Raw genomic sequence first — 72,089 nt, 5'->3', positions numbered from 1 at the left:
CCTACGAGCATCATATAGAGGCCAAGTTGACCCCGAAGCTAGGCTGGTGATTTACAGTTTGTAAGGGAGATACCAGTAAAGGCGTCGATATTATCTTCCTCCTCATCGTACTATTACTGCTAAGTTCGTGAGCTATACAGTTTCCTTGACAATTGATAAGTCCAGAGACCCATATTAGCGTTATTCCAGAATGTCTCGCTATTGAACTCATTCCCGGCATTCTTCGGTTTTCCTAGATATCTGATATGATATACCTGCGATATTTGACAATACATCAGCCAATTTGCTGCTCGTTTAATAGCAATACTACAATAATTAGATAACTTTACAGAGGATTAAATTCCAGATCTTTCAATGTAAAAGAAAGCATCCTCTCTTCCACTCCTCTTGAGGCTTGAGGTAATGTTGTAACGAATGTTTACACTGATAAACATTCGTTACAACATTACCTTAGTGGGAATTCTTTTCAGGAAACCGGGCATAAAAGCTTTTATCGAAGTAAAGTATCGCAACGCAATAATGTGTATTAAGATGCAAGGATTCGAATTATTCATGTGCACCCTATATTTGATTGCAGAATTAAGGGCCAATTGCATCGTCATCAGATCAGCTGGCAACCAGTTCAATACTTAGTTACCATAGCCATTGTTGGCGTCGTCCTTATTGCTCCTGTGAACAGGATTGCAATGTTTCATAGGGTGCGTTTAATCGCTGCACAGCTGCTTTAAAGATCCAGTTGATACCTTTAAGGTTAACACACTAGTTAGAATTAAGTGCCCTCTTACAAGTATAAATAGCTGTATCTGCCTTATTTATCCCATTTTCAATATTTATAATCCAGGGTAATTTACTGTCACAGGTCACTCCGAGCTACTTCACATGATCATTAATATTGAGTATTATTCCATTTAACTTTGGGGGAATGAAGTTTTAAACTTTCAGCGGATTCACACCGAGGTCTCTAGAAACGCTCTACTTATTGAGCAGTTAAGAGCAGATTCCATGTAACTGGATATGTTATCAAGGAATTTGTCTGATATCAAAACCACTACATTGTCAGCATAACCGATAGTCTATATTCTTGTTTTATTAAGTTCATTTAACAAGGAGTTCATAGCCACATCCCAGAGTAAGGGAGAAAGAACTGCCCCAAGGGTGTGCCACTACTAGAAGTCTTGAGACTATAAGTCTTGAGACTATAAGTCTTGAGATTATAAGTCTTGAGACTGCACCCATCGTTGCTCTAATATCCCTGTTGCTGTGTGCTAGTAAACTTTCAACGTGGCCCAATAGCGAAAGAAGAACCGTTGTAACAAACTTACCCTTGGTATAGATATGTTGTGATTTAAAGATCCATTTATTTGAAAATATTAATCTTCAAGAGTCTTGAGAAGAAAAGACTCAAAGCTGATTGGTCTATTGTTCTGGTCCAGAGCCCATATTATTAATGATTACAGAGCTAAAATCATATAAACCAAGACTAACACCTCGTCATAAAAAAGTTGACATCCCGGAAAATGAGTATCTACTAGAGCTTCTAAAGATTCCCTGCAAGACAACATGGAAATTAGATAATATTTTGAGAATTCAATTTGTTTCATAGGAACACTCAACTTTAGGTCAATAATATTTATATAGCAACTAGATCTTTAATCTCATAAAAGTCAACGTATGTAGTATAAACACCTTATATCTTCTTCCGCACCTACAGTCCATAGTCTCATAAGTATCTATTGCTCTTAAACAAAAATGAATTTATGAGTCAGAAACTCAATCTTAAGCTGAAGTCATAATCTTAGCGTTCATGTACGAATGACACAAAAGGTAGATGGGATGGAATGTCAGACATCCTTTAACTCAAATAGGTACGGGAATTTCATGTGCATTGGTGTAGCTGATGAACTAGCGAAAACAGGAACCTCAAACTTTGCGGAATTTCGCTGAAAGTATGCGAACAACGATTAAATCAAAAGTTCTATGAACTATCCTAGACAGGATGGAACAATGAGGCAACTTGTATCATTACCACGAATATATGGCCAATAATGGATAGCAAACGCTCGTCATATCTCTTATAACTTTGTCGCCTCCAAATCAGCAACCAAGTTGCTGTTATTTCAGAGCATTGTATGCTTGTTAGTAGACTTGGTAAGACTTCCTGTAAGGACTTTTGTAGAAGCTTTAAGGATGAAGATTAGAAGAAGATATTCTATACATTATCCCAGTTATTGTCCTGCTTTAGAAGACACTTTAAGGCTCTTAGGAAAACGGTTTGATGACTTGTCATTCTTTGAAAATTTCAAACTATCCGCCTATCTTATCTCCTGTTCTTATTATGTATACAGGTATCACATGGGGAACAAGAGGACCCACGTGTGCTTCCCTATATCTTGAAATCCAAATCTTCTCATTTAAGCCAATCGTCTACTTCAACTTCCATGTAGAAACAAGACACATTCAAAGCGAGATATTATTTGTCTAACTCCCGTATGTTAAAACTAATTTCATCGAGAGTTCAGGATGAGATTCTCGAGCCCGACTTGATTATAATGAACCAAGTAGAACATTGTTCCTGCGATTGAATTTTCCAGCTATTTTAAACTAACTTACCAAGTCTTCTGTGTATCACCACCTTAATCACAACAATATTGTTGTTCTACCAGAAAATGGAAGTTATTCGTCTGAGAATACGAATAAAAGTGTCTGATTCCATCGAGAATTAAGGATGAGGCTTTTAAGTTTGTTTAATTAGTTTCTAACTCAATCAAGTATGACGAATAAAAGAGTTCAATTCTTTTGTTCAACTATAATTCCCCCAGATGTCTTATACAACGTCATTTCAGTTCCTGCGTTATCAACTACTTAACTAGTAAACATGTATTACTTTATCACCCTTGATTTCCACATAAGCACGAAATGGTGCCTTGTGATTCCTCAACAGTGCTCATATCCTACGGTTCTTTAAGTTTTTGTAAGCACTTTGAAGTTTCTACTCGTTAATATAACATTTTATTGTTTAAAGATGTTGCATACTCTTGATGGAGTCTATATTTGTAAATAAGAGGGTGTAAATATACTACATATTTTGTTTGATTGTGTGCGTTTATTGCTTTCTGAAAAGATTCGTATAAAAAAATTGTTGCTTGTACATACAAAATAATAATAATAATGTCAATTACAATTTTTGTTAAAGTTTTGTTCTTTAACCAGAAACCGTATTGGTCCCTTTACATTTTCAGGGAGGTGGGAGTTTTAGTGTTCGTGTATATTTATGAGTAGTGAAAACAAACTCCTTCAGTATCAGGTGACCGTCCGGAAGTAGTAATTTTACCTACACCAGCCGCACAACTAGTGAGTAAAAAATTGTCTCTGTATTCGGTTTATTATGGCAAGTTAAAGAACTAATTCTGAAGACAAGGATGGAATTCTGAAGACAAGGATGAAATTAGTTATTTAAAATATAGAAATTCGTATCTATTAAAATAGTATACCTTGATACCCTTTAAAACTACTGGGAAACAACTTCACCTACACTAGCAGACAAATAAACCATAACCATTGTTGTTTTCGTAGACCATATTATTATTGTCCTGTCCACATTTTATGTTAGTGTCATGGTTGTTATTGTTGTTGGTTGTATGGTCCGCATTCTTGTTAAAATTAAAGGCAATTGTAATATTTTTTTGTTATAAAATGAAAATGGTTAAACAATTTGTCGTTTATTTGCTTTATGAGAAAATTTGCTTTGTCTCTTGTACTTTTTTGTAATATTTGTTTGACAATTATCATTCATTTATATTAAAAATGTGAACAGAATTGTATTTAAAAATTTAATTCAAATAAGATAGAATAAATATAAGTCAAATATGGAAGTGAACAAAACTAATGATTAATTAAATCTGTCATTTCGAAGATTGAGTCCATCAATATAAATTTTTAAGATTTAACAGTACAACCAATTAAAGTATTTTCCCAAATTAGGTTTTTATAACCCAAAATACAATATAATATAAGAATCGGCCATTATTTTCAACTTTTACAAAAAAACAGAATTGAATATTAGGAAACAATTATTTTTTTCCATTTAAGCCGAAATAAAACCCCCCAAGTTACAATTCAAAAAAAATTGTCACTTGTGCCCTCTTCGAAATGACATTGTCAATTATTAAAGTAATTTCATAAAAAATTATAAAAAAATAAAAATTAAGTAGATTTCTAATAAACAGCCTGGAAAACAACAGTTGAGAAGAATGAGAAAGAAATTCGTCTATGACAAATTTGGAATGTACTTTCAAGTAGTTTTTCACAATGATGACCTTAAAAATATGGATTTCCAGATTAAATAAAAATCTTTAAAAAAGATATATCACGCATGCGAAATTTAACATGTACAAATGCTTCAACAGCGGTTTTGCGTAGTCTGTGGGATTTCTCTTCAGAAAAAATTATTTCTACTACTACTTGGTTATGCTTATGTAGAAGATTATCAAAATCGTTGCATCCGTGTAAAACGATTCTACCCACTTTGCCATTAACAAACAATTTGAAATCATAACGAGGTATTACATGGCGTATACGTAATAATTAATTGTTAAAATTGTTTAGTAAACATACGTATGTAATGCTTCGAATCATTACTTGTGATGAAAAATTGATTCATTATAACCAACCGAGGAAAAAGAGATTATATGTATGAGCAGCCGGAACAATTAGCTGAATCGACACCAAATATACATTAGAGTGCCCCCGATAATCTATATTTTTAAGAATCTCATGTAGAAATACTCCTCAATATTTCTTTTGAAAAGGCCTTCAGTTCCATATATAAAAAAATGTCTGCAACCTTTTCGGAATCGGTCTAAAAATTCCGAAAATTTTAGCCAATTTCGAGAAAATAATTGTAACAATTTTTTGGAGCAAAAAATAGTAGTTAGTTAGTTAGTTAGTAGTTAGTTAGTTAGTTAGTTTAGTTAGTTAGTTAGTTCGTTAGTTAGTAGTTAGTTAGTTAGTTAGTTAGTTAGTTAGTTAGTTAGTTAGTTAGTTAGTTAGTTAGTTAGTTAGTTAGTTAGTTAGTTAGTTAGTTAGTTAGTTAGTTAGTTAGTTAGTTATTAGTTAGTTAGTTAGTTCGTTAGTTAGTTAGTTAGTTAGTTAGTTAGTTGTTAGTTAGTTAGTTAGTTAGTTAGTTAGTTAGTGTAGTTAGTTAGTTAGTTAGTTAGTTAGTTAGTTAGTAGTTAGTAGTTAGTTAGTTAGTTAGTTAGTTAGTAGTTAGTTAGTTAGTTTAGTTAGTTAGTTAGTTAGTTAGTTAGTTAGTTAGTTAGTTAGTTAGTTTAGTTAGTTAGTTAGTTAGTTAGTTAGTTAGTTAGTTAGTTAGTTAGTTAGTTAGTATTAGTTAGTTAGTTAGTTAGTTAGTTATGTAGTTAGTTAGTTAGTTAGTTAGTTAGTTAGTTAGTTAGTAGTTAGTTAGTAGTTAGTTAGTTAGTTAGTTAGTTAGTTAGTTCGTTAGTAGTTAGTTAAGTTAGTTAGTTAGTAGTTAGCTAGTTAGTTAGTTAGTTACATGTAATCTAAATAAATATACCTAGGCCTTCATCTGATCTGTTGTGCGCTCTGATCTACACCACTATAACACTAATCTGTCGAATTGCACCATACAATAACTAATCATCTTAAATTTAATTTAACTCTAAATTTCATTCATTATTTGATTATTGTAGTTTTTTAAAGTGAATTTAATAATTTTATTGAAAATATTCTTTAATTTTTTTCTATACAAAATTTAAGTAGCATTTTTATGTTTTCCATTTATTATAATATCCTTTTTTTCTGGAATTTATTCATGAGTAAAAATAATGGAAGTTCATTTATCGTAAACATTTGCAATCTTCCTGTTTATTATGTGAACGTGATTTTTAAACAATGACACAAAAAAATAACATACAAAATGTGTATTTTCGTTAACAATACATACGAAAATTTTAAAAAACATTAGATAATTATCATTTATTTTCTATACAATATGTATGTGTATGTATTGTACAATTGAAATACTATACATATTATATAGTGTATAAACATATGTATATACTTTTAAAATATAATGTAGTAATTTACAGTAGTGACGTTAAAACTACTTAAGTTGTTATATTTTCAATTAATAAATTAATTCTTAAATTACTCAGTTCTATTATTAATAACTTCGTGCTTCCTTAAAAACACAGCCGTTGTTAAGATACCTCAATAAGTTCTTAGGGTTCCAAATTTCTTGCCATGTGTTAACTTTCGATTCCCAATTTTTTCAAAAGAAGAAAAAAATTAGTGTTACGCTTCTAGAATTAAGACCATCAGTGTGTTTCAAAATAACGTGTAAAATATAAGGTAAATATTCTTTCAAATTTATATACATACATGTGACTTTTTGTACATTATAATAACGAACTAAGTAAAAAAGGGGGTCCTAGAATTTATACAAGTTTTCAATTAACTGCCATTTATGCTGTAAGGTTTAGGTCCGGTTACGAGACATTCTATACCAGAATGTCTCGTAATTATGTGACGTACATACATATATATTTGCATATATATATGCACTGCAGTTGGCGGGGTATTTAGCAAGATTTCCTGAGCTTCCATGGTGTCACAATATAGACACTAAATATTATGTTAAGAATTTATCTGCGAAGTACAGATTCTTGTTTAGGGTGGTTTTAACTGATTTGACGACATCAATCTCTGGACTAAGCCCTAATCTTATATGTTCTTTATAGCCGTTGAAAATTGATCACTTATCAATGATTTTATGATCATCTCAATTTCCACAAAACTACTGTGTATGTCATCGAAAAATTGTCAATGTGTTTTGGTGAGTACTTTCCTCGACAGGTTAAGGTTACGGTAGCCTTTTGTAACCAGTGATTTTAAACGGCCTTGGTGTCGATTCATGCACAAGCATTTTGTTCATGTACTCAATGTATCTAATCACTGACTATAGTAGTTCCATTGCGGAATGTCAGAAAAAGCAGTCACTAGATTAAAGCCTATAGAAATGGCGAACCCAACATGGTCTCAGCATGATTGCACTAAGATAATGTTTGTTCATCAAAGTAACATGAGCAAGTGGAAAAAATTAGATTAAAAATGGGGTTTGGATAGAAATTTATACATTTTTTATACGTCACTATCTGCATGTTTGCTGAAGTTTTGGAGTTTAGCCTTACGAAGTATTTTATTGCAATAAGTTGTTCAAATTTGCTATTACTTAAATAAATCTTCACTTGTTTGCCGCAGGAAGATGTTTAATCTCGTAAAGGATCACACTTACACTCTCTAAAGATACCAAAGTCCTTTTCATATCAGTGTACCCATTACCAATATTTCAACCTGAACTGGCAATTTAAGTATTTTCCGCAAATCCATGCATCTATGAAAGACTGTCCCATATGATTGGTATTAGCTACATTCTAACAATATCTTTGTGCCTAACCAACCAGTTTAGGGAATTCTGTCTTGAAAGACAGTGTCGAAGAGTCGCAGGCCGGGCTTCTGACTTCTTAACTCTAGCTTCCGATGTTAACAACACTGCTGAGAAATTAAACATAATTTTATTGGAACACAGGATAAAGGTTATTGGTATATTAGATCTATATTATATGTTTGATTCCCTAGCTCTCAGTAATTCCATCAATCGATGATGTTCTTGGTTATTTAAGAAGTTGGTGATAAAAGAAGACTGCACTTAGTGCATTCTTTTTCCGAATGACCTCTACATGGCTAATATCGTTTGGCAGGTTTTGTACCGATCCTTATTTTAAACTTTAACACTATAGCGGCATTTTAAATCATTGTTAGATTTTCTGAAGGAGAATTTATACGAAGAGTAGGGAGTTTTATGTTCCGATTTTATGTCGGTTACTATATCCAAAATGGGCTTTTGTATGGGGGCTGGGTAAAATCGTTGACCGATGTATTTAACCAATTTATTGATGAAAAACTAAATTTGTAAAAGAGGCTTTATATGGGAGTTAGGGTCAAATATAGGCTGATCCTCAACAAATTGGGCAGAGGGATGTAATTCTATATAAAGGTTAGTTATGCTGAATCGCGATACTAATGGTCATAAGTAAATTTTTGGACGTTTAAGTTATTTTTTAAAGGGGGTTTGTATGGGGACCGATCATTATAAAAATTGGCACGGTCATTTACGCCTATATAACTTTGTTGTGCCAATTTTTGGTGAGATAGTAGTATATTTGACGTAGTTATGAGTTAAAAAATCGTAAATCGGAAGGTAAGGTTGTATGGGGGCTAGGTGAAATAATGGACCGATTTCAACAATAGGCATCGTCCTTGTTGCAAAAAACTTGTATGGTCAAAATTTACATGAACAGCCAGCCGGACAGACAGGCAGACAGACAGACAGACAGACAGACAGGCAGACGGTCTGACGGACATGTCTTAATCGACTCATAAAGTGATTCTGAGTCGATCGGTATACTTTAAGGGTTGTATAGGACCAATATTTTTATGCATTACAAACATCAGCACAAACGTATAATACCCTCCCCAATATAGTGGTGTAGGGTATAAAAATATTTGTGAAAAATTTGAAACCTCTAGCTCTTGTTTTCAACTGAAGAACATACTGACGGACAAAACTATTTCACGCTAGAATCTAAGAAGTCTTAAAAATATAATGACAAAATCAATATAGTCCCATATTTTAATTAAAATTTTACGTAAATTTTGCGACACCCTTTATATGCATAAACATTTAGAAACGTTCAAATTGTTACGTGTGCATATTTTTTTATCTAAAATACTTTTACATTTGTCATTGTAGTTATTTTTTTGTGGTAGTTAATGTTACAAAGAGTCAATTTGAAATGTTGGAAAACATTGTGAATATAATTATTAGAAAACACATAACATAGGTATTTGATTCAGTTGACTTCATGGTTGTTCCTAAACGAAGTAGATATTGATAAATAAATTTACAGACAAGTGGTTAAAATGGCCTTTTTTGCACTTATCTTTAACTAAAAAATACATATTTTAATAAAAATATTAAATTCAAATTACAAAGGATAAAAACAAAGGTAAACTTATACCCAAGTGGGACTCGAACATGAGCCTGAAGAATATTCAATTAATAATATTAATTCACAGTTCGAAGAAATCAATTATCTCAATATGTAAACTAAATTAGCTTCAATCCTTGTTATTTTAATGTTAAAATTTTTTTTAGAACAACTTTAATAAATAAATGTTTATAACTATATCGACCTCACCTGACTTTTATGTAAAAATTTCTTATTTTTATTTCAAATAGAAGAAATTTTATTTTACTGGCCTTAAGCTAATACATATTTTATTACATTTACGTTTATTTACTTAAAATTAGATTTAAATTTTTCTGTTGCTAACTATGTTCGAAAAAAAGTTGTAAAATATTCAATTTAACTCAAAAAAAATTTATATTCATATGAATATGTGTTAGAGAAATAAAAACAAAATTTATATTCATACATTAGTGGGAGCTCAAACAAGATTGGAAAATATTTGCACTAAAACAAAAGTCTTAAAAATTCCATATTGTTCTTATTAAGTTCATAAGCATTCAAAACGTTTAATAAAGTTACTGATGGCAGGAACTTTATATGTAAAATAAGCTTAACACACCTAAACAAATACTAATACGAAGGTTATAATTTAAGCCACCTTAATACATTATACACATGTATGTATGTAAGTCTATTTTAAAAACATAGATGAAATTATGACCAACTTTTTATTAAAAATTTTTTCTGTTGGCAATGTTAGAATAAATATGAATAGAAACATCTAAACTCATAAAATAATATTTTTTATGAATTTAAAATTCTGTTTAACCTGTTCAACTAGCAATATGTGTCTGTAGTTGGAAAGTTTACGAAATACAAATAATTCTAAAATTGTATAGAAAAAAGAATGTAAGTATAAAGTTTAAATTTTTAGTATATTTTTAGTTTAAGTCTCCCCCATATGATTTTATAATTTTAAATTATTTGGACATCATGACGTATAATTATTTTTGTTAAATTAGATATTAAGTATACGTTGTAGTGGCAGTTTAATGAGCAACCACTGCACATTGCGGGGTCGGCACAAGAACTGAACTAGAACTGAATTAACTAGAATAGAACTAGAACAGAACTAGAACAGAACTAGAACAGAACTAGAACAGAACTAGAACAGAACTAGAACAGAACTAGAACAGAACTAGAACAGAACTAGAACAGAACTAGAACAGAACTAGAACAGAACTAGAACAGAACTAGAATAGAACTAGAACAGGACTAGAACAGAACTAGAAAGAACTAGAACAGAACTAGAACAGAACTAGAACAGAACTAGAACAGAACTAGAACAGAACTAACAGAACTAGAACAGAACTAGAACAGAACTAGAACAGAACTAGAACAGAACTAGAACAGAACTAGAACAGAACTAGAACAGAACTAGAACAGAACTAGAACAGAACTAGAACAGAACTAGAACAGAACTAGAACAGAACTAGAACAGAACTAGAACAGAACTAGAACAGAACTAGAACAGAACTAGAACAGACTAGAACAGAACTAGAACAGAACTAGAACAGAACTAGAACAGAACTAGAACAGAACTAGAACAGAACTAGAACAGACTAACTAGACAGAACTAGAACAGAACTAGAACAGAACTAGAACAGAACACTAGAACAGAAACTAAACTAGAACAGAACTAGAACAGAACTAGAACAGAACTAGAACAGAACTAGAACAGAACTAGAACAGAACTAGAACAGAACTAGAACAGAACTAGAACAGAACTAGAACAGAACTAGAACAGAACTAGAACAGAACTAGAACAGAACTAGAACAGAACTAGAACAGAACTAGAACAGAACTAGAACAGAACTAGAACAGAACTAGAACAGAACTAGAACAGAACTAGAACAGAACTAGAACAGAACTAGAACAGAACTAGAACAGAACTAGAACAGAACTAGAACAGAACTAGAACAGAACTAGAACAGAACTAGAACAGAACTAGAACAGAACTAGAACAGAACTAGAACAGAACTAGAACAGAACTAGAACAGAACTAGAACAGAACTAGAACAGAACTAGAACAGAACTAGAACAGAACTAGAACAGAACTAGAACAGACTAGAACAGAACTAGAACAGAACTAGAACAGAACTAGAACAGAACTAGAACAGAACTAGAACAGAACTAGAACAGAACTAGAACAGAACTAGAACAGAACTAGAACAGAACTAGAACAGAACTAGAACAGAACTAGAACAGAACTAGAACAGAACTAGAACAGAACTAGAACAGAACTAGAACAGAACTAGAACAGAACTAGAACAGAACTAGAACAGAACTAGAACAGAACTAGAACAGAACTAGAACACTAGAACAGAACTAGAACAGAACTAGAACAGAACTAGAACAGAACTAGAACAGAACTAGAAACAGAACTAGAACAGAACTAGAACAGAACTAGAACAGAACTAGAACAGAACTAGAACAGAACTAGAACAGAACTAGAACAGAACTAGAACAGAACTAGAACAGAACTAGAACAGAACTAGAACAGAACTAGAACAGAACTAGAACAGAACTAGAACAGAACTAGAACAGAACTAGAACAGAACTAGAACAGAACTAGAACAGAACTAGAACAGAACTAGAACAGAACTAGAACAGAACTAGAACAGAACTAGAACATTGATCCTGAGACCAATATTTGGAAACGTTACAAATGGAATGACAAAATAAATAAACGTTTGTTGATCATGTTTATACTCATCAATGTGATAAGAATAAATATTGTACAAATATTCTATTTACTTTTTTATTCATTTGGAATTGATGTAAAAATTAGGCAAGTATGCAAATTTTTGTATACGAACACATACATACATATGAGATATTTTTAAGGAAAAAGTTTTCTAATAAACTAAAAGTTTTTAGTATTTTTATACCCACAATCAAAAAAGGTGGGGGGTATATTGATTTTCTCATTCCGTTTGTAACACATCGAAATATTGGTCATAGACCCATAAAAGTATATAATTCCGAACGGAATGATTTAGACAGTTGAAATTGTCCATAAATGTTCTCTATAAATAAGGTTTGTTTGGCATTGAAAATGGGCAATATCGGTCCACGTTTTCGGATAGCCCCAATACAAGTGGACCCCGAAAAACAGATTTAATGGGCATATCTGTTTTAACAGTACGATTATAGCGATAAAATTCGTCATATATAAGTTTTATATGATCTAAAATCGCCCTACCAAATTTTATGAGGATCGGTTTATAACTGAACTGGAAAATCACTATAGCGCTCATTACTGGCTTAAAAATAAGAATATAGCGATGAAAGTCGACACAAATTAGTTTCTCAAAAACTTACTTATGTTGACTTTCCATATTAACGAAGTTATAGAGGTTTTTAGTTTTGACTCAATATTAGTACCAAAAATCGGTATTTAGTAGGAAATATAAGTGATCACAGATTAACGCGTTTTTCCCAAAAAACTTAATATTAACGAAGTTATAGAGGTTTTTAGTTTTGACTCAATTTTAGTACCAAAAATCGATATTTGGTTGGAAGTATAAGTGATCACAGATAAACGCGTTTTTCCCAAAAAACTCAATATTAACAAAGTTATAGAAGTTTTTAGTTTTGACTCAGTTTTAGTACCCAAAATCGATATTTGGTAAGAAATATAAGTAATCACAGATTAACGCGTTATTCCCAAAAAACTCAATATTAACGAAGTTATAGAGGATTTAAGTTTTGATTCAGTTTCAGTACCCAAAATCGATATTTGGTAGGAAATATAAATGATCACAGATTAACGCGTTTTTCCCAAAAAACTCAATATTAACGAAGTTATAGAGGTTTTAAGTTTTGACTCAATATTAGTACCAAAAATCGATATTTGGTAGGAAATATAAGTGATCACAGATTAACGCGTTTTTCCCAAAAAACTCAATATTAACGAAGTTATAGAGGTTTTTAGTTTTGACTCAATTTTAGTACCAAAAATCGATATTAGGCAGGAAATATAAGTGATCACAGATTAACGCGGTTTTCCCAAAAAACTCAATATTAACGAAGTTATAGAGGTTTTTAGTTTTGACTCAGTTTCAGTACCCAAAATCGATATTTGGTAGGAAATATAAGTGATCACAGATTAACGCGTTTTTCCCAAAAAACTCAATATTAACGAAGTTATAGAGGTTTTAAGTTTTGTCTCAATTTTAGTACCAAAAATCAATACTTGGTAGGAAATATAAGCGATCACAGATTAACGCGTTTTTCTCAAAAAACTTAATATTAATGAAGTTGTAGGTTTTTAGTTTTGACTCAATTTTAGTACCAAAAATCGATATTTGGTAGGAAATATAAGTGATCACAGATTAACGCGTTTTTCTCAGAAAACTCAATATTAACGAAGTTAATATAAAGTTAATATAAATAAAATATAAATTTTAGTACCAAAAATCGATATTTGGTAAGAAATAAAAGTGATCACAGATTAACGCGTTTTTCCCAAAAAACTCAATATTAACAAAGTTATACAGGTTTTTAGCTTTGACTCAATTTTAGTACCAAAAATCGATACTTGGTAGAAAATATAAGTGATCACAGATTATAGAGTTTTTCTAAAATAACTCAATATTAACGAAGTTATAGAGGTTTTTAGTTTTGACTCAATATTAGTACCCAAAATCGATATCTGGTAGGAAATATAAGTGATCACCGATTAACGCGTTTTTCCCAAAAAACTCAATATTAACGAAGTTATAGAGGTTTTAAGTTTTGACTAAGTTTCATTACCCAAAATCGATATTTGGTAGGAAATATAAGTGATCATAGATAAACGCGCTTTTCCCAAAAAACTCAATATTAACGAAGTTATAGAGGTTTTAAGTTTTGACTCAATATTAGTACCAAAAATCGATATTTAGTAGGAAATATAAGTGATTACAGATAAACGCGTTTTTCCCAAAAAACTCAATATTAACAAAGTTATAGAGGTTTTTAGTTTTGACTCAATTTTAGTACCAAAAATCGATATTTGGTAGAAAATATAAGTAATTACAGATTAACGAGTTTTTCTAAAAAAAACTCAATATTAACGAAGTTATAGAGGTTTTTAGTTTTGACTCAATTTTAGTACCAAAAATCGATATTTGGTAGGAAATATAAGTGATCGCAGATTAACGCGTTTTTCCCAAAAAACTCAATATTAACGAAGTTATAGAGGTTTTAAGTTTTGACTCAATATTAGTACCAAAAATCGATATTTGGTAGGAAATATAAGTGATCACAGATTAACGCGTTTTTCCAAAAACACTCAATATTAACAAAGTTATATAGGTTATAGAGCTAGAGGAAATATAAGTGATCACAGATTAACTCCTTTTTCCCAAAAAACTCAATATTAACGAAGTCATAGAGGTTTTTAGTTTTGACTCAATTTTAGTAACAAAATTCGATATTTGGTAGGAAATATAAGTGATCACAGTTTAACGCGGTTTTCCCAAAAAACTCAATATTAACGAAGTTATAAAAGTTTTTAGTTTTCACTCAATTTTAGTACCAAAAATCGATATTTGGTATTAAATAAAAGTGATCACAGATTAACGCGTTTTTCCCTTAAAACTCAATAATAACGAAGTTATAGAGGTTTTTAGTTTTGACTCAATTTTAGTACCAAAATTCGATATTTGGTAGGAAATATAAGTGATAACAGATTAACGCGTTTTTCCCAAAAAACTCAATAATAACGAAGTTATAGAGGTTTTTAGTTTTGACTCAATGTTAGTACCAAAAATCGATATTTGGTAGGAAATATAAGTGATTACAGATTAACGCGTTTTTCCCAAAAAACTCAATATTAACGAAGTTATAGAGTTTCCCAAAAAACTCAATATTAACGAAGTTATAGAGGTTTTTAGTTTTGACTCAATGTTAGTACCAAAAATCGATATTTGGTAGGAAATATAAGTGATTACAGATTAACGCGTTTTTCCCAAAAAACTCAATATTAACGAAGTTATAGAGGTTTTTAGTTTTGACTCAATTTTAGTACCAAAAATCTATATTTGGTAGGAAATATAAGTGATTACAGATTAACGCGTTTTTCCCAAAAAACTCAATATTAACGAAGTTATAGAGGTTTTTAGTTTTGACTCAATGTTTGTACCAAAAATCGATATTTGGTAGAAAATATAAGTGATCACAGATTAACGCGTTTTTCCCAAAAACCTCAATATTAACGAAGTTATAGAGGTTTTTAGTTTTTACTCAATTTTAGTACCAAAAATCGAAATTTGGTAGGAAATAACGGTGATTACAGATTAACGCGTTTTTCCCAAAAAACTCAATATTAACGAAGTTATAGAGGTTTTTAGTTTTGACTCAATGTTTGTACCAAAAATCGATATTTGGTAGAAAATATAAGTGATCACAGATTAACGCGTTTTTCCCAAAAACCTCAATATTAACGAAGTTATAGAGGTTTTTAGTTTTTACTCAATTTTAGTACCAAAAATCGAAATTTGGTAGGAAATAACGGTGATTACAGATTAACGCGTTTTTCCCAAAAAACTCAATATTAACGAAGTTATAGAGGTTTTTAGTTTTGACTCAATTTTAGTACCAAAAATCGATATTTGGTAGGAAATATAAGTGATCACAGATTAACGCGTTTTTCCCAAAAAACTCAATATTAACGAAGTTATAGAGATTTTAAGTTTTGACTCAATTTTAGTACCCAAAATTCGATATTTGGTAGGAAATATAAGTGATAACAGATTAACGCTTTTTTCCCAAAAAACTCAATAATAACGAAGTTATAGAGGTTTTTAATTTTGACTCAATGTTAGTACCAAAAATCGATATTTGGTAGGAAATATAAGTGATCACAGATTAACGCGTTTTTCCCAAAAAACTCAATATTAACGAAGTTATAGAGGTTTTTAGTTTTGACTAAATTTTAGTACCAAAAATCGATATTTGGTGGGAAATATAAGTGATCACAGATTAACGCGTTTTTCCCAAAAAACTCAATATTAACGAAGTTATAGAGATTTTAAGTTTGACTCAATTTTAGTACCCAAAATTCGATATTTGGTAGGAAATATAAGTGATAACAGATTAACGCGTTTTTCCCAAAAAACTCAATAATAACGAAGTTATAGAGGTTTTTAGTTTTGACTCAATGTTAGTACCAAAAATCGATATTTGGTAGGAAATATAAGTGATCACAGATTTACGCGTTTTTCCCAAAAAACTCAATATTAACGAAGGTATAGAGGTTTTTAGTTTTGACTCAATGTTAGTACCAAAAATCGATATTTGGCAGGAAATATAAGTGATCACAGATTAACGCGTTTTTCCCAAAAAACTCAATAATATCGAAGTTATAGAGGTTTTTAATTTTGACTCAATTTTAGTACCAAAATTCGATTGGCAGGAAATATAAGTGATAACAGATTAACACGTTTTTCCCAAAAAACTCAATATTAACGAAGTTATAAAGGTTTTTAGTTTTCACTCAATTTTAGTACCAAAAATCGATATTTGGTAGGAAATAAAAGTGATCACAGATTAACGCGTTTTTCCCTTAAAACTCAATAATAACGAAGTTATAGAGGTTTTTAGTTTTGACTCAATTTTAGTACCAAAATTCGATATTTGGTAGGAAATATAAGTGATAACAGATTAACGCGTTTTTCCCAAAAAACTCAATAATAACGAATTTATAGAGGTTTTTAGTTTTGACTCAATGTTAGTACCAAAAATCGATATTTGGTAGGAAATATAAGTGATCACAGATTAACGCGTTTTTCCCAAAAAACTCAATATTAACGAAGTTATAGAGGTTTTAAGTTTTGTCTCAATTTTAGTACCAAAAATCGATATTTGGTAGGAAATATAAATGATCACAGGTTAACGCGTTTTTCCCAAAAAACTGTGTATTAACGAAGTTATAGAGGTTTTTAGTTTTCACTCAATTTTAGTACCAAAAATCGATATTTGGTAGGAAATATAAGTGATCACAGGTTAACGCGTTTTTCCCAAAAAACTGTGTATTAACGAAGTTATTGAGGTTTTTATACCCACCATCAAAAAAGATGGGGTGTATATTGATTTTGTCATTCCGTTTGTAACACATCGAAATATTGGTCATAGACCCATAAAAGTATATATATTCTGGGTCCTTATTAAATTCTAAGACGATCTAGCCACGTCCGTCCGTCTGTCTGTTGAAAGCACGATAGAGTCCTAACGGAATGATTTAGAGAGTTGAAATTTTCCATAAATGTTCTCTATAGATGAGGTTTGTTTGATATTGAAAATGGGCAATATCGGTTTACGTTTCGGATAGCCCCCATACAAGTAGACCCCCGAAAAACAGATTTAACGGGCATATCTGTTTTAACAGTACGATTATAGCGATAAAATTCGTCATAAATAAGTTTCATATGATCCAAAATCTCCCTACCAAATTTTACGAGGATCGGTCCATAATTGACCCTACCCCCCATATAAGGACCCCTTCGCAAAATCACTATAGCGCTCAATACTGGCTTAAAAATAAGAATATAGCGATGAAATTCAACACAAATAAGTTTCATGCGATTCAAAATCTCTCTATCAAATTTTATACGGATCGGTGCATAATTAATCCTTCCCCCCATATAAGGTCCGCTTCAAAAAATGACTTTAACGCTCATAACTGGCTTAAAAATACGAGTATAGCAATGAAATTTGACATAAGTAAGTCCCTGTCGAGCCAAAACCTCTCTACAAAATTTTATGTGGATCGTCATGAACTAGTTTTATAAGATCTAAAATCTTTCTGTCAAATAGTATGAGCATCTGGCCATATTGTATCAAAGCCTTCATATAAGGCTTAGAAAGCAGTTTTACTGAAACCAAAATTTTTATAAAATCTTAGGAGGATCGGTCCAAAATTGACCATAAGTAAATTTACAGGAATTGTTAAATAAATGTATTAAATATGATAAAACCAGTAAGAAAGTATAGTCGGGGCGTGACCGACCATATGATACCCTACACCAGTTATGACTAACAAATGTGATCTATTTTTCATAATAAAGCATTTATCTGGAATATTACCTTGATTCCGATTTATTTAAGCAATTTATTGACGAAAAACTAATTTTCTGAAAGAGGCTTTATATGGGGGATAGGAGCAAATGTGAACCGTTCCCGATAAAATGGGCTAGATAGATTTATATTTATATAATAATTGTCTGTGATAAATTTCATTGCAATAACGGTGTTAATAAGTGAATTGCGGATATTCAACTCCCCAGCAAAGTGATTCTGAGTCGATCGGTATACTTAAAGGTAGGTATAGTACTAATATTTTAGTGCGTTACAAAAATCAGCACAAACGCATAATACCCTTCCCACTATAGTGGTGTAGGGTATAATGAGTACTACCATCACCCTGACTATATTACTATTTATATATGATAACTCAGTTCAGAAAAAATCCAATAAATGTTTAAATTGTGTTAACAAAAACATCGATTTATACAGTATAGGTAGGTCCATTTTCACTTGAAATTTAAGACACATGATATAGCACTCTTACTTGTTCAATGTCATTGTAAAACAAAATTGGAAGTAGTTAAATTTTGCTAAAATTCTACAGGTATAGAATATTTTTAAGGTAAAATCTTAATTTGCTTTAACAAAGAGTAAATTAGGTTCTTTAAAGATTTTTACTATCATTAATAATTTAATAGTATATTTCATAAACTGGCACATACTTTTTTACAAAATAAACTTCCATTACTCATAAGAGTACTATAAACAAATTTCCATCAATATGAGTATATCATCCTTAATTTACTTACTTTCATTAAACAGTAATCAATTAATATTATTTAATAATTTGTTAAATTGATAAATTGCAATTCATTGAAAATATTCACTTTTTTCAATTCATACTCAGCATTCATCACTTTTAGACAACAGCTGTGATTGATGCTAGATGGAAAAAAGTTTAAGTTTTTGATTGTCATTGAGGGGTTTTTTTTCTGATTTTTTATTTTTAACTAAAAAGTACTCAATTTTTTTTTTAACACTATAAAACTAAATTTGAAAAGACCACATATTGAAAATATATGTCAACCGAATGAAAAAATATATCAATTTATATTTTATTTTGTTTTTAGTGAAATTCATAGAGATGAAAATGTAATAAATTTTTATTTTTGAGGCAAATTGAACAGAACAGACAATTTTTATTTAAAATATTTTATATTTTTTTATATTTGTGGCTAGTGTATTTTGCAAAGTAATTTTAAATATGAAATGAGCAACAAAAATGTTTCAATTATTTAACAACAGTCCATCATGTTTATACTAGTTTTAAATTTAGTTAATTGTAAATAAAATTGTGTAGTTGATTGTATAAGACAATTTCTATTTCCTTTAAAAAATTTAGTTTTTTTAAACATTTGTTTATTTTTTACTTCTAAATATTGTTTAAAAAACAAATCACCATTTCGTTGTATATTTCATAATAAATCTCTTCTATTCATAAAACCGGGTTTAACAAATTTATTTTTATGAAATTTCTCCGCGGAGTGTTTTTTTATTCTTTCTTTTGTTTTATTGTCAGTTTTTTTTATTTTGAGTAACAACAGCAGATTTTTTTTTCTCTTCCAACTGACATTTCTTTTTGTCTTATGAAAACATTTATCTTGGCAGTGAGAGATTTATTTGATTTTCTTTTAGTGTCTTTATGTTGCAAGAACTCACAATAAAGGAAAAAAATGGAACAAAACAAAAAACAGTTTTCAACAAAATCCCAACCAGATCATGACAGACAAGCAAAAAAAAAATATATATGTGTTATATATAAATCTAAGTGCATGTGTGGAGATGTTGTGAAATGTTATACATATTTGGTGTATTACCCTACAAGAGTGCAGCATCCTCAACTAGGACATCACAATGTTAAATGGAGAATGTTTTTCCATATAACTGGATTAGTTTTTAACCAGTCGTAGGTCTCTGAGGAGTACTCTCTACTAACTAACTAACTAACTAACTAACTAACTAACTAACTAACTAACTAACTACTAACTAACTAACTAACTAACTAACTAACTAACTAACTAACTAACTAACTAACTACTAACTAACTACTAACTAACTAACTAACTACTAACTAACTAACTAACTAACTAACTAACTAACTAACTAACTAACTAACTAACTAACTAACTAACTAACTAACTAACTAACTAACTAACTAACTAACTAACTAACTAACTAACTAACTAACTAACTAACTAACTAACTAACTAACTAACTAACTAACTAACTAACTAACTAACTAACTAACTAACTAACTAACTAACTAACTAACTAACTAACTAACTAACTAACTAACTAACTAACTAACTAACTAACTAACTAACTAACTAACTAACTAACTAACTAACTAACTAACTAACTAACTAACTAACTACTAACTAACTAACTAACTAACTAACTAACTAACTAACTAACTACTAACTAACTAACTAACTAACTAACTAACTAACTAACTAACTAACTAACTACTAACTAACTACTAACTAACTAACTAACTAACTAACTAACTAACTACTAACTAACTAACTAACTAACTAACTAACTAACTAACTAACTAACTAACTAACTAACTAACTAACTAACTAACTAACTAACTAACTAACTAACTAACTAACTAACTAACTAACTAACTAACTAACTAACTAACTAACTAACTAACTACTACTAACTAACTAACTAACTAACTAACTAACTAACTAACTAACTAACTAACTAACTAACTAACTAACTAACTAACTAACTAACTAACTAACTAACTAACTAACTAACTAACTAACTAACTAACTAACTAACTAACTAACTACTAACTAACTAACTAACTAACTAACTAACTAACTAACTAACTAACTAACTAACTAACTAACTAACTAACTAACTAACTAACTAACTAACTAACTAACTAACTACTAACTAACTAACTAACTAACTAACTAACTAACTAACTAACTAACTAACTAACTAACTAACTAACTAACTAACTAACTAACTAACTAACTAACTAACTAACTAACTAACTAACTAACTAACTAACTAACTAACTAACTAACTAACTAACTAACTAACTAACTAACTAACTAACTACTAACTAACTAACTAACTAACTAACTAACTAACTAACTAACTAACTAACTAACTAACTAACTAACTAACTAACTAACTAACTAACTAACTAACTAACTAACTAACTACTACTAACTAACTAACTAACTACTAACTACTAACTAACTAACTACTAACTAACTAACTAACTAACTAACTAACTAACTAACTAACTAACTAACTAACTAACTAACTAACTAACTAACTAACTACTAACTAACTAACTAACTAACTACTAACTAACTAACTAACTAACTAACTAACTAACTAACTAACTAACTAACTAACTAACTAACTACTAACTAACTAACTGACTAACTAACTAACTAACTAACTAACTAACTAACTAACTAACTAACTAACTAACTAACTAACTATGACCATGAGATGCATGGTGGTCTTCTTTTCCCCTTTATAATCTCTATTTCACAAATACAAAGAAATTGAATCAGGTTCACCTACCTGAACCCAAGCCAGGATCTACGGATCAAATAGTCATATTACATTGAATGATATCTTACTGTTGGAGGACTCATGTTCTATCTCTACCGAGGTACTGTTCCTAATACGCAATCTTCTATCGCCGCTAATTCGGATACCATAAAACCAAAGGCGCCAATCTCCACAGAAAGGTCGAAACTCAGTGGCGCAGCGCATTGGCGTCTAAAAGTCTATATCGAGCACGGCATGCACATCGAGGAGGCAAGTAAAATTTGCGTAAAACCGATGAATTGCCGGGCATGAAGCTAGACCTGCGAATGCAACCGCTAACAAGCCGCAATCATACGCTAATGTTGCAGAAGTCATCCAACTTGTAATTATTCCACCTAAATTCCCTTCGGAAATGAGATCTGAGGAAAAGCTTAAGATGATTCAGACGGCAGTCCTGGACAAAATTGTGACGCTGAAGAAAGGACACATTTTTCAGTTCATTAAGACGCAAAATGCAGTTCCTCTGGACTTTTTAATGTATATTTCATATCGATTCAACTAGTTCCAAACTGCTACATGTTACAAGTAATGTTTAGATGCATTACATACGTATGTTTAATAAACAACTTCAACAGTTAATTATTACGTATACGCCATGTAATACCTCGTTATGCTTGCAAATTGTTTGTTAATGGCAACAGTAAAGTGGGTAAAATTGAAATAGTTTTGAAACTTTGATAATCTTCTACATAAGCGTGGCCGAGGTGCAATCGAGTTTATTTTTCCTGGCGAGAAATCCCACAGATTTTACAAAACTTGTCCTGTATCTTACTAAAATAGTGCAGTTTTTACATGTTAAGTTTTAAACGCTTAATTTCTCGTTTGGGCTTTTAGACAGATTTTAAAATTTTTTATTTAATCTAAAAGATTATGATTATGATTATTGTTTTCAAACTATTTAAAAGTGTATTCCAAATTCGTCTATGACATTTAATTCTCCTAAACTATTGTTTCCAAGCTGGTTATTATAAAGCTACTTAATTTTTATTTTTTGTTTTCGTTATCTTTTCATATGTGTAAACACAACCATCAACAATAAGTAAAACGTATATTAAGTTAAATCTTTAAAAAAAATGACAAACAGAAAAGAAAAGTTATAGATATATACTATAGAAATCTTATCCCAAAACTCTGGAAAAAACACAAACTGCACTATGGCGCAATATATTAAGGATATACATAAGTACATACATACATGTATGCATGTATGCATGTATACTTGTAAGATTTTGTGAATGACCTAAGGGTAAGTAAGTATATTAACAAAATATCTTTGACGATAAACGACAACGAGTGCTTGAGTAATTTAATATGTTTACATAATTTTACTTATGTTCGCTTGTTTATCTGTTTGAATATGTGTAATCGTAGATTCAATATTAAATGCTAACGTTTTTAAATAAAGAAATATAATATTCACATGCTAAAAAGATACATAAGTATATATGTATATCCAGGAAAAATTTACATTGAAAAGTACTGAGTTAAAAAGCTAATAAAACCTCTTTTCACTACTTCTTCATTAGCATTTTAAGTCATTATTTTAACATGGTGATGTCATTGGACGAAAGTACTTCTACGCTCGATTACAAATAGGGAGTTAAAGAAGTACTTGCAATTTATCTTACAAAGAAGTTGTTTAGTAAGTAGTTTTATTTTTTAATAAAAAAAAAAGAGAAAGCTAGAATACGAACTAGGGACTTAAGTTTGTTAGTCAAATGTTCTACTCACTGCACCAATGCTCAGCTATTCTATTGCGCGTTAAATAATGGTTTTCACATATAAATCTAATTTTGTTTTCTTTTTTGTAAAACACAATTCTTAACACGCAATTAAATAAAATGTGCAAACAAAATGACAAAGTCGAAAATAAAGTACTTCTATATCAGATTACAAGAAAGTCATTACTAGAGTACTTCTAAGTAATGCTGGCGGTAAGTAGTAGTCATTGAAAGTAAGTGGTTATGGAAGTACAACCCATTACAGAGTTTTGCTGAGTGTCTAGTCTATAGTCTAGTCTATAGTCTAGTCTATAGTCTAGTCTATAGTCTAGTCTATAGTCTAGTCTATAGTCTAGTCTATAGTCTAGTCTATAGTCTAGTCTATAGTCTAGTCTATAGTCTAGTCTACAGTCTAGTCTTAGTCTAGTCTATAGTCCTAGTCTATAGTCTAGTCCTACATCTAGTCTATAGTCTAGTCTATAGTCTAGTCTATAGTCTAGTCTATAGTCTAGTCTATAGTCTAGGTCTATAGTCTATCTATAGTCTAGTCTATAGTCTAGTCTATAGTCTAGTCTATAGTCCTAGTCTATAGTCTAGTCTATAGTCTAGTCTATAGTCCTAGTCTATAGTCTAGTCTATAGTCTAGTCTATAGTCTAGTGTATAGTCTAGTGTATAGTCTAGTCCTATAGTCTAGTCTATAGTCTAGTCTATAGTCCTAGGTCTATAGTCTAGTCTATAGTCTAGTCTAATGTCTAGTCCTATAGTCTAGTCCTATAGTCTAGTCCTATAGTCTAGTCTATAGTCTAGTCTAAGTCCTAGCTAGAGTCTATCTATAGTCTAGTCCTAATGTCTTCTATAGTCTAGTCTATAGTCTAGTCTATATTCTAGTCTATAGTCTAGTCTATCGTCTAGTCTATAGTCTAGTCTATAGTCTAGTCTATAGTCTAGTCTATAGTCTAGTCTATAGTCTAGACTATAGTCTAGTCTATAGTCTAGTCTATAGTCTAGTCTATAGTCTAGTCTATAGTCTAGTCTATAGTCTAGTCTATAGTCTAGTCTATAGTCTAGTCTATAGTCTAGTCTATAGTCTAGTCTATAGTCTAGTCTATAGTCTAGTCTATAGTCTAGTCTATAGTCTAGTCTATAGTCTAGTCTATAGTCTAGTCTATAGTCTAGTCTACAGTCTAGTCTATAGTCTAGTCTATAGTCTAGTCTATAGTCTAGTCTACAGTCTAGTCTATAGTCTAGTCTATAGTCTAGTCTATAGTCTAGTCTATAGTCTAGTCTATAGTCTAGTCTATAGTCTAGTCTATAGTCTAGTCTATAGTCTAGTCTATAGTCTAGTCTATAGTCTAGTCTATAGTCTAGTCTATAGTCTAGTCTATAGTCTAGTCTATCTAGTCTAGTCTATAGTCTAGTCTATAGTCTAGTCTATAGTCTAGTCTATAGTCTAGTCTATAGTCTAGTCTATAGTCTAGTGTATAGTCTAGTGTATAGTCTAGTCTATAGTCTAGTCTATAGTCTAGTCTATAGTCTAGTCTATAGTCTAGTCTATAGTCTAGTCTATAGTCTAGTCTATAGTCTAGTCTATAGTCTAGTCTATAGTCTAGTCTATAGTCTAGTCTATAGTCTAGTCTATAGTCTAGACTATAGTCTAGTCTATAGTCTAGTCTATAGTCTAGTCTATAGTCTAGTCTATAGTCTAGTCTATAGTCTAGTCTATAGTCTAGTCTATAGTCTAGTCTATAGTCTAGTCTATAGTCTAGTCTATTGTCTAGTCTATAGTCCAGTCTATAGTCTAGTCTATAGTCTAGTCTATAGTCCAGTCTATAGTCTAGTCTATAGTCTAGTCTATAGTCTAGTCTATAGTCTAATCTATAGTCTAATCTATCTCTAGTCTATAGTCTAGTCTATAGTCTAGTCTATAGTCTAGTCTATAGTCTAGTCTATAGTCTAGTCTATAGTCTAGTCTATAGTCTAGTCTATAGTCTAGTCTATAGTCTAGTCTATAGTCTATCTATAGTCTAGTCTATAGTTTAGTCTATAATCTAGTCTAGTCTAGTCTATAATCTAGTCTATAGTCTAGTCTATAGTCTAGTCTATAGTCTAGTCTATAGTCTAGTCTATAGTCTAGTCTATAGTCTAGTCTATAGTCTAGTCTATAGTCTAGTCTATAGTCTAGTCTATAGTCTAGTCTATAGTCTAGTCTATAGTCTAGTCTATAGTCTAGTCTATAGTCTAGTCTATAGTCTAGTCTATAGTCTAGTCTATAGTCTAGTCTATAGTCTAGTCTATAGTCTAGTCTATAGTCTAGTCTATAGTCTAGTCTATAGTCTAGTCTATAGTCTAGTCTATAGTCTAGTCTATAGTCTAGTCTATAGTCTAGTCTATAGTCTAGTCTATAGTCTAGTCTATAGTCTAGTCTATAGTCTAGTCTATAGTCTAGTCTATAGTCTAGTCTATAGTCTAGTCTATAGTCTAGTCTATAGTCTAGTCTATAGTCTAGTCTATAGTCTAGTCTATAGTCTAGTCTATAGTCTAGTCTATAGTCTAGTCTATAGTCTAGTCTATAGTCTAGTCTATAGTCTAGTCTATAGTCTAGTCTATAGTCTAGTCTATAGTCTAGTCTATAGTCTAGTCTATAGTCTAGTCTATAGTCTCTATAGTCTAGTCTATAGTCTAGTCTATAGTCTAGTCTATAGTCTAGTCTATAGTCTAGTCTATAGTCCAGTCTATAGTCTAGTCTATAGTCTAGTCTATAGTCTAGTCTATAGTCTAGTCTATAGTCTAGTCTATAGTCTAGTCTATAGTCTAGTCTATAGTCTAGTCTATAGTCTAGTCTATAGTCTAGTCTATAGTCTAGTCTATAGTCTAGTCTATAGTCTAGTCTATAGTCTAGTCTATAGTCTAGTCTATAGTCTAGTCTATAGTCTAGTCTATAGTCTAGTCTATAGTCTAGTCTATAGTCTAGTCTATAGTCTAGTCTATAGTCTAGTCTATAGTCTAGTCTATAGTCTAGTCTATAGTCTAGTCTATAGTCTAGTCTATAGTCTAGTCTATAGTCTAGTCTAGTCTAGTCTATAGTCTAGTCTATAGTCTAGTCTATAGTCTAGTCTATAGTCTAGTCTATAGTCTAGTCTATAGTCTAGTCTATAGTCTAGTCTATAGTCTAGTCTATAGTCTAGTCTATAGTCTAGTCTATAGTCTAGTCTATAGTCTAGTCTATAGTCTAGTCTATAGTCTAGTCTATAGTCTAGTCTATAGTCTAGTTTATAGTCTAGTTTATAGTCTAGTCTATAGTCTAGTCTATAGTCTAGTCTATAGTCTAGTCTATAGTCTAGTCTATAGTCTAGTCTATAGTCTAGTCTATAGTCTAGTCTATAGTCTAGTCTATAGTCTAGTCTATAGTCTAGTCTATAGTCTAGCCTATAGTCTAGTCTATAGTCTAGTCTATAGTCTAGTCTATAGTCTAGTCTATAGTCTAGTCTATAGTCTAGTCTATAGTCTAGTCTATAGTCTAGTCTATAGTCTAGTCTATAGTCTAGTCTATTGTCTAGTCTATAGTCTAGTCTATAGTCTAGTCTATTGTCTAGTCTATAGACCAGTCTATAGTCTAGTCTATAGTCTAGTCTATAGTCTAATCTATAGTCTAGTCTATAGTCTAGTCTATAGTCTAGTCTATAGTCTAGTCTATAGTCTAGTCTATAGTCTAGTCTATAGTCTAGTCTATAGTCTAGTCTATAGTCTAGTCTATAGTCTAGTCTATAGTATCTATAGTCTAGTCTATAGTCTAGTCTATAGTCTAGTCTATAGTCTAGTCTATAGTCTAGTCTATAGTCTAGTCTATAGTCTAGTCTATAGTCTAGTCTATAGTCTAGTCTATAGTCTAGTCTATAGTCTAGTCTATAGTCTAGTCTATAGTCTAGTCTATAATCTAGTCTATAGTCTAGTCTATAGTTTAGTCTATAGTCTAGTCTATAGTCTAGTCTATAGTCTAGTCTATAGTCTAGTCTATAGTCTAGTCTATAGTCTAGTCTATAGTCTAGTCTATAGTCTAGTCTACAGTCTAGTCTATAGTCTAGTCTATAGTCTAGTCTACAGTCTAGTCTATAGTCTAGTCTATAGTCTAGTCTATAGTCTAGTCTATAGTCTAGTCTATAGTCTAGTCTATAGTCTAGTCTATAGTCTAGTCTATAGTCTAGTCTATAGTCTAGTCTATAGTCTAGTCTATAGTCTAGTCTATAGTCTAGTCTATAGTCTAGTCTATAGTCTATAGTCTAGTCTATAGTCTAGTCTATAGTCTAGTCTTTAGTCTAGTCTATAGTCTAGTCTATAGTCTAGTCTATAGTCTAGTCTATAGTCTAGTCTATAGTCTAGTCTATAGTCTAGTCTATAGTCTAGTCTATAGTCTAGTCTATAGTCTAGTCTATAGTCTAGTCTATAGTCTAGTCTATAGTGTAGTCTATAGTCTAGTCTATAGTCTAGTCTATAGTCTAGTCTATAGTCTAGTCTATAGTCTAGTATATAGTCTAGTTTATAGTCTAGTCTATAGTCTAGTCTATAGTCTAGTCTATAGTCTAGTCTAGTCTATAGTCTAGTCTATAGTCTAGTCTATAGTCTAGTCTATAGTCTAGTCTATAGTCTAGTCTATAGTCTAGTCTATAGTCTAGTCTATAGTCTAGTCTATAGTCTAGTCTATAGTCTAGTCTATAGTCTAGTCTATAGTCTAGTCTATAGTCTAGTCTATAGTCTAGTCTATAGTCTAGTCTATAGTCTAGTCTATAGTCTAGTCTATAGTCTAGTCTAGTCTAGTCTATAGTCTAGTCTATAGTCTAGTCTATAGTCTAATCTATAGTCTAGTCTATAGTCTAGTCTATAGTCTAGTCTATAGTCTAGTCTATAGTCTAGTCTATAGTCTATCTATAGTCTAGCTATAGTCTAGTCTATAGTCTAGTCTATAGTCTAGTCTATAGTCTAGTCTATAGTCTAGTCTATAGTCTAGTCTATAGTCTAGTTTATAGTCTAGTTTATAGTCTAGTCTATAGTCTAGTCTATAGTCTAGTCTATAGTCTAGTCTATAGTCTAGTCTATAGTCTAGTCTATAGTCTAGTCTATAGTCTAGTCTATAGTCTAGTCTATAGTCTAGTCTATAGTCTAGTCTATAGTCTAGTCTATAGTCTAGCCTATAGTCTAGTCTATAGTCTAGTCTATAGTCTAGTCTATGTCTAGTCTATAGTCTAGTCTATAGTCTAGTCTATAGTCTAGTCTATAGTCTAGTCTATAGTCTAGTCTATAGTCTAGTCTATTCTAGTCTATAGTCTAGTCTATAGTCTAGTCTATTGTCTAGTCTATAGACCAGTCTATAGTCTAGTCTATAGTCTAGTCTATAGTCTAATCTATAGTCTAGTCTATAGTCTAGTCTATAGTCTAGTCTATAGTCTAGTCTATAGTCTAGTCTATAGTCTAGTCTATAGTCTAGTCTATAGTCTAGTCTATAGTCTAGTCTATAGTCTAGTCTATAGTCTAGTCTATAGTCTAGTCTATAGTCTAGTCTATAGTCTAGTCTATAGTCTAGTCTATAGTCTAGTCTATAGTCTAGTCTATAGTCTAGTCTATAGTCTAGTCTATAGTCTAGTCTATAGTCTAGCCTATAGTCTAGTCTATAGTCTAGTCTATAGTCTAGTCTATAGTCTAGTCTATAGTCTAGTCTATAGTCTAGTCTATAGTCTAGTCTATAGTCTAGTCTATAGTCTAGTCTATAATCTAGTCTATAGTCTAGTCTATAGTCTAGTCTATAGTCTAGTCTATAGTCTAGTCTATAGTCTAGTCTACAGTCTAGTCTATAGTCTAGTCTATAGTCTAGTCTATAGTCTAGTCTACAGTCTAGTCTATAGTCTAGTCTATAGTCTAGTCTATAGTCTAGTCTATAGTCTAGTCTATAGTCTAGTCTATAGTCTAGTCTATAGTCTAGTCTATAGTCTAGTCTATAGTCTAGTCTATAGTCTAGTCTATAGTCTAGTCTATAGTCTAGTCTATAGTCTAGTCTATAGTCTAGTCTATAGTCTAGTCTATAGTCTAGTCTATAGTCTATAGTCTAGTCTATAGTCTAGTCTATAGTAGTCTTTAGTCTAGTCTATAGTCTAGTCTATAGTCTAGTCTATAGTCTAGTCTATAGTCTAGTCTATAGTCTAGTCTATAGTCTAGTCTATAGTCTAGTCTATAGTCTAGTCTATAGTCTAGTCTATAGTCTAGTCTATAGTGTAGTCTATAGTCTAGTCTATAGTCTAGTCTATAGTCTAGTCTATAGTCTAGTCTATAGTCTAGTATATAGTCTAGTTTATAGTCTAGTCTAGTCTAGTCTATAGTCTAGTCTATAGTCTAGTCTAGTATAGTCTAGTCTAGTCTATAGTCTAGTCTATAGTCTAGTCTATAGTCTAGTCTATAGTCTAGTCTATAGTCTAGTCTATAGTCTAGTCTATAGTCTAGTCTATAGTCTAGTCTATAGTCTAGTCTATAGTCTAGTCTATAGTCTAGTCTATAGTCTAGTCTATAGTCTAGTCTATAGTCTAGTCTATAGTCTAGTCTATAGTCTAGTCTATAGTCTAGTCTATAGTCTAGTCTATAGTCTAGTCTATAGTCTAGTCTATAGTCTAGTCTATAGTCTAGTCTATAGTCTAGTCTATAGTCTAGTCTATAGTCTAGTCTATAGTCTAGTCTATAGTCTAGTCTATAGTCTAGTCTATAGTCTAGTCTATAGTCTATAGTCTAGTCTATAGTCTAGTCTATAGTCTAGTCTATAGTCTCTCTATAGTCTAGTCTATAGTCTAGTCTATAGTCTCTCTATAGTCTAGTCTATAGTCTAGTCTATAGTCTAGTCTATAGTCTAATCTGTATTCTAGTCTATAGTCTAGTCTATAGTCTAGTCTAATCTGTATTCTAGTCTATAGTCTAGTCTATAGTCTAGTCTATAGTCTAGTCTATAGTCTAGTCTATAGTCTAGTCTATAGTCTAGTCTATAGTCTAGTATATAGTCTAGTTATAGTCTAGTCTATAGTCTAGTCTATAGTCTAGTCTATAGTCTAGTCTAGTCTATAGTCTAGTCTAGTCTATAGTCTAGTCTATAGTCTAGTCTATAGTCTAGTCTATAGTCTAGTCTATAGTCTAGTCTATAGTCTAGTCTATAGTCTAGTCTATAGTCTAGTCTATAGTCTAGTCTATAGTCTAGTCTATAGTCTAGTCTATAGTCTAGTCTATAGTCTAGTCTATAGTCTAGTCTATAGTCTAGTCTATAGTCTAGTCTATAGTCTAGTCTATAGTCTAGTCTATAGTCTAGTCTATAGTCTAGTCTATAGTCTAGTCTATAGTCTAGTCTATAGTCTAGTCTATAGTCTAGTCTCTAGTCTAGTCTAGTCTATAGTCTAGTCTATAGTCTAGTCTATAGTCTAGTCTATAGTCTAGTCTATAGTCTAGTCTATAGTCTAGTCTATAGTCTAGTCTATAGTCTAGTCTATAGTCTAGTCTATAGTCTAGTCTATAGTCTAGTCTATAGTCTAGTCTATAGTCTAGTCTATAGTCTAGTCTATAGTCTAGTCTATAGTCTAGTCTATAGTCTAGTCTATAGTCTAGTCTATAGTCTAGTCTATAGTCTAGTCTATAGTCTAGTCTAGTCTAGTCTATAGTCTAGTCTATAGTCTAGTCTATAGTCTAGTCTATAGTCTAGTCTATAGTCTAGTCTATAGTCTAGTCTATAGTCTAATCTGTATTCTAGTCTATAGTCTAGTCTATAGTCTAGTCTAATCTGTATTCTAGTCTATAGTCTAGTCTATAGTCTAGTCTATATTCTAGTCTATAGTCTAGTCTATAGTCTAGTCTATAGTCTAGTCTATAGTCTAGTCTATAGTCTAGTCTATAGTCTAGTCTATAGTCTAGTCTATAGTCTAGTCTATAGTCTAGTCTATAGTCTAGTCTATAGTCTAGTCTATAGTCTAGTCTATAGTCTAGTCTATAGTCTAGTCTATAGTCTAGTCTATAGTCTAGTCTATAGTCTAGTCTATAGTCTAGTCTATAGTCTAGTCTATAGTCTAGTCTATAGTCTAGTCTATAGTCTATTCTATGTCTTGTCTATAGTCTAGTCTTAGTCATAGTCTTAGTCTTAGCATATAAAACTTTATTCAGGGTTCAATGTACGTGTGCCATTATTAATTAGATATGTATTACTAATCATAAAATGCTTTAGACGTGCAAATATTATGGCATCTGTTATAAACACGACTACACAAAATTAATAACAAATACCTGTTTCCAGCTACCACCTTAAACATTTAAACATCGATAAATTTCAATCTATTTAAATAACAATATGTACCTATAATAGCAACCTGAACTCGTACATGTCTATTTAAATCAATAATTTCAATAAATATGGAAAATCATGCCACAAAATATAGAATTTAATAAAGTGTTTTTTTAAGCCGCTTACGGTTTAGCGTAGCGTTTATTATTCGTTTATTTTTTTTTACCGTTTTCCATGTGGTTTATATAGTTAAGTATTTACAATTGTTCGGAAAATTTTTCCACGTACTTCAATATGTTGTATATATTATTTATGGCTTTTTATTTGCTGAAGGATTTAAGCCACGTGCAAATTGTATTGATAACAGGCAATAATTTTTAATTTATGGATTTGTACGATATCAATCATATTTTTCCATAATCAACAATATTTATTTTATTTAATACACAAGCATTGCTTTTAGTCACATATAATTATTTAAATATTTATACTAAATAAATACGTGATATATATATTTTTAATTTTATTGTTAATGAATTTGTTTTTATATTAAATGAGAATGTATTTGCTTTTAAAATTTACAGGGTGTCTTCATTTCAAAACACTTGCTTCTAGACGAAAGTCAGTGTTGGCTCAATAAAACTGGTATACAAGGTTTACACGTCGGTATTAAGGCCCATTATTACTTCTGGTGGATAACTATGAGGAATATTAGTTATAGAATGATACCCAATAAAAATCAATGATGTGCTTCAATAGGCATCACAGATGCCATGGACAGTACGCCACAAGCGAAATTTGAAATTTTGTGGAGAGATTCGTCTTTAGTAATACCTTATATGATGGGTCACACTAAGATTTTGTATACGGTTCGTATATCTAGGAGTGGAGGGATTACGGAATGTATTTATCTCCGATCATTTCGTTATTACACTAGACTTGTAGATATGATCTGAAGTTTTGATTAAAGTGTGTGCAATTTTCACTGATGGATCCAAAATGGAATTCGGCACAGGTGCTGGAGTTTACTTGATAAGTATAGACTTCCGGACGAATGTAGTGTTTTCCAGGCAGAAATCTTAGCGTTCTGGAAGGTGACAATTTATGGAATATTAAAATTCTAGTAAGAGTGACAACCGGTCACTGCGCAATATCAGAATTTTTAGTCAATTGGGTCGGCAACATACAGGATTTTTGTAAGTTGTGTAAGGTGCGACTGCGGTGCATAGAGTCTGATGCGGAAATGGCTGGGAAAAACATCCCATGATGAGTTAGGGGATATAGCAAGTGTTATCGCATTGGTCATGGCACCATTCTACAAAGGATAGGCAGGCCAATCATGGGGCTGGAAATTTTATTTTAATAGGTCTTTCAAGACCAGAATACCGATAAGGGATGATGTGATCTCAATCCACACTGATGATTCAGAGACAGAAAGGGGCACGGGCCCGGAAATCTTCGCCGAAAGACTGAATCTTCTGTAGTCTCTTCGACTATATGCCATCAATACAGCCGCGAGAAGAATCCAGGTACTGAATATCAAAATTGATAGATGATAGATGTTAAATATAACCACTTGTAGAATGTCGAGACTGTTCTGGCCCACTCTGACAATGGATAGGACTAGGATCCTCTTGCCTTTAAGTAAGAACACGATTAGGCTTCTCACTGGTACAATTATTGGGCACTGTACGATTGAACATATGTCAGAACGTATGTGCTACTCACGTTATTGGTAATGTAGAAGCTATTTGGACGAGGAAGTAGAGGAATCGGTACAACACCTTTTATGTGATTGTGCAGCCTTACAAGAGCACAGACTACTCTATCTTGGTAGTGTTTTTTTCCATGTTCTGGAAAGATCAGGTCATGGAAAAGATTACCAGATAAGATCATTTTACATAGCGAATGATTAGAGACCTTAGGGTTGAAACGATCTTAACCTATTCTTAAACTTTAAATGGGTAAGAAAGAACCTCAACTTTCTTGGTATGAAGGTTGCGGTTATGATATAATGTGCCCAGTGGGCCACTTTTGGTAAGTGGAACTGGCGCTGTGGGATGAACCAAACGTAATGTTACGGTACACAAATTAACAGAGATTCGTCACTTTTATTAGAAATACCAGTTGATTTACACGGGAACCGCAAGAACCAAGTACGCAACGAAATTTGGGAGGGAAACCATTATGTACAAACTTTCAATATAAGGAAATGGCAAGTCTAAAGGTATTACAATGGGCCACAATGCCTCCGACTGAACTAGCAAGCAACCCACGCAAACTAACCTCGATTATAAAGCTAGTTATTGAAATTCGGGGTTTTATTACGGGAGTGGATACGAGGTTATTTAGGACCTCGTAGAAGAAGGAGAAGTCTGCTTAGTAAGAACAAGTCCTTGGTTAGTATCCATCAAATTAGACGAGCGGAATATGATGAACACAGATCATGTGGAGAGGAAATGAAAATACTTTCTCATTGCCAAGCCTAACTATGTCAAAACTAGATCCAAACATTTTAGAAGTGATGTGATAATAATCCTATGAAGCATTAATTGGAAAATTGTAAGGAACAACAGCCAAGAGACTGCGCTAAAAGATGATTCATTGACGAGGATTTATGTACATGCCCTTCACCTTAGTCTGAGACGAAGTCGATTAAGCTTTGTCCGTCTGAATGTTAATAAGTTAGAATAATTGTTTATGTGATCCCAGTTAGTTTTTTGATCTATATCTTGTGTAATTCTATGATTTAAGGATTTTGAACTCTAACTTGTAATGGTTTAAAATGCTATAATTTAAGTACACAATAGTAATGTAAGTCACTATTTTAAGGAGGATTGGAGGTAAGCGTTAACCCCAAACGCCTACAAGTAATTAGTAATAGTAGTCATTGCAATCGGCATATGTATACAGCTTCTATGATCAGTAAATTATAAAGTATTTATATAACACATTATTAGTAAGACCTTATTTGACTATTTCTATGTAATCCAGACTATATGTAGTTGTCATTGAAAAGTATGTTGTTAGGTAAGTAATTACCTAGTTTTCGTTGGGTATGTATATAAAAAAATAACCATATATACATATAATATACCCTTAGTTGTTGTCATGGAGCAAATATATTCTTCCTTAGCCATTTTTTTCTACTTCTAATTTTTCCATTTACCACTTACCTTTTAATTAAAACTTTTTTAATGAAAAAAGAACAAAATACTTAAAGGTTCATTAAAAATTTTCACACATTCTTTTATTTTATTTGTTTTTCTCAATAATTTTGTTTGTTTGTTTTCTTTATACCTTTATAATAACTTTTTTTCATTTCACAAATACCATTAAATAGTGTATGAGTATGTGTATAATAAGTGTTTTTTCGTTTAAATATTTTTAAATAAATAACAAGATAATTTAAAATAAAATTTGTAAAAATTTTTTCTAAATGTTTAGTTTTGTGTAAAAAAAAATTTTCCATATTTAATTTGTTGTGCAAAAATCATTTAAATAGATAATTTATAATTTAGTGAAAATTAATTTTTGAAATTATTCATTTGCGGTTTTTACGATGAATTTAGTAAATTAATGCGTTTTTTCTCTAAATGAATGAATGCAAAATGGTTTTAAGAGGAGAGTAAAAAATGGAAATATAAAGTTAATTAGTGTTTAAACGTTTATGAATTTACGAGAAATTTTAATCGGTTCAATATGCGATAAAATTTTAGTTTTTACGGAAAAAGTAATCAATGGAATATTTCTGAGATTAGAAATACAACTCAAACCTAGCGCCTACAAAAGTTCCCGGTAATTATTTGTAATGGAACCAAAAGGTAGTACAGAAACAAAGGAACTGGCAAGAATGAAGGTTGCAGAGTTCCTTAACTATTTGTATAAGTTCCATAATAAGCAGAAAGAGGAGTAAAACATCTTTTAAAGATAAGCCGTTACACGAATTGGAAAGATCGGTAAAAGCTCAATACGCATACCTTCAGAAATGATCAGTGGAAACAACCCTACATGACATTGTTGCTACAATTGAACGAACACTTGATAGTAAGTAATTCATTTGTAATGATATTTTTTGGATGTAGAAAGTGCCTTCAATAATCTCAATATTTCTACTGCGGTCAAAGCTCTGAAAGAATTAGAGGGACTTGAAATATCATGTCCCAAAGCTTAAAAAAACTAAATTTTTTATTCTTTTTGGGACGTGATAACAGCGCCAAGGTAGCTTTATTTATAAAATGTTCTATGTCATCTGAAAGTTCATGCCGTCAACTTTAAAATGAAGACTTAACATCTGATTTTTCTCTTAATTCTTCAAGATACATAGCTTTACATCTGGGATTTGAGATATTGTGTCCTGAAGTTTAAAAAAATTGCATCTTTTGGCCCTTTTCGAGATGTCCAGACAACTTTATTTATAAAATGTTGTATACCTTTCTATCAGCTTTGAAATGAAAGTTTAGCATCTGAAATATCTATTTTCTTCGAGATAACTTCACCTAAAGCTTGAAAACTCATGGTTTTCGGTATATTCATGGTATTTATATACCATTTTACTATAGGGCCGAGGCTATTATTCTCTGTAAGTATTGTTTATAACGAACGAAAATAGTGGATCTACATCTACTCGTATCTGTCCCAATCGATTCAAAATCACTTTCTGGTTAGATTTAACAATGTCTGTCCGGCCGTCAAATTCACATAAAACTTGGAAACTCATGGTTTTCGAGGTATTTAAGTTATTTATAACCCACAATACTATCGAGCTGCTTTGTAAATATTATTTATAAGGAATAAAAATACTGGATCCACATCTACCTGTGGCTGTTAAAACCCAATCAAAATCACTTTCTGATTCGATTTTACGATGTCTGTCCGTCCGTTAAACAATTAAAAAATGTAATGTACAAAATGTTGTTGTATCCAGCTTTAGGTGAAGATATCTCGAAGATGAAAGAATATTTGTCAGATTTTAAGCCTTTTCTTAACGATGACAGAATGGACTTTCTGATGGCATATAACATTTCATAAATTAAGTTATCTTGGCGCAGTTATAATGTCTCCAAAAAAGAGCCAAAAATTTCGTGTTTTCAAGACATGATAGTGCAAAATACTTAGGTATCATTCTTGATTGTGAATTACTACGGAATCTGAATATTAAAGTGAAGGCCTCTAAAGCATCCATCGCGATGTATGCGTGTAGAAATGCCATTGGTAGAAACTGGGGCATCAGTAGCAAGACTGCGGAATTAATCTTCGACATGGTTATAAAACCTATTCTGATGTATGGTGCAATTGTCTGGTGGAAAGAAAAATCCACCTATTGAAATCATATTGAAGGAATAATGCGTACCTCTGCACTAATGATCACTGGTGCGATTCGTACCATACCATCACAAGTGTTTTTTACCTTTCTACACTGGTTGCCCGCCGAACTGATGGCCAAGCAATTGGCCTTAAACTCGGCGGTCAGACTACATGCAGCTGGGGTGTGGAAGTCTAACCGAAACGCCCATGCTTCCATCCTGGGTAACACGACCTATATCCCCGAGAATATCGATTACTGATCCCCCACGCTCCTTCTGGACAAAATATTCACAGTTAAGATGTCAAACGAAACATCCTTCTCAGAGGTTGAAACACTTGACATCTATACTAATGGATCCAAGTCCTCAACGGGTATGGATGGCGGTTTCTTCATTCCTCGCTTTAATAAAGCGGTGTGTTTGCGCTGAATGGCTACTGTAGCGTTTGACAGGCTGAAATTTCAGCTATAAAAAGAGCTATTAACTGGATGAGGTACTAAACGATATACAACGGTAATATTCGAATTTATACTGACAGCAAACCTGCCATAAAATCTCTATCTGGTGTCGCGAATGTCGGATGTCTCTTGACGAGATGGCGAACCATTCGTGCCTGGAACTGCTCTGGGTACCGGGTCATTGGTTAACTGGTGTCCCACTTTCATGTTGTAAATCCCTCATTCAGCATAAAATTTACGGGGCTGCTCAGACCAGATGGCTATCACTGACCTACGGATCGATATCAAGAATGATTTGACCTCTTTATGATGAGCGAAGGTCTAAATGTTTTATAGCGATTTCCAAGACGAGACTGCGTGTATTAGTAGCTGTTGTAAATTCCTCATTAAGCATACAATTTACGCGGCTGCTCAGACCAGATGGCCATCACTGACCTACGGATCTACATCAAGAATGACTTGACCTCTCTATGATAAGCGAAGGTCAAAATGTTTTATAGGGCTTTTCAAGACGGGACTGCGTGTATTAGTAGCTGTTGTAAATCCCTCATCCAGCATAAAATTTACGGGGCTGCTCAGACCAGATGGCCATCACTGACCTACGGATCGACATCAAGAATGACTTGACCTCTCTATGATGAACGAAGGTCTAAATGTTTTATAGGGCTTTCCAAGACGAGACTGCGTGTATTAGTAGTTATCTTAACAGAGCACTGTATTAAAGGTGCGCACGCTAGAAGAGTAAAACTTCCATACTATGACTATTGCAGGAGCTGTAAAAACGAAGAAGAAAAGAAAACTGTCGAACACTACCTCTGCCTCTGCCCTGCCTAGACAAACATCACGACTGAGTTTCTAGGCAGTCCAATACTGGAACTTGCGGCTCTACCAAATATGGACACATTTAAGTTAGAATCGTTAATTCGGGCATCTGGATGCTTTAATACCATGTTAAACACTGATATGCAATGTCCTATGGGTGGGCTTTTTTCATAGGATCTGTTACAGTATAACACAACGGGACCATTAGGATCCAAGTGAGTCGGTCATTAGCCCACTGCCTCAATAACCTAACCTAAGACATGATATCTAGAATTCCAGATGTGATGGAGAAATTCTCAATCCTTTAGAGCTGCACTGCACTTTGGTCTCTGGATTAAAAATTTATCGGTCTGTGTAATAGTACACGATGCTGATACTTTTGTGTTCCTTATCATAGAAAAATTTCTTTAAATCATAAGTGATTTTAAAGAAAGAACAATTGATGAACTTTATCATAAGATGATCTAAGGTTAAACCCGAAAGTCTGGCTAGGGGAGAAAGTATAGAGGAAGTAGTTTTCGTCTGATGCAACGTTTGTTCTATATGCATACATATGTACGGCTTAATAACGAATTTCCCTTATAATGCAATGTGCTATCCACTTGCAAGAAAAACTCTAGACAATTGAATTGCTATGGAAATTGATTAGTAAAATTTTATTCCTTGAATGGCAATGAAACCATTTATTATATTTCCTCTCCTTCTAGACGTTACTATGAGTAATTTATTTAAATAAAGGAATCCAACCAGAATGCACTATTTCCAAATAAATAAACTTAAAAAATATTTATACTAACAACCAAAAAAGTAAAGATTCAATCACAGTTTTTGAAAAACTTTAAAATTAAATCTAACCACAAAAAAAAGAGAGCATTATAATTTTTGCTAAAAAGTTTTGATTTCAAACCAATTTTGTTTTTTTGTTTCCTTTAACTACATAAATATTTTTGTTGCTGTGTTGCATACCAATTTTTCTATTTTCTTTCTTTTTTGCTTTTTTAGTCATACAAATACAATTGAACATTACAGTGTAAAAGTACTTCATAAAACATTTAACAACACATACCAACAGAGTCAATGCATATAGTTACCCGGTAGTTTAAGAAATGTATAAATAGACTTTATTTATGAAGTGTAATCCTAAGAGTAAGAATTGTTTCCTTGAACTGCCGGTTAACTTTACACCTGCCTGTTTGTTTGTGCTCAAATACCTAAACTGCAACTATTTGATTTACTGTGCGCCTAACTAATCCGTTACTTACTTAGTTTTGTACGAAGTACTAAATACTATTTGCACACACTGTGTATAGATGTTTAAAGTACCTAACTAGAAATTAAATTTCATTATTTCTATTTGTTGACCAACTCCGCCACCTCCGGTCTCGCCACCTGCTCCACCCAACAATGTTGATTTTTTCGTTTGATTATTGATTTCCTGCTGCAACGACTCTACCAGCTGCGTTTTGTCTGTCTGTAACAATTGATTTTGTGTTTCATTGTACTGCCAGGTTGTGGTAGACACTTGTCGTGTCTTTCGTACAATGGCCTGTGCCTGTGGTCACGATGCCATATAGGTGCATTGTGTTTTTGGCTGTGGTTCAGTCTGTTCAATGGGTGTAATGGCAGCACGTTTCCAAAATTCTCTGACATTCTCAACGGTCTCCATAATGCGTAAGAAATTTTTACCCGCCAACATGGCTATGTCTTCTTCACTCCAATTGGGATCTTCGAGTAGAGTGGCCAAAAGATCTGGGTATTTGGAGACATCTTCCAGACCTATGGGTGGCAGTTCTATGCTATCATAACCAGCTCCTAAACCTATATGTTGTATACCCGCTATGGCTCTTATATACTTAATATGCTCCACCACATCCTTAAGTCTAGCCTGGCGACCACAAGTCACATCTTCTGAATCAAAGGAAATCATTATGAGGCCACCATTTTCGGCCACTAATCTTAATATATCATCCGGCACATTACGTGTTGAATTGCACAATTGTCTAGCACCCGAATGGGAAAATATCACTGGAGCACGGGTAGCCTGCAGTACATCACGGGCTGTGGTATCTGAGCTATAAGACAAATCAATCATCATGCCCAAACGATTCATTTCACGTACCACTGCCTTGCCAAATTGTGTCAAACCGGTATCAATCATGGCCGAACTAGAACTGGCCCATGAAACATCACATTTATGCGTTAAACTCAAGTAGCGTGCACCCAGCGAATAAAATGATCTCAACACCCCCAAAGATGAACCAATTGCATGGCCACCTTCGATGCCAATCAGGGAAGCCATTAATCCATGACGCTGTGCCGTTTGTATGTCAGCCGATGATTGCACTAAGACAGTGTCTTGCTGATACATGTCAGTGAGGCGCCTGATTATGTCGATTTGTTCCAATGCCAATTGGACAGCATCCAAACCTTGAGCTTCACACGGCACATAGGCTGACCTGTAGTGATGATGATGATGATGATGGAGTAAACAAGAAGAAAATAAAGAAATGGAAATAAGAAAATTTGTATAGATATTTATTTGTAAGTTCTTTAGTTTATGCTATTTTCACTGTTTTAAAGGATGTCATAGAAAAATGCAAACTCAAACAGTTTTTTTGCTGAATAAAAGTGTTGGATTTTGCTCTTTTTTTTTGCTACACAAAGATGGGAAGCATTTTGGTTCTGAAATAAATTTGGAAAACTTAGACAAATGAGACAAATGTCCAGATTTTGGGGAAATTTTTGAAAGCAACCGAAGAAATAGCGTTCCAGAGCTATAAACTGTTTTAGAATTATCAATAATAGCTGCTGTTAAAAGATTCTTAAGAAGTTATCTCAATCCCATATTTTCAGTTTTTTCATAAAAAACAACTTGCTACTTCTCAATTACCTTCCAATGAATTCCCTATTTCCTATTAATCGCTTATACCAAGAACATCACCAAATCAATCACATACTCCACACTCTGTAGCTCACTTTTCGTTATCTATCACAATTGTCTAGAAAACTTTTACTTCTGCCATATTTATTTCTATTCAATCTTCTTAAGAACAACACTTTTGCTCTACTTTGATTAAATTGGCACTAGTTTAGTGTCATAAATATTTATGTAGTGACTGTACTGTATACTACAGAATCACAAAATTTAACTCTAGTCAATAGTTGGCAAAGAAATGTAAATAATTTTTCGAATTAAATTTGCATCAACTTGTAATACTTTTAGTTAGATAAATAAATGTATAACTCAAAACAAGTGTCTGAAAATTAAGTAACAACTTTAAGTACAAGTATTTCTTTGGGAAAAAAACTTTTTTTCAAAGTTGCTTTAATTATTTCAAATTAGTACTACATATGAAAAAGGCTTTTGAGGAGATTATAACCTAAACTACATCAATACGAGACAAACTTAATAAGTTTTTTTTTTTTCCAGAAACATACTCGTAACATTAGATTATAGCAAACGATATCAGCGGAATCATGTGAATTAAAAAACCTAATACTGAAATAAAATATATAGTACTAATCAGCATCCCATTCTAAAAGTCAGCAGATCTAAATTATATCGATATAATACGAATTCAAGAACCTATTACTGAAATAAAATCTGTAATCCCAATTAGCTTCCTATTCTAAAAGTCAGCAGATCTAAATGATATTGACACAATACGAAAAGGATAACTAGAATCAGGATATCTATATATGTATATGAAAATGATTCTGTGTGTATTTCTTTGTTTCGGCGTGTGGCACCTCTTATATAAATTAAAGCCAAAAATTCGAATATTCTGAAATTTAGCACCAATAACTTTGGCATCCTGTAAACATTTGGTTAATAAATTAGCGGATTTGCAAGAGTGGGCGTGGCACCTGCCATATTAATTAAATAAAAAATTCGTGCATCAGGAAATTCGAACAGTTTAAAACCCTCACTAGATTTTACAAGGTATGTTTACGAAAAACACTTCAGACACCTATATTGAACCATCTAGAGTGAAAGTTGAGATGTACCTAGTTTTGTTCAATATTTATGAAGGAAATTTAAGAATTCATTTTAAATTCTGAAGTGAAATTTTCCAAAACTTATTCTGGATAACTGATCTAATGCTAATACCTAAACATAACGACAGCGGGTCTCACCAACAATCGTCTACCGACGCAATAATTTATATGTTTCCGAACTCTGTATCCAAAAAGAATCTAATTTTAACGGCTTTACAGAATCCACCGATCTTGTCTTTGACATTCTTTAAGATAAAATCACTTTATTTGCTTCATACGGTCTTGCTTTCGGTCTCTTTCAAAAAGTACCAAAATCATAAATCCCTGAGACATAACAAGATTTCGTAGTTAGTAAGTTAAATAACGGGACTATTGTGTGCTCATTTAGCAAAGGCCTGGTATTTGGAATCGAATCCACGACTGACATACTAGAACTAACCCACGACACGATTGATAAACAAGTTAGAGTGCTATATTCGGCTGAGCCGAATCTTAAATACCCTCCACCAGCCACTTTTATATTAATACTTTTCTAATTGATCAAATATTTGTAGAAATAAGTTTTCTCATGTCTTAAATAAAAAAATCCCAAGATTTAAACAGCATAAATCTATTATAAGATTTATTGAACATTACAAACGCCATTTTCTTTATATTTTAATAGCGCTTAATGATATTTAGTAATTTGCATGTAGGCATGTGTGTGAAAGATTTAAGGATTTTCAAAATACATATATATAATTTTGTTCTACGCAAATTTATAATGCAAATAGTTAAATACGGTTAAAGCGCTTTTAAGGGCAGGACCTAGTATTGGAGCTATGACCAATTATAGACCGATCCAAAAAATTTTGCATAATAATATTTGTGTATATAAGAGCAATACTTGTATCAAATTTTATATGGATATCTTCATTAACTAATGAGTTATGTGGTTTTAAGTGATTTTCGGGAGGGGACCTTGTATGGGAGCCATGACCAGTTATGGACCGATCGGAAAAAAATTTTCAGTTATATTTCTCAGTCATAAAAGCAGTACTTTTACCAAATTTTATATAGATATCTTACTTTAGTAATGAGTTATGCGCGTTTAAGTGATTTTCGGGAGGGGACCTTGTATGGGAGCTATGACCAATTATGGACCGATCCAAGAAAACTTTTATAGTAATATTTCTGTATATAAGAGCAATACTTGTAACAAATTTTATATGGATATCTTTATTTACTAATGAGTTATGTGGTTTTAAGTGATTTTCGAGAGGGGACCTTGTATGGGAGCCATGACCAATTATGGACCTATCGGAAAAAAATTTTTCAGTAATATTTCTCACTCATATAACAGTACTTGTACCAAATTTTATATAGATATCTTACTTTAGAAATGAGTTATGCGCGTTTAAGTGATTTTCGGGAGGGGACCTTGTATGGGAGCTATGATCAATTATGGACCGATCGCAAAAAACTTTCAGAGTAATATTTCTATGCATATGGGCAATACTTGTGTCAAATTTTATATGAATATCTTAATTTAGTAATGAGTTATGTGCGTTTAAGTGATCTTCGGGAGAGGACCTTGTATGGGAGCTATGACCAATTATGGACCGATCGAAAAAAAACTACGTAGTACTATTTCTGTACGCGGGAGCAATACTTGTACCAAATTCTATATGGTTATCTTCATTTGGTAATGAATTATGTGCGTTTAAGTGATTTTCGGGAGGGGACCTTGTATGGGAGCTATGTCCAATTATGGACCGATCCAGAAATTTTTTTCTCTGAATGAATTATATTGACATAGGATTTTAATTTGCAAAATTTTGTGAAGATATCAGCATTCTGACGGAAGTTATTAACAAAAAACCCATTTTCCGGGAATATGTACTTTTGTATGGGAGGTATATGAAATTGTGGACCGATTCTAGCAATTTTCAGCAGGGATCAAGTTCTCGTATAGAAACTTATGTATGGTGATTTTCATGAATTTATCTTGCATAGTTTTTGAGAAAATTACATCCGAATATGTAAAAAATGCTTATTTTTTTCGAGGTTGTTTTAAATTTTGATTCATAACTTTTCCCGGTATGAACCGATTTTGCTCATTTGCAATACCAAACTGCTTAGAAAAACAATGAATATTTTTGGTGAATTTGGTGTACTTCCTTTGCTTAGTTTTAACGTGAGCGTGTTTTAGGCAGACAGACGGACAGACGGACAGACAGACGGACATAGCTAAATCGACTCAGAATTTGATAAGGACCCACAATATATATACTTTGTTGGGTCTCAAATGAATATTTCTTGGTGTTACACACGGAATGACAAAGTTATATATACCCTCTATCACCACTGATGGTGGTGGAGGGTATAAAAAAGAAAGCAAGAAGATAGGTAACAAGTTAGAGTGCTATATTCGGCTGAGCCGAATCTTAAATACCCTCCACCAGCTACTTTTATGTTAATACTTTTCTAATTGATCAAATATTTGTAGAAATAAGTTTTCTCATGTCTTAAATAGAAAAATCCCAAGATTTAAACAACTTAAATCTATTACAATTCCAAGATCTATTGAACATTACAAACGCCATTTTCTTTTCTGAATGGAACCTAGTACGAGAGCTATGACCAAACATGGACCGATGGTAAAATGAGTTATGTGCCTCTAAGTGTTTTTCTGAAAGAGACCTTGTATAACAGCTATGATAAATTATGGACCGATAGGAAAACAATTTCACAGTAATATTTATCTGTATATGAGCAATACTTCTGCCAAACTTTATATGGATATCTTAATTTAGTAATGAATTATATGCGTTTAAGTGATTTTCGGGAGGGGACCTTGCATGGGAGCTATGACCAGTTATGGACCGATCGGAAAAAAAATTGCTCAGAAATATTTCTGTGCATATAAGCAATACCTGTACCAAATTTTATATGGATATCTTAATTTAGTAATGAGTTATGCGCGTTTAAGTGATTTTCGGGAGGGACCTTGTATGGGAGCTATGACCAATTATGGACCGATCCAAAAAAACTATCATAGTAATATTTCTGTATATGTGAGCAATACTTGTACCAAATTTTATATGGATATCTTAATTTAGTAATGAGTTATGCGCGTTTAAGTGATTTTCGGGAGGGGACCTTGTATGGGAGCTATGATCAATTATGGACCGATCTGGAAAAATTTTCACAGTAACATTTCTGTGCATATGAGTAATACCTATACCAAGTTTTATGTGGATATCTTAATTTAGTAATGAGTTATGCGCGTTTAAGTGATTTTCGGGAGGGGACCTTGTATGGGAGCTATGACCAATTATGGACCGATCGGAAAAAACTTTCACAGTAACATTTCTGTTACTGTGGGTAATACTTGTACCAAATTTTATATGGATATCTTAATTTAGTAATGAGTTATGCGCGTTTAAGTGATTTTTGGGAGGGGACCTTGTATGGGAGCTATGACCAATTATGGACCGATCGGAAAAAACTTTCACAGTAATATTTCTGTGCATATGCGTAATACTTGTACCAAATTTTATATGGATATCTTAATTTAGTAATGAGTTATGCGCGTTTAAGTGATTTTCGGGAGGGGACCTTGTATGGGAGCTATGACCAATTATGGACCGATCGGAAAAAAAATTTCTCAGTAATATTTCTGTACAGATAAGCAATACTTTTACCAAATTTTATATGGATATCTTAATGAAGTAATGAGTTATGCGCGTTTAAGTGATTTTCGGGAGGGGACCTTGTATGGGAGCTATGACCAATTATGGACCGATCGAAAAAAAATTTCGTAGTAATTTTTCTGTATATGGGAGCAATACTTGTACCAAATTCTATATGGTTATCTTAATTTAGTAATGAATTATGTGCGTTTAAGTGATTTTCGGGAGGGGACCTTGTATGGGAGCTATGTCAAATTGATACAGAAAATTTTTTCTCTGAATAAATTCTGTTGACATAAGATTTTAACTTGTAAAATTTTGTGAAGATATCGAGATTGTGACGGAAGTTATTAACAAAAAACCCATTTTCCGGGTATATGTACTTTTGTATGGGAGGTATATGAAATTGTGGACCGATTCTTGCAATTTTCAGCAGGGATCAAGATCTCGTGTAGAAACTTATTCGTGGTGATTTTCATGAATTTATCTTGCATAGTTTTCGAGAAAATTGCATCCGAATGTGTAAAAAATGCTTATTTTTTTCGAGGTTGTTTTAAATTTTGATTCACAACTTTTCCCGATATGAACCGATTTTGCTCATTTTCAATACCAAATTGCTTAGGATAACAATGAATATTTTCGGTGAATTTGGTGTACTTCCTTTGCTTAGTTTTAACGTGAGCGTGTTTTAGGCAGACAGACGGACAGACAGACGGACATAGCTAAATCGACTCAGAATTTGATAAGGACCCAGAATATATATACTTTGTTGGGTCTCAGATGAATATTTCTTGGTGTTACACACGGAATGACAAAGTTATATATACCCTCTATCACCACTGATGGTGGTGGAGGGTATAAAAAGAATAGGTGAATGGAAAACGGGTCTACAATGGGGATACAACCTAGAATATTTGTAAAGATGGAATAAATAAATAAGATAGAAAATGCATGCCCCCTATAAAGCCCAGTCAAAGAAGAGACTGATTCCCTTGAGAAAACCTAGTAGACTATGGTTAGGGAACCTATTCCCTAGCCATTTCAACCTGAGATTCTGTATCCTAGAACATTGGCAAACAATATGCTCGATCGTTTCTACTTCCTCCCCATCTTTGTATAACCTGCAATGGTCCGGTATACTACTGTCTCACTTACTGACAAAGGTTCTAACTGAGCATATTAATATTTGGCCAGAGGGTTTTGAAATTTTGCTACCGAATCTACTATTCCAGTACGGGATATAGTGATAAATGGGTGGTTTCACCATCCTTTCCATATTCGCTATATCAAGGTTCGAACATAGTCTAGTAAGTATTACCATGCACATTACAGTGCCCTGGCACCCAACACAATGTAACGACAAACACTTTCATAATCAAGAAGTTAAGTAGCTAACAAGTTTCGATCTCTCTTCAGCGTTCTTCATAAGCAATCAGTGAGAAACAGTGAAATATTATATAGGGGTTTTATTAAAGGCTTTAGGAGTATTTCGGAAATTATGTCATTTTTTATGAAATAGGACATCGCTAAAATCTCTGCTGTGGAACTAACTAAAATTTCATTACTCGAGCATATAAATCGGCTTAAATACAAGAAATATCGCGTTCGATGTTGGCCTGAAGTTCATCCGACTTTGTAAGCCGGTTGGCATAAACCAGTGAATTATGTAATCAAAAGAATCTTCTTATTTAACACGAGTAGTCATCCCATCTCTAACATCACAAACACACCGTATCAAATCCATAGAAAAAGAATCGTACCTATTTCGAAAACAAAATTCTATAAATTCTATTTTGAAAAGCAATTTAATTATACCAGCTTTAGATGTCTCCGTTAATGCCACCATGACAATGGCTCTTAATTTCTAAGAATAATTTGTAAAAATAATTGAATTCAAATTTAAATGAATGCTATAGAAAAACATAAAATAAGAATAATCAATGAATTCGTTGTTGAGTGAAATTTAGTGTTTTTTCTATACGCATTTATTTATTTTGGCATTTAAATGACAAAATCACCAATTTATACGCTCAAATTATTGTGTATGTAAATTTTCGTTTTTAAACTTGATGAAAAAACCATGCAGTTGCGGGAGACGGTCAGCCCTTTATAACATACATAAATTATCATTGCAATTCTAGATATGCTTTAGTTCTGTTCTAGTTCTGTTCTAGTTCTGTTCTAGTTCTGTTCTAGTTCTGTTCTAGTTCTGTTCTAGTTCTGTTCCAGTTCTGTTCTAGTTCTGGTCTAGTTCTGTTCTAGTTCTGTTCTAGTTCTGTTCTAGTTCTGTTCTAGTTCTGTTCTAGTTCTGTTCTAGTTCTGTTCTAGTTCTAGTTCTGTTTTAGTCCTGTTCTAGTTCTGTTCTAGTTCTGTTCTAGTTCTGTTCTAGTTCTGTTCTAGTTCTTCTAGTTCTGTTCTAGTTCTGTTCTAGTTCTGTTCTAGTTCTGTTCTAGTTCTGTTCTAGTTCTGTTCTAGTTCTGTTCTAGTTCTGTTCTAGTTCTGTTCTAGTTCTGTTCTAGTTCTGTTCTAGTTCTGTTCTAGTTCTGTTCTAGTTCTGTTCTAGTTCTGTTCTAGTTCTGTTCTAGTTCTGTTCTAGTTCTGTTCTAGTTCTGTTCTAGTTCTGTTCTAGTTCTGTTCTAGTTCTGTTCTAGTTCTGTTCTAGTTCGGTTCTAGTTCTGTTCTAGTTCTGTTCTAGTTCTGTTCTAGTTCTGTTCTAGTTCTGTTCTAGTTCTGTTCTAGTTCTGTTCTAGTTCTGTTCTAGTTCTGTTCTAGTTCTGTTCTAGTTCTGTTCTAGTTCTGTTCTAGTTCTGTTCTAGTTCTGTTCTAGTTCTGTTCTAGTTCTGTTCTAGTTCTGTTCTAGTTCTGTTCTAGTTCTGTTCTAGGTTCTGTTCTAGTTCTGTTCTAGTTCTGTTCTAGTTCTGTTCTGGTTCTGTTCTAGTTCTGTTCTAGTTCTGTTCTAGTTCTGTTCTGGTTCTGGTTCTAGTTCTGTTCTAGTTCTGTGCTAGTTCTGTGCTAGGTTCTGTTCTAGTTCTGTTCTAGTTCTGTTCTAGTTCTGTTCTAGCTCTGTTCTAGTTCTGTTCTAGTTGTGTCTAGTTGTGTTCTAGTTCTGTTCTAGGTCTGTTCTAGTTCTGGTTCTAGTTTGTGTTCTAGTTCTGTTCTAAGTTCTGTTCTAGTTCTGGTTCTAGTTCTGTTCTAGTTCTGTTCTAGTTCTGTTCTAGTTCTGTTCTAGTTCTGTTCTAGTTCTGTTCTAGTTCTGTTCTAGTTCTGTTCTAGTTCTATTCTAGTTCTGTTCTAGTTCTGTTCTAGATCTGTTCTAGTTCTGTTCTAGTTCTGTTCTAGTTCTGTTCTAGTTCTGTTCTAGTTCTGTTCTAGTTCTGTTCTAGTTCTGTTCTAGTTCTGTTCTAGTTTGTTCCAGTTCTGTTCTAGTTCTGTGCTAGTTGTCAAGCAGTAATTGGATATTTTTTGAGAAATATTTTCAAAAAAAGAAAGCAGCAACTCCGTAAAAAACTGCAGGATACATGTAAACATTAAATTCTGAATTTTTAAGTAAATTTAAATGTAAATGTGAATGAATGAATTTGTAAGTATATATAGAGATATTATTGTATGTAAACTGATAATTTATTGTTTTTAATTTATTTTGATTTATACGCACGCAAAAACGACAACAATTTTCCAGTTGTTTAACATAAAACGTGATTATGTACAAACATTGTCCGTACAATTTTATATTCATGTTGTACAACTATTTATGCGAATGTGAATAAAATGCAGATGTTTTTTTATACCCACCATCAAAAAAGATGGGGGGTATATTGATTTTGTCATTCCGTTTGTAACACATAGAAATATTGGTCATAGACCCACAAAAGTATATATATTCTGGGTCCTCATTAAATTCTAAGACGATCTAGCCATGTCTGTCCGTCTGTCCGTCTGTCCGTCCGTCCGTCTGTCTGTCTGTCTGTCTGTCTGTCTGTTGAAAGCACGATAGAGTCCGAGTGGAAAGAGCTAGAGGGTTGAAATTTCACATAAATATTTCTAATAGGTAAGGTTTGTTTGGTATTGAAAATGGGCAATATCGGTCCACGTTTTCGGATAGCCCCCATACAAGTGGCCCCTCGAAAAGCAGCTTTAACAGCCATAACTTGTTTAAAAATACGAATATAGCGATGAAATTCGACATAAGTAAGTTTCTTATGATCCAAAATCAATATGCGAAATTTTATGAGGATCGGTCCATAATTGACCCTACCCCCCATATAAGGTCCCCTTCAGAAAATGACTTTAACGCTCATTACTGGCTTAAAAATACTAGTATATAGATGAAATTCGACATAAGTAAGTTTCATTCGAGTCAAAATCTATCTAAAAAATTTTATGAGGATCGGTCCATGATTGACCCTACCCCCCATATAAGGTCCCCTTCAGAAAATGACTGCAACGCTTATTAATGGTTTAAAAATACGAGTGTAGCGATGAAATTCGACACAAATAAATTTAATACGAACCAAATTCTATCTACCAAATTTTATGAGGATCGACCAATAATTGACCCTACCACCCCCTATATATGGTCCCCTTCAGAAAATTACTTTAACGCTTATAACTGGCCTAAATATACGAGTATATAGATGAAATTCGACATAAGTAAGTTTCATTCGAGTCAAACGAGGTTTGATGGTGGGTATATAAGATTCGGCATAGCCGAATATAACACTCTTACTTGTTTTTTTTTTTTTTTGTTCGAGATCCAAGAACTAAAATACAATTTAATGCAAATTAAAATTATAATGAATACCATGCTAAAGTACCATACAAGCGAGAGGTGAATGCAGGTTTAGAATATATAAATATCATTGTGTACAGGTGACAGGTTGAATAGTTGATAGAATGAACATAGAAAAATATTGTATATGTTGCGTGAATGAATTATGGTTAAATTTTGGTACCCTACCTAAGGATAGAGTCAAACTAAAATTAATAATCATACGATTACCACATCCGATTTTCTGAAACTAAATTCGATCTCCTGTATTATGCAGAACATTTTTAAAATTTTCCTATAAATAAACCTTTGCCAGCCACGCCTTCTAAAATACCATGGACACGTCAAAAAGTATCTATGATTAAATTACACTGTTTAGTTATTTGTACCTACTAACACCTGGTAAGCTTGAAACCGCCTGTATTTACTTTAACCCCACTCGTCAAACAAAAACAATGTTTGTTAAGTCTGTGTTTGCTTTTGTTATATTCACAACAACGAGTTTAAGCAACAACTCATCATCATGAAGTATCAGCATCATCAGCAGATAGTGTCACTAGTACGAGATGACTACTTCGCATATATTTTTTTAAATCCAAGAGTATAATTTCGATGTCAATGGCTGTGAAGTGGCTTTACAGAGTGACAGATAATAAGAGTGCAAACTGTAAAAACAAAAGGTAAATAATAAATCTTCACCGAAAACAAAACTATCCAAAGGGCTATTATGAATCATCAATTCCTTAATGTTGTGACATAATCGAGATATTACAACACTCAGATCTTAGACTGTTTCTTCAGAAAAAAAATTTAAATAGTTATTGAATTTTTCCAACATTTAGTTCTATTCCAGTTCTGCTCTTGTTCTGTTCTAGTTCTGTTCTAGTTCTGTTCTAGTTCTGTTCTAGTTCTGTTCTAGTTCTGTTCTAGTTCTGTTCTAGTTCTGTTCTAGTTCTGTTCTAGTTCTGTTCTAGTTCTGTTCTAGTTCTGCTAGTTCTGTTCTAGTTCTGTTCTAGTTCTGTTCTAGTTCTGTTCTAGTTCTGTTCTAGTTCTGTTCTAGTTCTGTTCTAGTTCTGTTCTAGTTCTGTTCTAGTTCTGTTCTAGTTCTGTTCTAGTTCTGTTCTAGTTCTGTTCTAGTTCTGTTCTAGTTCTGTTCTAGTTCTGTTCTAGTTCTGTTCTAGTTCTGTTCTAGTTCTGTTCTAGTTCTGTTCTAGTTCTGTTCTAGTTCTAGTTCTGTTCAGTTCTGTTCTAGTTCTGTTCTAGTTCGTTCTAGTTCTGTTCTAGTTCTGTTCTAGTTCTGTTCTAGTTCTGTTCTAGTTCTGTTCTAGTTCTGTTCTAGTTCTGTTCTAGTTCTGTTCTAGTTCTGTTCTAGTTCTGTTCTAGTTCTGTTCTAGTTCTGTTCTAGTTCTGTTCTAGTTCTGTTCTAGTTCTGTTCTAGTTCTGTTCTAGTTCTGTTCTAGTTCTGTTCTAGTTCTGTTCTAGTTCTGTTCTAGTTCTGTTCTAGTTCTGTTCTAGTTCTGTTCTAGTTCTGTTCTATTCTGTTCTAGTTCTGTTCTAGTTCTGTTCTAGTTCTGTTCTAGTTCTGTTCTAGTTCTGTTCTAGTTCTGTTCTAGTTCTGTTCTAGTTCTGTTCTAGTTCTGTTCTAGTTCTGTTCTAGTTCTGTTCTAGTTCTGTTCTAGTTCTGTTCTAGTTCTGTTCTAGTTCTGTTCTAGTTCTGTTCTAGTTCTGTTCTGTTCTGTTCTAGTTGTGTTCTAGTTCTGTTCTAGTTCTGTTCTAGTTCTGTTCTAGTTCCGTTCTAGTTCTGTTCTAGTTCTGTTCTAGTTCTGTTCTAGTTCTGTTCTAGTTCTGTTCTAGTTCTATTCTAGTTCTATTCTAGTTCTGTTCTAGTTCTGTTCTAGTTCTGTTCTAGTTCTGTTCTAGTTCTGTTCTAGTTCTGTTCTAGTTCTGTTCTAGTTCTGTTCTAGTTCTGTTCTAGTTCTGTTCTAGTTCTGTTCTATTTCTGTTCTAGTTCTGTTCTAGTTCTGTTCTAGTTCTGTTCTAGTTCTGTTCTAGTTCTGTTTCTGTTCTAGTTCGTTTCTGTTCTGTTCTGTTCTAGTTCTGTTCTGTTCTAGTTCTGTTCTAGTTCTGTTCTAGTTCTGTTCTAGTTCTGTTCTAGTTCTGTTCTAGTTCTGTTCTAGTTTTGTTCCAGTTCTGTTCTAGTTCTGTTCTAGTTCTGTTCTAGTTCTGTTTAGTTCTGTTCTAGTTCTGTTCTAGTTCTGTTTCTAGTTCTGTTCTGTTCTAGTTCTGTTCTGTTCTAGTTCTGTTCTGTTCTAGTTCTGTTCTGTTCTAGTTCTGTTCTAGTTCTGTTCTAGTTCTGTTCTAGTTCTGTTTCTAGTTCTGTTCTAGTTCTGTTCTATTTCTGTTCTAGTTCTGTTCTAGTTCTGTTCTAGTTCTGTTCTAGTTCTGTTCTAGTTCTATTCTAGTTCTGTTCTAGTTCTGTTCTAGTTCTGTTTCTAGTTCTGTTCTAGTTCTGTTCTAGTTCTGTTCTAGTTCTGTTCTAGTTCTGTTCTAGTTCTGTTCTAGTTCTGTTCTAGTTCTGTTCTAGTTCTGTTCTGTTCTAATTCTGTTCTAGTTCTGTTCTAGTTCTGTTCTAGTTCTGTTCTAGTTCTGTTCTAGTTCTGTTCTAGTTCTGTTCTAGTTCTGTTCTAGTTCTGTTCTAGTTCTGTTCTAGTTCTTTCTGTTCTAGTTCTGTTCTAGTTCTGTTCTAGTTCTGTCTAGTTCTGTTCTAGTTTGTTCTAGTTCTGTTCTAGTTCTGTTCTAGTTCTGTTCTAGTTCTGTTCTAGTTCTGTTCTAGTTCTGTTCTAGTTCTGTTCTAGTTCTGTTCTAGTTCTGTTCTAGTTCTGTTCTAGTTCTGTTCTAGTTCTGTTCTAGTTCTGTTTCTAGTTCTGTTCAAGTTCTGTTCTAGTTCTGTTCTAGTTCTGTTCTAGTTCTGTTCTAGTTCTGTTCTAGTTCTGTTCTAGTTTCTGTTCTAGTTCTGTTCTAGTTCTGTTCTAGTTCTGTTCTAGTTCTGTTCTAGTTCTGTTCTAGTTCTGTTCTAGTTCTGTTCTAGTTCTGTTCTAGTTCTGTTCTAGTTCTGTTCTAGTTCTGTTCTAGTTCTGTTCTAGTTCTGTTCTAGTTCTGTTCTGTTCTGTTCTAGTTCTGTTCTAGTTCTGTTCTAGTTCTGTTCTAGTTCTGTTTCTAGTTCTGTTCTAGTTCTGTTCTAGTTCTGTTCTAGTTCTGTTCTAGTTCTGTTCTAGTTCTGTTCTAGTTCTGTTCTAGTTCTGTTCTAGTTCTGTTCTAGTTCTGTTCTAGTTCTGTTCTTTCTGTTCTAGTTCTGTTCTAGTTCTGTTCTAGTTCTGTTCTAGTTCTGTTCTAGTTCTGTTCAAGTTCTGTTCTAGTTCTGTTCTAGTTCTGTTCTAGTTCTGTTCTAGTTCTGTTCTAGTTCTGTTCTAGTTCTAGTTCTAGTTCTGTTCTGTTCTGTTCTGTTCTAGTTGTGTTCTAGTTCTGTTCTAGTTCTGTTCTAGTTCTGTTCTAGTTCCGTTCTAGTTCTGTTCTAGTTCTGTTCTAGTTCTGTTCTAGTTCTGTTCTAGTTCTGTTCTAGTTCAGTTCTAGTTCTATTCTAGTTCTATTCTAGTTCTGTTCTAGTTCTGTTCTAGTTCTTTTGTTCTGTTCTAGTTCTGTTCTAGTTCTGTTCTAGTTCTGTTCTAGTTCTGTTCTAGTTCTGTTCTAGTTCTGTTCTAGTTCTGTTCTAGTTCTGTTCTAGTTCTGTTTCTAGTTCTGTTCTAGTTCTGTTCTAGTTCTGTTCTCTAGTTCTGTTCTGTTCTAGTTCTGTTCTGTTCTAGTTCTGTTCTAGTTCTGTTCTAGTTCTGTTCTAGTTCTGTTCTAGTTCTGTTCTAGTTCTGTTCTAGTTCTGTTCTAGTTCTGTTCTAGTTCTGTTCTAGTTCTGTTCTAGTTCTGTTCTAGTTCTGTTCTAGTTCTGTTCTAGTTCTGTTCTAGTTCTGTTCTAGTTCTGTTCTAGTTCTGTTCTAGTTCTGTTCTAGTTCTGTTCTAGTTCTGTTCTAGTTCTGTTCTATTTTATGTTAGTTCTGTTCTAGTTCTGTTCTAGTTCTGTTCTAGTTCTGTTCTAGTTCTGTTCTAGTTCTGTTCTAGTTCTATTCTAGTTCTGTTCTAGTTCTGTTCTAGTTCTGTTCTAGTTCTGTTCTAGTTCTGTTCTAGTTCTGTTCTAGTTCTGTTCTAGTTCTGTTCTAGTTCTGTTCTAGTTCTGTTCTAGTTCTGTTCTGTTCTGTTCTAGTTCTGTTCTGTTCTAATTCTGTTCTAGTTTTTTTTTTCTGTTCTAGTTCTGTTCTAGTTCTGTTCTAGTTCTGTTCTAGTTCTGTTCTAGTTCTGTTCTAGTTCTGTTCTAGTTCTGTTCTAGTTCTGTTCTAGTTCTGTTCTAGTTCTGTTCTAGTTCTGTTCTAGTTCTAGTTCTGTTCTAGTTCTGTTCTAGTTCCGTGTTTAGTTCTGTTCTAGTTCTGTTCTAGTTCTGTTCTAGTTCTGTTCTAGTTCTGTTCTAGTTCTGTTTCTAGTTCTGTTCTAGTTCTGTTCTAGTTCTGTTCTAGTTCTGTTCTAGTTCTGTTCTAGTTCTGTTCTAGTTCTGTTCTAGTTCTGTTCTAGTTCTGTTCTAGTTCTAGTTCTAGTTCTAGTTCTGTTCTAGTTCTGTTCTAGTTCTGTTCTAGTTCTGTTCTAGTTCTGTTCTAGTTCTGTTCTAGTTCTGTTCTAGTTCTGTTCTAGTTCTGTTCTAGTTCTGTTCTAGTTCTGTTCTAGTTCTGTTCTAGTTCTGTTCTAGTTCTGTTCTAGTTCTGTTCTAGTTCTGTTCTAGTTCTGTTCTAGTTCTGTTCTAGTTCTGTTCTAGTTCTGTTCTAGTTCTGTTCTAGTTCTGTTCTAGTTCTGTTCTAGTTCTGTTCTAGTTCTGTTCTAGTTCTGTTCTAGTTCTGTTCTAGTTTCTGTTCTAGTTCTGTTCTAGTTCTGTTCTAGTTCTGTTCTAGTTCTGTTCTAGTTCTGTAGTTCTGTTCTAGTTCTGTTCTAGTTCTGTTCTAGTTCTGTTCTAGTTCTGTTCTAGTTCTGTTCTAGTCTGTTCTAGTTCTGTTTCTAGTTCTGTTCTAGTTCTGTTCTAGTTCTGTTCTAGTTCTGTTCTAGTTCTGTTTCTAGTTCTGTTCTAGTTCTGTTCTAGTTCTGTTCTAGTTCAGTCTAATTCTGTTCTAGTTCTGTTCTAGTTCTGTTCTAGTTCTGTTCTAGTTCTGTTCTAGTTCTGTTCTAGTTCTGTTCTAGTTCTAGTTCTGTTCTAGTTCTGTTCTAGTTCCGTTTTAGTTCTGTTCTAGTTCGTCTAGTTCTGTTCTAGTTCTGTTCTAGTTCTGTTCTAGTTCTGTTCTAGTTCTGTTCTAGTTCGTTCTAGTTCTGTTCTAGTTCTGTTCTAGTTCTGTTCTAGTTCTGTTCTAGTTCTGTTCTAGTTCTGTTCTAGTTCTGTTCTAGTTCTGTTCTAGTTCTGTTCTAGTTCTGTTCTAGTTCTGTTCTAGTTCTGTTTAGTTCTGTTCTAGTTCTGTTCTAGTTCTGTTCTAGTTCTGTTCTAGTTCTGTTCTAGTTCTGTTCTAGTTCTGTTCTAGTTCTGTTCTAGTTCTGTTCTAGTTCTGTTCTAGTTTCTGTTCTAGTTCTGTTCTAGTTCTGTTCTAGTTCTGTTCTAGTTCTGTTCTAGTTCTTTCTAGTTCTGTTCTAGTTCTGTTCTAGTTCTGTTCTAGTTCTGTTCTAGTTCTGTTCTAGTTCTGTTTAGTTTCTGTTCTAGTTCTGTTCTAGTTCTGTTCTAGTTCTGTTCTAGTTCTGTTCTAGTTCTGTTCTAGTTCTGTTCTAGTTCTGTTCTAGTTCTGTTCTAGTTCTGTTCTAGTTCTGTTCTAGTTCGTTTAGTTCTGTTCTAGTTCGTTCTAGTTCTGTTCTAGTTCTGTTCTAGTTCTGTTCTAGTTCTGTTCTAGTTTGTTCTAGGTTCTGTTCTAGTTCTGTTCTAGTTCTGTTCTAGTTCAGTTCTAATTCTGTTCTAGTTTGTTCTAGTTCTGTTCTAGTTCTGTTCTAGTTCTGTTCTAGTTCTATTCTAGTTCTATCTGTTTTGTCCTGTTTGTTCTAGTGCACAGTGTTCCCACTATATAAAATGTACATATATGTATTTAAATTTATACAGATCGAATTTCTAACGAAAATAAATAATAGCAAATGTTTGCAAACGTGACACATTTTAACAAAACAAAGTTTGAATTTTAAAATAGTTTAAATTTTACTCTACATTCATACATGTGAATCGGACAAGTAAAAAGCACATATTCTCACATACAAAGGGCAGAGCAAATAGTACAATGGGAAACAATTTGTGGGAAGTAAGAAAGACGAAACATACAAAGACCTGTAATTCGGGGACGCAGAAATAAACATTATAAATGTACTTGATTTTAAAATGACTATAGACTTCTACTGAATATTAGCAGAAGAATTTACTCCCTAGATTTTCCAAAGAGCTACATTGTCCCATCTAAAACTACTGGTATGTAACAGTCCAATACACATGAAAATATCAGGTGTGTTAAATAAGAATCTACAATTTCATGCTGCAAAATAATGACATGTGTACTTGAACGTTTCTATGCACGAATATTTGTGTAAATTTCGGGCATAATAATAGGTGGGTGCATATTTTGCCAGGTTTTCAACATAATCAATAGCACGATTTTAAATTCCATTTTTTTGAATGTAGATGCCAACATAATTGCATAATATCCATACATAAGTATGTACGTATGTTATTGTTGCAACTAACTATATCCGTACATAGATTCAACATATTTGTATACATAATGTTGCATAACTTATACGTGTAAACTATGACCGTGTATGAATAACAAGTGGCTGAATGTAGTAAATATGAATGGACGGATGGATAGATGGATGGGAGGGTTGCTGCTGTTAAACGATGAGGAAAAATAGTTAAATGTTTTGTTTTCACCTTAAGACAATATGAAATCCCAACACAAGAGTATTATTTTCATTGTTTTATATTTTCGCAAAACTTTTTCATAGTATGGAAATTCATAGGTATTGTTGCAAAATGTTTTATAATGACCAAAAAATACAATCATTAAAAATGTTTTAGAAATAAACGAATATAAGAGAGAAAATAAGCAAAATTTAGTATTTGAGGGTCTTTCTAAAAAAACAACAACAGGGGGAAATTTTGTTACAAAACGTAATTACTCGAAAATATCATTAAAAGGTTTATAAATAGTTACTTCTTTAGGATTTCTCAAATTTTTTTAAAAACTTCATAAAAAGTTTTTTCTTAAAAGAAATTTCTTTCCATATGGATTTTAAATAGTGTTTGATTAAATTTACAAAAACTCCATGCGTCTGCTTGCTTTTCATCTCTATCTAAAAAAAATTTTAAATATATAATACAAATTCAAGAACGGTTTCTCAAATATACCTGCCTATTACCTTCCAATACATGTAGCAGTAATAAAGACTAGAAAAAATTCCTATTCATAGAATAACAAATCCAACTACCACATTGCTGCCAATCAGACATGGCAATTCAATAGAAATTTTTTTGTTGCTCTTGTTACTATTTTCCCCAAATTCACCTGTCTATACTATAGTATAGGAAAATTTTTCTAAAATGTAAAACAAGATTACACAAGAAAACACCACAGAAATAGTACTTACTCTGATTTGTACATTTGCACAAGAACAACTCAAATGTATAAATAATTTTTAAATTTAGGCAAGTGCTAGAAAAAAATAAAACTGAAGACCGTCATCATTTGGCAGCAACGAGTGAATGAACGTTCGAAATGAATGTAAATATCTGGCAGAAAGAAAAAAACTCTTATTGACTTCCACGTTGGCGACCTGACTAAACGCCTTGACTCTTGTAAAGGTGAATGGGATTTTGCTAGTAAAAATATTTGACGTTGATTACTGTGAATAAAAATAACATTTTAGAAAAATTCTTAACACGTCATGCCAATTCAACACAAATATTTCACAGTAAATATGGGATGAATAAAAAAATGGGGGAGGCAGATTAACTTAACATTTAATCGACAGAAGGCACATTTTTACACTTTATCTAAAATGCTAATAAACTTACATTGAATTGGCTCGAACTGAACTAGAACTGAACTAGAACTGAACTACAACTGAACTGAAAACTATAACTGAACTAGAACGAAACTAGAACTGAACTAGAACTGAACGAGAACTAACTAAAACTGAACTAGAACTGAACAAGAACTGAACTAGAACTAGAACTGAACTAGAACTGAACTAGAACTGAACTAGAACTAAACTAGACTAAACTAGAACTGAACGAGAACTGAAACTAGAACTGACTAGAACTGAACTAGAACTGAACGAGAACTGAACTAGAACTGAACTAGAACTGAACTAGAACTTGAACTAGAACGAACTAGAACTGAACTAGAACTGACTAGAACTGAACTAGAACTGAACTATAACTGAACTAGAACTGAACTAGAACTGAACTAGAACTGAACTGAACTGAACTAGAACTGAACTAGAACTGAACTATAACTGAACTAGAACTGAACTAGAACTGTAACTAGAACTGAACTAGAACTGAACTAGAACCTAGAACTTAACTAGAACTGAACTAGAAATGAACTAGAACTGAAACTAGAACTGAACGAAACTGAAACTAGAACTGAACTAGAACTGAACTAGAACTGAACTAGAACTGAACTAGAACTGAACTAGAACTGAACTAGAACTACTAGAACTGAACTAGACTGAACTAGAACTGAACTAGAACTGAACTAGAACTGAACTAGAACTGAACTAGAACTGAAAGACTAGAACTAGAACTGAAATAAACTGAACTAGAACTGAACTATTGAACTGCAACTAGAACTGAACTAGAACTGAACTAGAACTGAACAAAACTGACTAGAACTGAACTAGAACTGAACTAGAACTGAACTAGAACTGAACTAGAACTGAACTAGACTGAACTAGAACTTAACTAGAACTGAACTAGAACTGAACTAGAACTGAACTAGAACTGAACTAGAACTGAACTAGAACTGAACTAGAACTGAACTAGAACTGAACTAGAACTGAACTAGAACTGAACTAGAACTGAACTAGAACTGAACTAGAACTGAACTAGAACTGAACTAGAACTGAACTAGAACTGAAACTAGAACTGAACTAGAACTGAACTAGAACTGAACTAGACTGAACTAGAACTGAACTAGAACTGAACTAGAACTGAACTAGAACTGAAACTAGGAACTGTAACTGTAGAACTGAACTAGAACTGAACTAGAACTAACTAGAACTGAACTAGAACTGAACTAGAACTGAACTATAACTGAACTAGAACTGAACTAGGACTAAAGTATTCCCTTAAAGAACAAAAATTTTAAAACATTGATTATAATTAAAACTCAAAAAAGTGTTTATTAAGGCTTTTCTAAAATATTAACCATCAAAACACAGAAGTAACTCTAACCTCAATGCTACTCAATTGTATCCATTATCATTTTGAAATATTTTCTGTTAACCACCCATTACCAATATGTACATATATACATACATACTTATGTACACAGGCAACTAAGCAAGGCATGCAAATTAAGTAGACACGCAATAGACCTTAGCAGCAGTGGTGTAGGTCAGATGTTCAAGCCAAACAAAAATATTCCAAATTTAGTTTTTTTTCTTCTTGAGACATAAAAGATGACTAAAAATACCAATGCAAACCTCTAGATCTAAAATGAACAAAAATGTTCTTTTATGAAGAAACTTTTGTTGGTCGTTAGGTTGGTTGAATGATTTCTCGGTTTGGTTGGTTGAATGGTTGCATAAAAGAAATGCCAAATTTTTTGGTTAGCTTGCAACAATAACAATTGTGTCCTTTTGCATAAGAGAACCCCCGAAACTTCGATATGAAGCAAGGAAATGTTCAATTGTTTGTTAAGAAGTTTTTTTTTCTGCCCTCTTTTTGGTAGAAAATAGTTTTTGACTACAATAGTTGATACTTTGAAAGGTATAAATGAATTTAATTGAAGAGTTTTGTAATTTTTTTGGTTTCTGTTATTTCAGAGAGGAAATGTTTGAAAATAACGCGCACTGCAGCGAAGTAATTGTATACAACCAAAATTGTAAAAAATATGTTTATTTAAAGAAAAATACACCAAAATTTCATCAATTCAAGAAAATGTATACATATTTTCCTCTTGACAATTTCCCAGCCGAACCTACTGACAAAGCCGAGCAAATTTGCAATAAAATACTGTCCTTACAAAAAATCCTGACGAACCAAACCTTGAAATTAGCAAACAATAAAGAATTACCAGCAATAATATTCATGGCTATTTGTGCTACAATTTCCATTTTAAAAACGAATTCTTGCGAAACCAATTTATTTCATCTGAAAACAACAGAAATTTTCTCATAAATCATTATTCTTACATTGCCATTTCTATTGTCGGACCACTTGCTTCTGCTGCCTCCTGGCGATTTTTGACAAAACCATTTGCTCTTATGTTTTATTATTTTTCTCAACTTACCACACTTGTACACCCACATGACCCTGCTTTAAACGTTCCATGTCCGTTTGCGCCCACGCCGGTCGTACCCACATCGATTTATGATTTATATCATTGCTAACGTGCACCAGCTCGAGACTACTGTGTGCATATTTACGGACATTCCATGCAAAATTATTATGCCCATCGACCAGGGGCACCTCACGCAATATGCGTGTAACGATTTTCAGTCTTTGTGTGTGTGAATTGCGGCTGGGTGTCATAACGAAATGCTGATACAATAGTGTGGCTGCCACAGCCAACAGACCCAGTGCAACAATCAGTGTTAATACAATAACACATGAACTCCGACCAAGTTTATGCTGTACATTGTCACTGCCACCACCAACACCGCCACGATGACGATTGTGATGAAGATGATGATGACTGTTATGATGATGCTGTTCTCCTTTCGATTTGCGTTTTGTTTTCGTCGCTGCATCTACGGTGGTTGTTTCAGTGGCATCTGAAGGTGATTTAGTGTCATTGAAATTAACTTTTGATTTTTGTATACTTGATATTTCACCACCAGAATCACTATTCGATGTTGAGTTTTGGCGGGATATGGTACGACGTATATTGGAGTGTTCGGTAACATCAGGTAAACCGCCAAAGCCGGTGGTCTGTAAGATATAAAAATAATAATAAAACAGTAATTAATATGTATGAAAAATATCGAAAACAGAGTTGTTTGTTGGAAGATAAACAAAAAGTTAAATTGATATTGTTAATATATTCTAGAGGATTGCTGATGGATGATAGTATTAATTACTTTGAGATTATTAAACTATTGTAAATTTGAACAAATTTTTAATGGAATCTTTATATAAAATAAGTACAAAGCCGTAAAGAAATAACTGAAACTGTGTCCTCTCACTGAACTTGTATTGATGTAGAAGATAACTAGAAACAAAACTTGAACAGAACTAGAACAGAACTAGAACAGAACTAGAACAGAACTAGAACAGAGCTAGAACAGAACTAAACATAACTAGAACATAACTAGAAGCAAACTAGAACAGAACTAGAACAGAACTAGAACAGAACCTAGAACAGAACCCAGAACAAACTAGAACAGAACTAGAACAGAATTAGAACAAACAGAACAGACTAGAACAGAACTAGAACAGAACTAGACCAGAACTAGAACAGAACTAGACGGCAGAACTAGACAGAACATAGACATAACTAGAACAGAACTAGAACAGAACTAGAACAGAACTAGAACAGAACTAGAACAGAACTAGAAAAGAACAAGAACAGAACTAGAACAGAACTAGAACAGAACTAAACAGAACTAGAACAGAACTAGAACAGAACTAGAACAGAACTAGAACAGAACTAGAACAGAACTAGAACAGAACTAGAACAGAAACTAGAACAGAACTAGAACAGAACTAGAACAGAACTAGACAGAACTAGAACAGAAACTAGAACAGAACTAGAACAGAACTAGAACAGAACTAGAACAGAACTAGAACAGAACTAGAACCGAACTGAACAGAACTAGAACAGAACTAAACAGAACTAGAACAGAACTAGAACAGAACTAGAACAGAACTGAACAGAACTAGCACAGAACTAGAACAGAACCAGACAAACACTAGAACAGAACTAGAACAGAACTTAGCACAGCACTAGCACAGAACTAGACAGAACTAGAACAGAACAACTAGAACAGAACTAGAACAGAACTAGACCAAGAACTAGAACAGAACTAGAAACATACCTAGAACAGAACTAGCACAGAACTAGAACAGAACTAGAACCGAACTAGAACAGAACTAGAAAGAACTAAGAACCGAACTAGAACAGAACTAGAACAGAACTAGAAACCAGAAACTAGAACAGAACTAGAACAGAACTAGAACAGAACTAGAACAGAACTAGAACAGAACTAGAACAGAACTAGAACAGAACTAGAACAGAACTAGAACAGAACTAGAACAGAACTAGAACAGAACTAGAACAGGAACTAGAACAGAACTAGAAAAGAACTAGAACAGAACTAGAACAGAACTAGAACAGAACTAGAACAGAACTAGAACAGAACTGAACAGAACTAGAACAGAACTAAAACTAGGAAACTCGACAGAACTCGAACGAACTAGAAACTAGAACAGACTATGAACAACAACTAGAACGAACTGAACAGAACTAGAACAGAACTAGAACAGAACTAGAACAGGAACTAGAAACGAAAGAACAGAACTAGAACAGAACTAGACAGAACTAGAACAGAACTAGAAACAGAACTAGAACAGAAACTAGAAACAGAACTAGAACAGAACTAGAACAGAACTAGAAACAGAACTAGAACCAGAACTAGGAACAGACTAGACAGAAACTAGAGAACAGGAACTAGAACAGAACTAGAACAGAAGAACAGACCTAGAACCAGAACTAGAACAGAACTAGAACAGAACTAGAACAGGAACTAGACAGAACTAGAACAGGAACTAGAACAGAACTAGACAGACCTAGAACAGAACTAGAACAGAACTAGAACAGAACTAGAACAGAACTAGAACAGAACTAGAACAGAAACTAGAACCAGAACTAGAAAACAGAACTAGAACAGAACTAGAACAGAACTAGAACGCACTAGAACGAACTAGAACAGAACTAGACACAGACTAGAACAGAACTAGAACAGAACTAGAAGAACTAGAACAGAACTAGAACGAACTAGAACAGAACTAGAACAGAACTAGAACAGAACAACAGAAACTAGAGCAGAACTAGAACGAAACTGAGCTTGTGTAGGGTATTATAAATTCCACCATTTTCGACGGCACTTTCTTTTCTTTTTAAAAATTCGTATCACTTTCTCATCGTTAAGTATTTACGTTCAACCAACTACGTAATGAATTCTTAACAATTCGATTGGAAATTGTGACAATATGTTCGCAACTTAATTAAAACATTGATACGTTGTACCAACTTAAATAAATGTTATTTTATTTTTTGTGCAATTTAATTAAGAAATAATGTGTGTGTGTCAGTGTTTTACTTCATTTCTTATTTGTTGCATGAAGGCAGAAAAAAAACAAGCAAAAAGTTTTTCTTTCATTCTGTTTCAGTTTTCATTACGAAAGAAAAAATGCAAAAAAGTCTTAGAAAAGGAAAGAATTGTTTGTTCTACATACGCGTCACATTTAATGCTGTGAATTATTCTGGAACGCGTCAATCCGTTTTAATGAAGTTCATATTTATTTTTCTACACTCAACGTTGTTCTAATTACGAAATCAACAGTGAAAATGTACGCAAACAAAAACATGTTTTGTACTTAAAAAAAAAATAAGAAAAAACTGTTACATTTTTCTTTTTGTTTTGAAAGAAAGATGCAGAGAACAGAAAAAAGTTATAAGTACTTTTCCTTATAATAAATGTATAAAAATAATGAACCAGATAGTTAATGCACAAATTTAATCAGGCATGTTTTTCAATGTGATACCCAGGTCAAGTATGGATCTGATTTTGATGGAGCTCTACAAAGAGCGTTCAAGAATTGAAGAGCTTTATGGATCTAGACTGTTTAAATGATCACCAACAAGACCAACAAGACACACCGTGAGGGAAACGGTAGATCCTTCTTCTTTGGACAAAATGATACCGTACATGTGAGGGAAATGAAAAAATCTAGTGATTGTTTAAGAAGTTTCCTCGGAAACCTTGCTCAACTAGTATAATTGTGAATTTTTGTACTGTTAATTTAGTACATTTTTAGAAAAGTACTAAACTAACCAAACTGTTTATAGTCCCTTTTAAGTACCTACTAATGCACACAGTATATTTGCTTTACTACTTAGGCTTTCGTTTCATTTTGACTACATAAACAAAAGTTTTAGAAATTAATGTTTTAGTTGTTTCTTTTTGGTTGCTATTGTTTTCAACATTGTTTTTATTATCTTGCAGCACAGTGTTTCTGTTCAACAACAACATCTACAACAACATACAAATATCGTCGTCTGTCAGCTACATTAAACATAAAGAAAAGTTAAGGTTTTGTTTTCATGTTTTTCATGAATTCTTTATTTTATTTTCTTTTGCTAGAAAAATTAAGTGTTTCTTTAGTAATCAAAGCACACACAAACAACGCAATCTTAATATACATAGACTGCCACATTTTGTGGCAGTAGTAAAAGTAGCAAGCAGTAGTAGTGTTAAACTGACAAAGTTTTTTTTTTTTTCAACTCTATTATATATGTAGGTAATGAGGTAAAAAAAACTACTTTATTTTTAAGAAAAAAAAAATAATAAAAATAATTAAAAAACAAACATTAAAACATACATTAAAAGACAGAAAAAATAAACACAAATCGAAAAAAGGAAACAAAATAATTTTAAAACTAAAGCAAAATTATGTTTTGTAGCAAAACAAGTTTTTGTTAAATAATTTAGTTTTTTGTGAAAAAAATATTTTTATTTAATTAAATGGAAAAATTGTTTTCAAAGGCATTTTAATTTAGTGTTTTATATAAAAAGAGTCTCTTTTACTTAATTAGATGGAAAAGTGTAAAAACTGAAGTAAAAGTGATGTAAAAGCTAAATAATCTGGTACTGAGATTGACACTTGTAAATATGAAAGAACTAAATACACATAACGCATCCATCACTTTTAAGTACTTAAAATAAAACCCCACAAGGTCACTGAACGAGAAGGACTATGCAAGGACTAATAAGGGAGAGTGTTATATATATGGCTGTGCCGAATCTCATATACCCACCATCAAACCGTTATGTGTGTTAAATTTTATCGCTATACTCGTATTTTTAAGCCAGTAATGAGCGTTAAAGTAATTCTCTGAAAGGGGCCTTATATGGGGGGTAGGGTCATTTTCAACACCAAATAAACCTTACCTATAGAGAATATTTGTGGAAAATTGCAATCCTCTGTCTCTTTTCGTTTGGACTCCATCGTGCTTTCAACAGACAGACAGACAGACATGCAGACAGACAGACGGTCAGACATGGCAAGATCGTCATAGAATTGAATAGAACTCAGAATATATACACTTTTGTGGGCCTATGACTACTAACTAACTAACTAACTAACTAACTAACTAACTACTACTAACTAACTAACTAACTACTAACTAACTAACTACTAACTAACTACTAACTAACTACAACTAACTAACTAACTAACTACCTAACTAACTAACTACGAACTAACTAACTAACTAACTAACTACTAACTAACTAACTAACTAACTAACTACCTAACTAACTAACTAACTAACTAACTAACTAACTAACTACTAACTAACTAACTAACTAACTAACTTACTAACTAACTAACTACTACTAAACTAACTACTAACTAACTAACTAACTTAACTAACGAACTACTACTAACTAACTAACTAACTCACTACCTAACTAACTAACTAACTAACTAACTAACTACTAACTAACTAACTAACTAACTAACTAACTAACTAACTAACTAACTAACTAACTAACTAACTAACTACTAACTAACTAACTAACTAACTAACTAACTAACTAACTAACTAACTACTAACTAACTAACTAACTAACTAACTAACTAACTAACTAACTAACTAACTAACAACTAACTAACTACTAACTAACTAACTACTAACTACTAACTAACTAACTACTAACTAACTAACTACTACTAACTAACTAACTAACTAACTAACTAACTAACTAACTAACTAACTAACTAACTAACTAACTACTACTAACTAACTACCTAACTAACTAACTAACTAACTAACTACTAACTAACTAACTAACTAACTACTAACTAACTAACTAACTAACTAACTAACTACTAACTAACTAACTACTAACTAACTAACTAACTACTACTAACTAACTAACTAACTAACTAATAACTACTACTAACTAACTAACTACTAACTACTAACTAACTAACTACTAACTAACTAACTAACTACTAACTAACTAAACTAACTAACTAACTAACTAACTAACTAACTAACTAACTACTAACTAACTAACTAACTAACTAACTAACTAACTAACTACCTAACTAACTACCTAATAACTACACTAACTACGAGACATTCGTTAGTCCATATTGTACCCATAAAGAATACAGTTTAGCACAATTGGATTTAACCCTTTCACGCTCCAAAACTAAACCGCTGGACCTTTTATGGCTATGACTTCACCCACAGCACTTTATTTTTGGACGTATCCTGATCATTTGGATGAAAAATGGAAAAGTGTTTTCGAGAGGAGATACAAGGATATTATCCTTTTTTAGCATGTTGTGGACATCAAATTTTAAAAATAGCTTATTTTCTTAGGAAATAACCATGTATTGTGTAGCTTAGAACTTTAAAATTACGCTCAAAATCGAGAAAAAATTAAAAAAAAATATGTAGGGCCAGACCAACCGGTGTCCCGTATACGTTAAAGAGTTAAACAGTCTATTTGGGACATATTTCGAGTACTTTTTTAACATTTTTTACGTTTTTAGCGTAAATTGATATTATGTTCTTTATTTTTTTATTTTTTAAAATTTTATTTTTGTTTATTTCTTTTTTTCAAAATTTTATTTCAAAATTTTACAGCCTTTTTCAAAATTTCTTGCTTAGAATTTATTTTCTTATGGAGGAAATGTGGCAATTTTTTATGTTATTTATTGCTGATCAAACATATTTCTTCTTCATCTTTTCATTTCAAGTGAAAAGTTTTACGTTGCACGTCACCAGTACGTATACGTGTTAATGATTTATTGATTATACAAATATTAAGTATACGCATAATTAGAGGAAATAATTAAAATTTTTAAATTTTTTTTTGCGATTTAGATCTCAAATATGAAGTTTTTTTTTGATTTTTTCTTTGTGTTAAGAGCTACAACTTTGCCTCTGAGAGAAAATTATCACTTTTTTGCAAAAATGACAAAAAGACCATAATTCGTTGGGGACCCATAAAAAAAAGTTCATGAATTTGGGCAAAACTGGTTAAAGTTTTTAGTGTTACATTATGTTACTAAACTTTAATAAATTATATTAAAAAAAACATTTAGTTTCCCTAAACTGTTTAAATTTAAATTAATTTTGGGACAATTTTTTATTATCCTTCCTACACATATGTATCACATTTCTTTGCACTTGCGTTATTTTTGCTGCAACAACAATTTTAATAATTAATTATTTTCTGTTTACTACAAACAAAATTTCATCTGCCACTAAAAAAAATCTCCACCTTGTGCACATGATATTTAAAAAGAAATTAGTAAAATTTAATTAAAAACTTTAAAAACAAAAATTATAATGCCATTTGCATAAATGTGGCTATAAAGTTTTTAATTACATTTAAAATAATCCTTTAAGGTGTTTATACATGATCCTGCTCATATATAATGTAGTAAATAGTGTAGCGTTTCATTGAAAATGTGCATGTGAATATTTGTAAGGATGAATTTGTAATTAATTTATGAGGAGAATTAGTTAAATGTTGTAGTTTTGTGGAAAAAAGGTGTTACCAAAAATTTAAGTTGGTTTGTTAGGGAAAGTAGCTTTGAAAACTGTTTTGAGGGTTTAGACATAGATTTTAAAACGCCTTTTACCCCAAAAATTAACAAAACTGTTCGACTTACATTCAAATTGTTACAATAAAATTAAATGAATTTAATTTAATAAACTAAAGATTCATAAATTTTTTTCATTTTTTAAATGAAATTTTTTTAAACGTATACGCCTTGTATACGCCTTGTTGAACATTTATTTCGATTGATATGTTCGTTTGTATTCCAAAAAAAAAAAAAAAAACTGTAAATATTTAAGTTTCTTTATTATTAGTACCGAATAGTGAATAAAATTTTATGTACATTTTGTAATAAAAATAAGAATAAAATGTCCCATTATGTTGTCGCTTTTTAAGCATTCACACATTAAATTTATGAGATGTTTTAAATTGTCGTTGTTTCATTCTTTCTTTCGCTATTTTATTTTACGCAGTGTCGCATATAATTCTAAATCCTTTTTTTAAACATTTACGACTACAATTGTATTTATGACCCAATTAAATGTGTCCCATTTTTTATTTTCATTTGTTTTGTAAATGCCAGGCTTTTGATTCATGAATCTGTAGCAACAGAAACATTTTAATTTCATTTCAAAAAAAAAAAAGAAATATGGGGCATGTTGCAGTATGTAGTTCTTTGTTAGGGTTGAAATGTTGGGTTTTTACATATTAAAATTAAATTTTTATGTATAATTTTACAGCATTTTGATAAATGGTGAACAAATTTTTATGGTGTTTTAAACATTTATCAAAATTAAATTTTTAATGTACAAAATTAGTTTTATATAAAATTAACGAATTTTTACAGCTTGATCCTTCATTCTGACTTAAATTCATAGGGAAAAGTGTGTATTTAAAAGCAGCAAACAGCAATTACTATGAAAACGTAGCCCAATATAAAGCTAAATTATCATAAGTATGGCCGACCGTATGATACCCTGCACCAGTTACGAATATAATTAAAATGCGACTTAATAAAAAAACTATTTTGCCTTAATTCAAATGTATCGATGATAGGATCCTACAAAGCATATCGCTGATGGTCGCTTAATAGGAAAATCATAAGCATGATATGGGGTCTTATTCCTACTATGACACATTGGCTTTATAAAAGTGTAATTATATCAATTCTAGCTTATGCTTCAAAAATCTGGTGGACTTCTTTGGACAACAAGTGTAATATCAAGACTCTGAAATCGTTGCCTAGATACTAAACTTATTGTGGCAAATATGCAGAAAATTAGGAAGAGAAGGATTGTGTCGCGTATATAGTCTAGTCTATAGTCTAGTCTATAGTCTAATCTATAGTCTAGTCTATAGTCTAGTCTATAGTCTAGTCTATAGTCTAGTCTATAGTCATAGTCTATATAGTCTAGTCTATAGTCTAGTCTATAGTCTAGTCTATAGTTAGTCTATAGGTCTAGTCTATAGTCTAGTCTATATAGTCTAGTCTATAGTCTAGTCTATAGTCTAGTCTATAGTCTAGTCTATAGTCTAGTCTATAGTCTAGTATAGTCTAGTCTATAGTCTAGTATAGTCTAGTCTATAGTCTAGTCTATAGTCTAGTCTATAGTCTAGTCTATAGTCTAGTCTATAGTCTAGTCTATGTCTAGTCTAAGTCTAGTCTATTGTCTAGTTATAGTCTAGTCTATAGTCTAGTCTATAGTCTAGTTTATAGTCTAGTCTATAGTATAGTCTATAGTCTAGTCTATAGTCTAGTCTAGTCTAGTCTATAGTCTAGTCTATAGTCTAGTCTATAGTCTAGTCTATAGTCTAGTCTATAGTCTAGTCTATAGTCTAGTCTATAGTCTAGTCTATAGTCTAGTCTATAGTCTAGTCTATAGTCTAGTCTATAGTCTAGTCTATAGTAGCTATAGTCTAGTCTATAGTTAGTCTATAGTCTAGTCTATAGTCTAGTCTATAGTCTAGTAATAGTCTAGTCTATAGTCTAGTCTATAGTCTAGTCTATAGTCTAGTCTATAGTCTAGTCTATAGTCTAGTCTATAGTCTAGTCTATAGTCTAGTCTATAGTCTAGTCTATAGTCTAGTCTATAGTCTAGTCTATAGTCTAGTCTATAGTCTAGTCTATAGTCTAGTCTATAGTCTAGTCTATAGTCTAGTCTATAGTCTAGTCTATAGTCTAGTCTATAGTCTAGTCTATAGTCTAGTCTATAGTCTAGTCTATAGTCGAGTCTATAGTCTAGTCTATAGTCTAGTCTATAGTCTAGTCTATAGTCTAGTCTATAGTCTAGTCTATAGTCTAGTCTATAGTCTAGTCTATAGTCTAGTCTATAGTCTAGTCTATAGTCTAGTCTATAGTCTAGTCTATAGTCTAGTCTATAGTCTAGTCTATAGTCTAGTCTATAGTCTAGTCTATAGTCTAGTCTATAGTCTAGTCTATAGTCAGTCTATAGTCTAGTTATAGCTAGTCTATAGTCTAGTCTATAGTCTAGTCTATAGTCTAGTATAGTCTAGTCTATAGTCTAGTCTTAGTCTAATCTATAGTCTAGTCTATAGTCTAGTCTATAGTCTAGTCTATAGTCTAGTCTATAGTCTAGTCTATAGTCTAGTCTATAGTCTATAGTCTATAGTCTAGTCTATAGTCTAGTCTATAGTCGTCTATAGTCAGTCTATAGTCTAGTCTATAGTCTAGTCTATAGCTAGTATAGTCTAGTCTAGTCTATAGTCTAGTCTATAGTCTAGTCTATAGTCTAGTCTATAGTCTAGTCTATAGTCTAGTCTATCTATAGTCTAGTCTAGTCTATAGTATAGTCTATAGTCTAGTCTATAGCTAGTCTATAGTCTCTAGTCTATAGTCTAGTCTATAGTCTAGTCTATAGTCTAGTCTCTAGTCTAGTCTATAGTCTAGTCTATAGTCTAGTCTATAGTCTAGTCTATAGTCTAGTCTATAGTCTAGTCTATAGTCTAGTCTATAGTCTAGTCTATAGTCTAGTTTATAGTCTAGTCTTAGTCTAGTCTATAGTCTAGTCTATAGTCTAGTTATAGTCTAGTCTATAGTCTAGTCTATAGTCTAGTCTATAGTCTAGTCTATAGTCTAGTCTATAGTCTAGTCTATAGTCTAGTCTATAGTCTA

At 32.5% G+C, this 72,089-nt stretch overlaps 1 pseudogene; it reads right to left on the bottom strand.

Annotated features, from left to right (window-relative positions):
• Window positions 1-38,220: 38,220 nt before the first annotated feature.
• Window positions 38,221-62,081, bottom strand: LOC119612163 (annotated as a pseudogene).
• Window positions 62,082-72,089: the final 10,008 nt, after the last annotated feature.

This window comes from Lucilia sericata, unplaced genomic scaffold (genome assembly GCF_015586225.1).
Source record: "Lucilia sericata isolate MDLA Ls3-8-SP2 unplaced genomic scaffold, ASM1558622v1 Contig001618F_arrow, whole genome shotgun sequence".
NCBI classification, from domain to species: domain Eukaryota; kingdom Metazoa; phylum Arthropoda; class Insecta; order Diptera; family Calliphoridae; genus Lucilia; species Lucilia sericata.
This window is presented reverse-complemented; position numbering and strand designations above follow the sequence as displayed.